The 60,948-nt window shown below is 39.2% G+C and overlaps 2 protein-coding genes across 2 annotated transcripts; one reads left to right on the top strand and one right to left on the bottom strand.

Annotated features, from left to right (window-relative positions):
• The first annotated feature begins 24,506 nt into the window (after nt 1–24,506).
• Nucleotides 24,507–31,324, top strand: LOC114298234 (uncharacterized). Its single transcript, XM_028242769.2, has 5 exons — nt 24,507–24,597; nt 29,784–30,054; nt 30,775–30,856; nt 30,937–30,993; nt 31,144–31,324. Exons 1-5 carry the CDS (start codon nt 24,507–24,509, stop codon nt 31,156–31,158), a joined length of 516 nt encoding a protein of 171 aa, XP_028098570.2. The 3' UTR covers nt 31,159–31,324.
• A 5,343-nt stretch (nt 31,325–36,667) lies between these two features.
• Nucleotides 36,668–43,828, bottom strand: LOC145796151 (uncharacterized). The gene is made up of 3 exons (XM_082881177.1): nt 43,681–43,828; nt 37,109–37,359; nt 36,668–37,032 (listed from the first exon to the last, which is right to left on the bottom strand). The coding sequence occupies exons 1-3, from the start codon at nt 43,826–43,828 to the stop codon at nt 36,733–36,735; spliced, it is 699 nt and encodes a 232-aa protein (XP_082737303.1). The 3' UTR covers nt 36,668–36,732.
• Between the last annotated feature and the right edge of the window lie 17,120 nt (nt 43,829–60,948).

Raw genomic sequence — 60,948 nt, 5'->3', positions numbered from 1 at the left:
TGGTGAATGTATTGAGAGAAGATGTGGAGTGAGAGGTTTTGGTGTTTGGAAATAAAATTATCTTAAAAAAATGGAGAGGGGATAACTTTTCTATCTCTGCTCTGATTATGTTAAATAAATAACTTTTATAATTATATATTCATATATAATTTAAATTACATTAATTTGGACAATTTAGTGTATTTTTATAGTAAGATTTTCAAAAAAAACCCTACATTTAAACCATACGCAACAATAAAAATGTGGAACGTTTGTCAAGAATAAAGCTATACATCTCAATTTTCTATTTTCACCGCTTTTATAGAGAATTGGAGTTGGATTTGAACCTCTTTGATATCCGAAGAGATGAGGTGTGATGAGATCACATGGGGAGAATCTGCTTTTTTCACATGGGTTGGTCACGTTTTTTATTTGTGTTTTGAGATAAATTTTTTATAAAAAATTTAGAGAGAGAGTTTAGAAATTTTTTAATTTGTTTAGTTGTATATTTTGAAAAATATTTTGAAGTTTGAGAGTTTGCGATGATTTGATATTTTGTTGTAATTGAGTAGATGTGTGTGAGAGAAAAAGTAATTGAGAATGAGAGAAGAGAGAGAAAAAGTGATTGATTGATGTGTAATAGAGAGAGTAATAATTTTGAAATTGTTTTGAGAAAATTTATAATCAAACATGTTTTTATAAATTTTCTTCCAAAAATATGTTTCAAAACACAAACGGGCATTGTAAGTTTTACTTTTTGCAGGCTTGTCAAGGATAAATTAATAGAGATCCCATGTGGAGGGGAAATTATTCAATGTTTTCAAAGTAGCACGTTTTTGTACTTATTAATCAATTATCATTAAATATACCTTAATATGTTCTCCAATCACCCAACATAACACTTGCCTACCTATCTTCTTCACCAATCACAATACTACTACGTGTTTGTACTCCAAGATTATTGAATAATTATCCTGTGTGAAAAATAATAAAGTTCCTATAAATTTTGGTAGTCAAATTTTCCAGTCTCTGCTCCGATTTTATTAAATAAGTAATTTTTATAATTATATATAATTTAAATTACATTGATTTGGACAATTTGGTATATTTTTATATAGACTTTTTTTTAATAAAAAAACCCCTAAATCTAAACCATTTGCAACAATAAAAACGTGGGGATATTAAAAGTTATTCCTTTTTGCATCGTTGGAAGTGAAATGGATACAGATTGTGGAATGGGTAATAATATATGTATTGTTTTGTTTATATATATATATTTGGTACAAGTTGAATAGAATACATACAGGTTGTGGACAAATTAATTAAGGACAAATTAATTAAAAAAAAACATAAAACGATGTTTTTGGCAACTAAACAATTGGCAAACAAAAATGGAGTAAATATTTTTAGCAACTAAATAGTTAATAGCTAAAAAAAATGAAAATAGATCTTTTGGCGGCTAAATATTTAGTAGCCATAAAAAATAAAATTTTAGGTGAGTAATTATTTAGTAGCTAAAAAAAAAATAGTATGAAAAAAAGTTTTCGCGACTAAAATTTTAGTAGCCAAACAAAAAATTAAAAAGAGAATAACACTTTTGGCGATTAAATATTTAGTAGCCAAAAAAAAAAAAAAAAACTTAAGTGACTAAAATTTTAGTTGCTAAGCAAAAATTAGACTTTAAGCGACTAAAACATTTAGTAGCTAAAAAAAATAACATAAACAAAACAAAAAAAAAAATTTAGCAACTGAAAGTTTAGTCGTCCTAAATAATTTAAGTTTTTGGCGACAAAAAGTGTTAGTTGCTGAAAATGTGATATTAAATTTATTTGATAGCTTTTAGCGACTAAAATATTAGTCACCAATTGTAGACTTTCGGCAACTACATATTTTTAAGTTGCCAATTACCTTTATCGACAATTATTCAACGACTAAGCTGCCAACCAAAAATTGTAGTTGGCAAAAGATTTGGGCGACTAAAATGTGACTTTTGGCGATTAAAAATTTAATTATCAAAAGTGTCATTTGTTGTAGTGTAGTTTCAAAACTCATAACCAAATAAATTTTAAATTATTTTCAAAAATTTATTTTCCAAAATGAATTTTAAAACTAAACCAAACAAGCCATTGAACTGCTGTTTGGCCCTTGACACATGGTAATGGGACCATGGAGAATAACGAACAAAGTCGAGGTCCAAGCATTTGAAAAGAAATGCAAAGAACTAGAGAACTTCCTAATACAACAGCCAATGATGTCCACTTCCCCCAAATGTGTCTATGTAAAGCTTGCCTGCAAAACCATAGGCAAATACTAACCAGAGAATGAAGGAAATCGGCATTATCTGTGTTGAAATTGTAGAATGCCGAGGAAGTAAATATGTGATTGCCGAGATCATTAACATGCCAAATAGCATACGGATACGCTAAGGCAGCCCTTGTGACAAGTTAGCGTCTGTAGGCACGCCCTTGGGCTTCATGCTATAGTTCAGACTCAAATGTCACGGTTCTTAATCTGATCTCACAATGTGCGATGTGAGATTGATAAATCACCAAAGAGTCCAAATCCGGCAAATCGTTTTGGAAAACTAATTTTTGTAAAGAAGTGCCAAACATGGACTGCTTTGCCAGATACAGAGTCGCCACCTAAATATTTTATTTTGGAGGAATTTAGGAAACTCTAACACGTGCCTAAGGCCACGTGTCCGTCATCACCAAAGTTGGCTCGGGAACTTGGGTACGATTGGCGAAGGTCATTTAATGAGCACCCTTGCTCACCTGATCAAAGATCGGCCTGTACTAAGCATGATATCTTGTTTTTGAAAACACATGTGCTCTTATTCCGGTTAATTAGCTAGAATTACTATGCGATGCGCACAGCAAAACAAGTATAGACTAGATCGCCTAATTTAGAACCAAGCATCGCATATCTGTTTGTTTGAAAAATGGTTTGAAGTTTGCTACTCGTAAGTAGGCTAAAATGCGGATTTCAATGAATTGTCCCAATTCAAGTAATCCAACCTTCACCCACAGGCATTCAGGCAGTTAATCACGTAAGCAGTTAGCCTCATGGCAAGCATGCTAACATGGCAACATTAACACACATGCTGTATGCTAAAGCATAAACACTCACAGTGTACTCCGAGCCAAAAGAAAGAACTAGTTAGAAATCAATGCATGATCCTAGTTCATGTCAAAATGGCTAATGCAACACATTGCGAAAATGCAACTAAAATAGGCTCGACTATCCTAAGAATGTCATGTGAGATGCAACTTGGTACATGTATTCAAATTGGAATTGAAATACAATGCAGTTAGTATGATGCGCCGAGCCTGGTGCATGCAATTCAGATGAATGAATGCAAACATGTAAGCATAAGGTATGCTAAATGAAATATGCCCTAAAACTAACCATCGTAAGCGGTTAAGTAAAAGGAAGAAATAAATGGAAGTTGGAAGACATGCATCGCACACACGTACGCTTATTACAATAATGCGCCCTCTTGAAGGAGGGACCGAATAAGAAGCTAACTACCTAATCTAAGCTAATTAAACTAATTATTACACAACAAATTAATTTACTAATCCTAATTAACTAATTATTACAAAATGAATTGAATAGCTAACGCATTAACTAATAAAGTACAAACCAAAGCGTAAACTAGCTATCTAAGCATGGCAGCTAAGGAAAGCAATAAAAGCAAGAGGTTCTTAGAGGGAGAAGATTGGATGCATGCTCGGTCGCCTCGTTCGGAAATCCAATGCGATGCCCCGATTTGTCTATATTTTCATTTGTTCTCAAAAATTTTCACCAAGCTCCAGAAAGATGAAAATCCACCTTGGGAATCCAGTGGGAGGGTGGCCAACCACTTTTGGTCTCTAGAAACACCTGCCGACCACTTTTTGTTGTTGAAAACCAAGAAAAGTGGTTGGCCAGCTACTTTTTCTGGCTGGCCGACTAGTTGTTGCTGCTGAACTACAATTTGCTGCAACAGAGAGCAAGAAAGGACATGGCAATGTATTTGCAAGATATGTGTGCACAACCACCCTCCCTATCATGTGATGAACTCAAGGGGGTGTGGTTCTCGACCCTCGGGCCACCAATCGTGCATTTTCATGCATGATGGCCGAGAGGCGAATTTTCAAAATTCAATATGAAAATGAATGCACAAGTAGACACCTAAAGCCTAAAACTCTATCATATATGATCAAGTGTGTCGGCGACCGGGAATTAAGGCACGTTTCATCACTTTAAGTATGAAACGTCCCTCGTTTCCCGTGTTTGGACTAACACCTATTCCAAACACAATGCAAGCAAGCATGACATACACAATGCGAATAAACTACATGGCATACTTAATGCAATGTGACATGATTAACTTAACAAAGCTAATGGCATGCAAACAATGCTAATGCATGCATGCACAATGCAATGCTACAAGGGCAACTTAGCAATGTTAGGGACATGCATACACAATGCAAATATCAATTAGCATGCACAATGCAATGATGTGAACTAAGCATGCACAATGCAAGGTACAAGGCATACATAATGCGATGAACAATGTGGTATACTCAATGCAATATACATGGCATGTTTAATGGACTTAAACTGAAAGGGGTAGACCTTGGTCACGCCCAAATCAATGGCCATTGGTGATGAAATGAAGGCACATAAAGTAAGGCATGCATGTACAATGCATTGGCCATCAAAGAGGCCAAAGAGCACAACTCTCAGGAGTGCTCGATGAGTGATAAAAGTGGAAGTGTAACAAAATTAACTGCACTGAAATGAAGCAAGAAATGATGCCAAATCATTCAAACAACATAAGTAAAGCATGCTAGGGTCCTAAGGCATGAAAGCTAGCAAAGAGCAACACATTGCACAAATGCATGAACTAAGCATGGACAGGGCTCAAGTAGGTCAAAACAAGGACCTAAACATGCTGAGACGAGGGCTCGAAGGCCTAGGCATACAAGCATGCAAGCTAAGGCCATAACAAGGCCATAATGCATAGCATTTAAAGACATTCAAAACATGAATGAAGTGGGAACAAAAGCATGCTATAAGCTCTGAAATGTCATGTTAGATGATGCCAAATCACGTACACAACACAAATGAAGCATGCAATGGTGCTCAAAGTTCGGAGCAAGCGAGGGCACTTGTACTACAAGTATACAAAACATGAAGCATGTGATCAAGGAAACCCAAAACAGTCCTAGTACATGTTAGAATGAGTCTAAAACATGCAAGGAAGTAGGCCAAGATATGCTAGCATGAAGGGCATAAGGCATGATTCATACAAGGTAAATAAGGCAGATTACACTACACCTATTAAGACCAAGCATGAAATGACTTAAGGAATAAAAATCAGAGTTATATCATGGCAAAATAACCTCAAATAAACACTGAAATGGTGGCTCACAAGCAAAGGCATGAAGGCATACGCAATGGTTCATTTTAAGACATAAGGGGGGAAACCCTCTAACGCATTGAATGAGTGATAAATGCAAGTGCATGGCCATGAAACATGGACTAAAATCATATAATAAGTGATGCCAAATCATTCAAATAAGCCAAGTAAAGCATGCTAGTGGACTTGGTGTACAAAGCTAACAAGCTAGATTGAACTATAGCTATACAAAGCAAGTCATGCATGGCCAAAACAACCAAAATCAGAGCTAAAGTGTGTTAAAACATGGGCAAAAGCTTCATGAAGTTAAGCCAAAAGCATGCTAGAATGACATGTCACAACATGATGCATGTTAGGCTATTTCATAGAACTACACTACAAGTGCAAGGAGCATGCAAAGGCTAACCAAACCAAACCAAACCAAACCAAACAGAGGTATGACATGGAAAAACAAGCCTAAGAACATGCTGAAATGGACACAACATGGGCTAGAAATACATGCTACTTCATGAAGCATACAAAGCTAGTGTGTGTGATTTACACTACAAGTGTATTAACCATGCATGGAGTGACCAAGACAAGTAAAAACAGTGGTATGCCTCAGCAAAATAACCATAAATACATGCTAAGAACAAGCTAACACAAGCTTAGTAAAGGTGCTCAAACATGAGGCATATTAAGGCATGTATTGAAGATGCAAGGAGAGGGGATGACCCTCTCCTTCTTAGGACCTTAAAACACCATCCCCACCACTGAAATCGAAGGCCAATACAAGGTGGTCCCGAAGCTCACAAAAAAGGCTCAAAAACAAGGCCAAACAAGGCCTGAGAGGGGGTAAACAATCCCAAATACAAAAGTGATCTTAAACAAACTTTTTAAGCATGCAAAAATAGAACTTTTATCAGTTATGAGCTAAGCTTAAAATAGCATTCAAGATAGGCTAAAAGCTTAAGCAAGAAAGGGGGATTTAAAGGTCAAAAGCTCACCCTTGAAGACCCTCTTTATAACTGCAACTCCAGTAGGTTTTTCAAGCTCAAGGCAACCCAAGAACACTAAAAACAACCCCTTGGCACCTCAGTAGCAAAAGGATGGTGTTTGAGTGTGTGTTTGTGTGTTAAAGTAAGACAAATCTACACTTTTGAAGCACAAAAATAAAGAACCAAGCAAGATAGATACAAAACTATATGTAACTCTCTAAGGGCAATTTTCTGAACCCGGAGGAGGGAGGAGGAGCCTCCCTTTTATAGAAGAGGAAAGCCAAAGCTTCTTGGAGAAGCTAAGCTTGAATGCCATCCCTCCATACACGTGTATAGAGGATGGCTCAAGTGCTCTCTAGCTGTGCCAGCTGTCCTAAAATATCTCCAAAAAGGTGCTAAAAAGCAACCGACCACTTGAAGTGGTCGGCCTGCTAGTAAAAGTGGTCGGCCGACCATTTTAGGTGGTCAACCGGAGCAAAACCTGGTTGGCCATAGGTGGGAGAGGTCAACACACTAAATGCAAGGTGGTGGTGTGGTGGTCGACCAAAAAAGATGGTCCAAAGACCAAGAAAGCCAGTTATCTGACAAGAAAACTAGCTGGAAAAAGAAAAGTGGTCGGCCAGGAGAAATACTGGTCTCCCACCCTTGTACCACCTTCCAAACAAGGAAAGCAAGGTTTGTACCAAAAACAAACCAAAGCGGATGCAAGACAAAAAAATCGGGAGGCAAAGCACGCGATCGAAAGCCCCGAAAACTAGTTGACGAGCATCAAAAGTGGTATGCAACCACAAAAGTGGTCTCCCGGACCACAGTGTTCCTCTAGGCAGAGGCAACAAGGTGTGGTTCAAAATCCACGCCAAACGAAGAATGTTAAGCGGTCCCGAGACAAGGCGCGCGACCGAAGGCTCCAAAAATCAAAAACTAGTCTCCAAATGGGAAAAGTGGCCTACGACCACGAAAAGTAGTCTACGACCATAGAGAGATGGTCTACAAGACCACTCCCTCCCTCCGGGAAGGGAAAACAAGACTTGGTCCGCAAACCGAGCCAAAGCACAAAGAGTTCAGAGACCCGGAGGCAAGGCTCTCAGCCAAAACTTCGAAACCTCTAAACGAGCACAACATGCACCATCACTGAGCGTTCAATCGATGATATCTGAGTCTTAAGGTCGGTCAAAAATGGGGTGTCTACAAGCGTGTAATTGCATTTTAGAGTATAGTGAAGAAAGTGTTGTGTCAGTGGACCCTAATAAGTACTATTCACTCAACCTTACTGTTCACCCAAACACTAGGTCCTGTGGGGGGGTTGAGGAGGCCTCCTCCTAAGGAAGAAGGGGGTCCAAGAGGAGTTTATCCCCTCCCACCGGGGCTGAAATCTTTTGGATACTTTTGTAATTCTCATGTTGCTTCTGTGTAATCTTAATTCTATACTTATAAATAAATGAGGAGGCGCCTCTTTTAGGTTAATAGAGAATTGTATTTTTCTGATCATAGTGAAAATTGCAGCAACCGTGGACGTAGCCCTATTTTGGAGTGAACCACGTAAATCTTTGTATTCGTGTGTGTGTGATTTGTTTGATTCATTTTTTCTTTTTTTCTTGTTTGTTATTTTGTGTCTCACCGATCTTGGTTAGGAATGATCAATTCCTAACAATTGGTATCAGAGCATTGGTTCGAGTGGGAGCGATGGTTATAGACGAAAAGGTTAGAATCGATAAATTCAACGACACAAATTTTGGATTTTGGAAGATGCAGATTGAAGACTATTTGTATAAGAAAAAATTGTATGAGCTCATTTTAGGGACGAAACTAGAAAAGATGAAGGATGATGAGTGGACTCTTCTTGATCGCCAAGCACTAAGTATAATTCTCATAACATTGCGTTTAACATAGCGAAGGAGAAGACTGCAACGGGTCTCATGGAGGCACTCTCAAACATGTACAAAAAAACCCTCTGCCTCAAATAAAGTTTATTTGATGTGTAGATTGTTTAATCTGAGGATGACAGAAGGTGCCTCGGTGGCTGAACGAATTCAATATTGTGGTAACACAATTGAGTTATGTATTTATCGAATTTGATGATGAGGTTAGGGCTTTGGTTCTTCTATCTAGTTTGCTAGAAAGTTGGAATAGTATTATAATGGCAGTGAGTAATTCTTCGGAAAAAGAAAAGTTGAATCACTATGATATTCAAGATTTAATTCTGAGTGAAGAAATTCGCAAGAGGGACTTAGAGGAAACATCAGGTTAATACAGAAGCCAGAGGAAGATCAGGAGAAAGAAACCCAAACAGCAACAAATCAAAATCTAAACACAGAAGCAAGTCAAGAACTGGAGAGGGACGAAGTTGCTGGAACTGCGGAAAGAATGGACATCTAAAAGGAGATTGCTCGACATTAAATAAGAACAAAGGTGATCAAAATTAGAAGTCTGCTAATGTTGCAATGGAGGAGATTTATGATGCTTTGATCTTGAGTATTGACAGCCCTCTTAAATCTTGGATTTTAGATTTTGGGGCATCATTCCGTTCTACTTCACAAAGGAAATCATAGACAATTACAGTGGTGGTGATTTCAGGAAGGTTTATCTGGCTGATGATGAACCTTTGAATATTGTGGATAAAGGGAATGTAACAATCAAGTTGCCAAACAGATCTGTTTAGAAGATACAGAATGTCAGACATGTGCTTGCTTTGAAAAGAAACTTGATTTCTGTTGGACAACTTAATAATGAAGGTCATGTTGTAACCTTCATGGGTGGTTTGTAGTAAATCACTAAAGGAGCCATGATTGTTGTTCGTGGTCAAAAAGAAGGCACCATTTACATGACTACGAACAATAGAGATGCAGTAGCAATTGTTTTTGAGGAGGAAGTCTCAAATCTGTGGCACCATAGACTTGGGCATATGAGTTAAAAAAGCATGAAGATACTTGCGTCTAAGGAGAAATTGTCAGATTTGAAATCGATGGACATTGAGTTTTGTGAGGATAACATCTTCAGCAAACAAAAGAGGGTCAGTTTTTAAAGGATGATAGGAAACCGAAGTCAGAAAGGTTGGAGTTGGTTCATACAGATGTGTGGAGACCTGCACCAGTTTCATCTCTTAGAGGATCATCATACTATGGTACTTTTATCAACGACTCAACGAGAAAAGTATGGGTTTATTTTTTGAAACATAAATCTGAAGTTTATACTACTTTTAAGAAGTGGAAAGTCTTGGTGAAGACTGAAACAAATCTGAAAATTAAGTGTTTGAGATCAGATAATGAAGGAGAATATGAAAACAATGAGTTTAAGAAATATTGTGCAGAAAGTGGAATTAGAATGGAGAAGACTATTTGAAAGACACCTCAACAGAATGACGTTGCAGAACGCATGAATAGAACTCTGAATGAATGTGCTAGAAGTATGAGGATACATGCTGGATTACCAAAGATGTTTTAGGCAAATGTAGTTAAAACTGCAGCATATCTGATTAACCGTGGTCCATCTGTTCATTGAATGAAGAGTTACCAGAAGAAGCTTGGAGTGGAGGTAGATATTTCTTTTTTGAAGATATTTGGCTGTGTTTCATATGTGCATATAGATTCTGTTGATAGAAGTAAACTTGATCCAAAATTTGTTAAATGTACTTTTATTGGGTATGACATTGATCAATTTGGTTATCGATTGATAAAAATCAAAAAATAATTAGAAGTAGAGATGCCATGTTTAATGAGAAAGTAATGTATAAAGATAGGGAAAAGTTTGCATCTGAATCTGAATATGTTACTTGTCATGAGCATGTTGAGTTAGAGGAGATTAGTGAGAGTGATTTGAATAGTTGGATTCAGAATAATCTTGAAAATATTATTCCACAAACTGAGCCTCATACTTCTACTCCTAAGTTGAGACGGTCAGAAAGAGAGTCTAAACCTACACAGTGTTGGTCTTCATCTTTACATTATTTGTTGATGTCTGATGGGGGTGAACCCGAAAGTTATGATGAGGCTTTGCAAGTGGATGATTCAATTAAGTGGGAGTCAGCTACGAAGGATGAAATGGATTTACTCATGGAAAACCAAACATGGGAGTTGACTGAATTACCAATGGGTAAGAAAGCTTTGCACAACAAGTGGGTTTACAGGGTCAAACAGGAACATGATGGGAGTACACGCTACAAGGCCAAATTGGTGCAAAGGGATTTCAGCAAAAGGAAGAGGTTGACTACACTGAAATTTTCTCTCCAGTTGTGAAGTTGACCACTATCAGATTGGTGTTGGGAATTGTGTCTATTGAAGATTTGCATCTTGAGCAGATAGATGTGAAGATGGCTTTTCTCCATGGTGATTTGGAGGAGGAAATTTACATGAAGCAACCACAAGGTTTCTTGGCAAGTGGCAAAGAAAAGTTTGTATGCAAACTTTGAAAAAGCTTGTATGGTTTGAAACAAGCCCCAAGATAGTGGTACAAGAAGTTTGATGGGTTTATGTGTAGAAGCAGTTTTACAAGATATCAAGCAGATCATTGCTGCTATTTCAAGAGGTTTGACAAAAGTTATATTATTTTGCTCTTATATGTTGATGATGTGCTTATTGTAGGATCTAGCATTGAAGAGATAAAAAGATTGAAGAAACTTTTGTCCAACCAATTTGAGATGAAGGATCTTGGAGTTGCAAACAAAATCCTTGGTATGAGGATTCACAGGGACAAGGCAAATGGTACTTTGAAGCTGTCGCATGCTGAGTATGTCAAGAAAGTTCTCAAGAGGTTTATCATGGATGGTGCAAAACTAGTGAACACTCCATTGGCTAACCACTTCAGACTTATCAAAGAGTAGTCTCCAAAGATCAAAGAAGAGCAGGCTTGGAATGTGTTCCATATGCTTCAGCTATTGGTAGCATAATGTATGCTATGGTTTGTACTAGACTAGACATTGCACATGCAGTGAGAGTAGTTAGTAGGTACATGAGTAATCCAGGCAAGCAACATTAGGAGGCAGTGAAGTGGATCCTTAGATACTTGAGTGGTACTACAGACATGACACTTTGTTTTAGATGAACCGTCATTCGGTTACATGGTTATGTTGACGCAGACTTGGCTAGTGATATGGATAACAGAAAGAGTACTACTGGTTATGTTTACACATTGGGTGGTACAGCAGTGAGTTGGATTTCATAGTTACAGAAGATTGTGGCCCTTTCTACAACAAAGGCTGAGTATGTTGCTATTACTGAAGCTAGGAAAGAGATGACTTGGTTACAGAATTTCCTAGCAGAGTTGGGTAAGACACAGGAGATGAGTATTTTGCATAGTGATAGTCAAAGTGCTATTCATCTTGCAAAGAATTCAGCTTTTCATTCTAAGACGAAACACATTCAGCTGCGATACTATTTCATTTGTTCACTTGTAGATGATGGAATCTTGTCTCTTGAGAAGATCCAATGCAGTAAGAATCCATCAGATATGTCGACCAAGACAGTCACTATTGACAAATTGAAGTTGTGTGTAACTTCAGTTGGCCTTCAAGATTGATGAAAGCAGATCAAGTTGTTACGGCGTCTCTCTGTGTGATAAACATAATGAAGAGCGTGTGTTATCAAGTTCCAAGTGGGAGATTGTTGGTTCGGTGGACCTTGATAAATACGGTTCACTCAACCTTATTGTTCACTCAAACACTGGATCCAATGGGGGGTTTAGGAGGGCCTCCCCCAAGGGGGAGGAGGTCCAGGGGGGATTAACCCCCGTCTCCCTCCCGTTGAAATTTTTTGAGTACTTTTGTAATTACCATGTTACTTTCGTGTAACCTTAATTCTATACTTATAAATAGATGAGGGGACACCTCTTTTAGGTTCAGAGAGAGTTGTATTTTTCTAATCATAGTGAAAACCGTAGCAACTGTGGATGTAGCCTTATTCTGCAGTGAACCACGTAAATTCTTGTGTTCTTGTGTGTGTGATTTGTTTGATTCGTTTTTTTTTCTTTCTTGTTTGTTATTTCGTATTTCACTGATCTTGGTTAGGAATGATCAATTCCTAACAGAAAGGTCATGGGTTTAAGTTAATGGACCAACGGCGACCTTTTAAATGGTACACTAACTTTACTAATAAATTAACAAATCCAACGATCTAAAATGTTGACAAAAAAAGGAAAAAAAAAAATAGCATACGGCTGACAACTTGAACCACCCTTTTAAGTGATACACTGACTTTACTAATAAATTAACAAATCTAACAGCCTAAAATGTTGACAAAAAAAGATAAAAAAAATAGCATATGGTTGACAACTTGAACCAACCTTTTAAGTGATACACTAACTTTACTAATAAATAAACAAATCTAATGGCCTAAAATGTTGACAAAAAAGACAACTTGAAATAGACTCCACAGGATCAGCAGTCCTGAAATGAGAGATGCCAAGACTGGGGACCAAAAAAAAAAAAAAAAAAATACAGTTTATATTAATTATCAAATAATCTTTTATGTTTTTATTTTTTTAGTACTTTAGATAAACAATTTTGATATTATAAAAAGTTGGTAATCAGCTTCTTTCTTTCTTTTTTTTTTTTTTTTTTTTTTTTTTTTTTTTTTTTGTGTGTGTGTGTGGAGAAATTCAAAAAGTAAATTTAAAGCGGAACTAATTTCTCTATATTTATTTTCATTTCCTCTATTTCTCTCTTCTGTAATAATCCAATGAGGTGACCAGGAATAAGACAAAGATTTATTATTATTATTATTATTTTGCATCTCCCTCCAAATCTATCAATCCAAACAACCTATTAGTACTCCTGTAGCATAATTTTCGCAATTTTTTGACTACCATAACTAGATCAACATCGCTGATCACCGTTAACTTCTTCTCCCTCATGTCGACAGCAATTGATTCAACTCCTAAAAAGATAAAAAATAAAAAATAAAAAATGGAGAACCAAAAGGGAAGTTAACAGTTGCAAAACACATTCAGAGTATTTTCAATAACAAATGCTATAAAATTAGGTTAAGAATCTCAAATAATTTATTATACTTCTCACTAAACGTCTCACGTGAGTGCGAGACCTACTCATATGTGAATTTGTGTGGGTCCCATATGGGATTTATAACATTTTTCAATGCTATAATAGCATTGCTATTGCTATAAGAAAAATGATTTAGACCTCCACAGGAGGGCACCCCCACGACCCCTCTGGCTGTGATTGGCCAGTTTTTTTATTTTTTTTATTTTTTTTATTTTCCTTCTCCTCTAATCACCAGCCCCACAAGTGTGTGGGGGTAGTGGGAGTGGTGATTGGAGGGGGTCTCAATCACTTCTGATTGTTATAATTTGGCAATGAATAGTAGAAAATGGTAAAATTATAGTAATGGTACTCTAATAGTTAAACGTCATTTTGACAGAACCAAATACAGAAACACATCAGTTTATGTGTTTGGTTCTACCAAAATGGCGGGCGGGAGGAAGGGAGGTTTTTCCTGATGAGTTAACAGTTATAACAGTTGCCAAAGCTTTGCTAAATTTGACAGCTGCCATTAACACAAGTTTTGACATTTGCTAAATTTGATAACTGTCATAACCAACCATTAGAGCACACTACAACAAAAACATACTTTAGTGGCACTACACTAGTGGCATATTTTTAGAAAATGTCACAAAAAATGATTATATATGTTGCATATATAATCATGTGGTGGTATAGAGGTGTAGTGGGAAGAGTGTGGTGTATAAGGTTTATGGTGCGGAAGGTTGGCGGTTCGAGTCTCCACAAGATCGGATCAAATTGTTCTACAACGAATTATCGTCATGAATGGCACTTGATAGCGTCACGAATAGTGCCTACCATGACATTAAAGTGTCACTGAAAGGTTTTAGTCTTGATGGTGTAATGACACTTACAAGTGTCACTAACTCTTTTTTTAATGGTGCTTGATAGTGCCACAAATAATATCTACAATGACATTAAAATGTCATTGAAAGTTTTCAGCCATGATGGTGCAGTGGCACTTGCAAGTATCTACCGTGACACTCGTATCTACCGCGGCACCGATAGAAGTGGCACTTGTTCAAAATGCCACAAGACTAAAAAATGTTATTAGAAGAATAATTTTGTGACACTTTCAAATGTCACTAAACTAAGAAAATGTTGTAGTGAATAGTTCTAATAATAAATCATTAAAGATGCTGACACTACTGTTAATAACATTTTTGGCGATCACTTTATGCAAATAGCTGATATTTTTGTTGCTGAAAATCTTCCCTCCTTTTTTTTTTTTTGGCAAAAAAATTTATATCAATAAAATTATCCTCACTGGTGGCTAGGGGTGAGTATGGTACAAATTGGACTGGATTGGGATAAAATCAAGACCAATCCGTTATCTACGGTTCTTAAAAAATCGGAACCAATCAAATCCGTTTATATCTTGGAACCAATCCGAGCCAATCCATTTAAACACGGATTGGATCGGTTTAGGACAACGGATTCACATAATTAAATAACAAATATATATATATATATATATATAACACTTTAATTTTATAAAATTATAAACATAGCGCTATATTAGTTCTACAATAGTAATATGTTTTTCTATAATAGCGACATAATGTTCTAGAATTTAAACAATCATAAAAAAAACTAGTTTCACTATAAGTATTTAGACCATTACAAATTAAAACTAAAACTAACAAACAAAAGTAATAAAAGAAGATATTATACGGGATTTAGGTTTGAATTTAAATTTTATATAGAATAAGAGAAGATACTATGGGAGATGATGTATAATAAAAATATAGACTATTTATATACGGTCCGGATCGGTTTCAATCTGGAACTGTCGAGTTCAATCCAGAACCAATCCGTGGACTACGGATTTTTAATTCTTCAATCTGGAACTAAATTACGGATTCAAAAAACTAATCCAAACCTATCGAATTGAACTGGATTGAATTGAATTACGAATTTTACGAATTTCTTGCTCAGCCCTGATGGCCAAAAATTTTATCGCCAAAATGCCTCTTCTGCGTAGTAATTGTAGTGGAATTGTAGAAAGAAGAATACCAGCAAATTTTTTTTTCTCGTTACATCAGAAAGGAAATACCAGCAAGTTTGGAAACTAGTTCTATAACCTTTTTCTTGGGTTTGTCATCATTTATATCTAATTTCAATACTGCTTTCTGCAACACGGAAGCCAATAGTGAGTACAAAAAAAACCAAAAAAAAAGAAAGATGCCTTTTCTCCACCCACCATGTCTACATAAGAACACCATAAAAAAAATATTTCAAATTTTTCTGGAAAAATTATACAAGAAAAGCAAATCTCTAGAATTTGATCTTTATAATAAAATAAATTATAAATTATAAATTTTTTAATTTTTTGATTTAGTTTCAATCTAAATTATTAGTCTATTTTTATGAAGTAAATTGACAAAAAACTAATATTTTAATCATTAAACTTAATGTAAGTGTACATAAAATGTCTAAAATGTTATTGAGTTTAACGATTAAAATGTTATTTTTCCATCAATTTTATATAACAAAAATAGATAAATAATTTAAATTGAAAATAAATAAAAAATTGAAGATTTAAATTAAAAAAAATTAAAAACTTGATTTATTTTGTTAGAAGGGTCAAATTTTTTTTTTTTAATTTTGTTGTTGTTGTCGTTGTAATTTCTCATTTTTTGTTTCCTAAAAAAGTTTCAACTATTTTTAGTTGTAACTAAAAATGGCTCTAGACCTTAGTATTAGCATTAAAAACACCGAACCATAACCTCAATGATCATCGTGAGAAATCCCAAACTGGCTCTTTCCATAATCACTACTACTGTCGTTGCTATTACCATACCTCTCTGCCACCAAAGTTTCTTTGAGATTAATATTAATGTGGCATGAACCTATATATACAAGTGGTAGATGATCACCGTACGGATTTGATTACCTGTAGACAGTAATTGAGTTAAGGGGATGGGGATTAGGATTGATAATATGTAAACTGGGAGGATGGATGGGCCAGATTGATCCACACTTCAAATAAGTCTGTTGGGCTTATAGTTCGTAGAATACACCTGCAAAAACAGTCCAATGAGGGGAAGTCCCCTGGCTGACGCTTCGACGATCAAGTTAGTTCAAGGCAAGGAGGTTTTTCTAGAGAGATAATGTATGAAAAGTGTGTGAGAAAATTTAACCTATGTTGTTCTTTTGAAGCGTTTTATCTTTTTTATTCATCATTTCCTTGTTCCTTCCCAACTGTCTCGTCGGCCGTAAGTCTAAGGTTTAGCTGACCTCGTTCACGGTAAGCCTGTTTTCTTCAACGTGAAGGGGCTGCCGTATTTAATGCTACCAGGGTCTCATTAATGGCTGATGTATGGGTGAAATAACTTTGTAGATCTTTGTCTGCTTACGTGGCTGGTTCCCTACTTGACAAGTGTTTAGATGCCATTGGTCCCTGGTTCAACATTGGGTTCTCAAGGATGTTGGGCTTTAGTACTTGGACCGTGAATTGGGCTCTAAGTCGTGGGCCAAAACCTTTTGTGGGCCCACCGATGTCAGTAGTCCCTCATTCCCAAGTACAGCTTTAGTCCAACGAAGGAAATAAGAAGTAAAATGGGAAGGGTCCTCCCAAGCCAAGAGGATGACCGACTGTGGAGGTGGCCGAGCTGGAGGATCGACCGAGAGGAGGGCCGATGTGAAGGGGACCGAGCGAGAGGACCGACTGTGAGGAGGACTGACTGCAAAGGGGGCCGAACGAGAGGACCGACCGTAAGGAAGACCGACTGCGAAGGAGGGGTCGAGCGAGAGGATCAGAGTTTCGACCGTAAAGAGAGCCGACCATGAGGAGGGCTAAAGAGGTAGTGACGGGGCACGAGACTCAAGGAGCGATGAGGCACGTGATGATGTGAAGTGGAATAGATGGGGGAGAAGAAGAGGGTGATGAATCGTGGCTGTACATGTGGGGTGATCTAAACTAGTGGTGAGGTAGGAAGCGAAAGGTTAGGGTTAGGATAAGATGTGGAAAAGGTTGGGGGTTGTAATTTTTGAAATTTTCAGACTAGCGAGTTTTAACCTTGATCCTTGGAAAATAGGTAAACCGTGGGTATTTGGAGTTATCCGTTTTATATATCTCATTATGAGAAACCAATACATCCCATACCTGACCTCGTTCGTTTCGTGTGATGCTCCCCTTCAACAGATTGCGAACTTTCTCGCGCCTGCGTCTGAAGCAATATACAGAAGCGTAAAAGAGATGGCTTGAGAGGAAACGTCGGCCATGGGGTTAGAGGTGCTAGGTGAGGATGATGCGGTGGAGTTAGCGGAACAATATAGGATGGAGATGTAGAAAGAAAGAGGGGCGGAGCAAGTGGCGTGACCCCGTTTGTCCACTATGATCGTGGCGGTGTGGTCGATTAGCCATGTAGGACCTGATCATTGGCACACCAAGGCTGACAAATCGACGTTTACGGTAGAGGAGTTGGAGGAGGTGCATAAGTAATACTAGATTCCAGCGGAGGTAGAGTTGAAGCTTCCGACGGCAAAGGAGAGGGCGTCGGATGCACGTCCGATGGAGTTTACACTATATAAGGAGGCGTTGCGGGGGGGTCTGAGGTTGCCACTCCCACAAATAGTGGTAGACGTATTGAACCGGTTGGAGGTGGTGCCATGTAAACTTATGCCTAATGCATGGAAAATATTATTGGCCTGCTCGATCGCATGGCTACAGGCGACCGGGGGAGTAGCGATGATTGTGGATGAGTTCTTTTCCTGTTATAAGGCCTCAGGTCAACAAGAAACATGGGTGACCCTGCAGGCGGTGACAGGTAAAGGATTAGTGGCGGGTTTGCCATTGTCGGTAAAGGGGTGGAGACCAAGGTGGTTTTATGTATCGACGAATGGCGGAAGAGGGGTGCGTACAATGTGGAAAATTCCCATTAAGTCGGTGGAGCCAAGGCTGGAGGCAAAGGCAGAGAAGAGGGTTAAACCAGTGAAGGAATGGAGGGAGAATGAGGGTTTAAAGTGGGATGACCTTATCCATCTTTCAACCTTATTTGCTTGAATCTGGGGCCATAGCCGATCGAGGAGAGCCCTGCATCAGAAGAGTTAGAGGCGAGGAGGAAGATGTAAGAGACAGAGGACAAAAAGACATTCGCTAAGGCAGATAAGTATAAAGAATCGACGTTAGGCCGTGTGCCTAAGGTGGTCATGAAGGAACCAGTCTGACCACGCCCCAAGCCTCTGGGAGACAAGGACTTGATTGATTTTGTGCCGCTGCTACCGCCAGTGGATCCGCTGAGGGAGAGGAGTAAAAAGGAGGTGGATGCGGTGTTGAAGAAAAAGAAGAAAATGAGAGCGGCTGCGGAAGGGAGTGAGGGAGGGCTAGTGTTGAAGAAGATGAAGGAGCGGATGGCGGAGGTATCCTTAGAAGTGGAGGTGGGGGAGACCAGGATTGGGGTGGAAGAGCCCAAGTGGCCAAGTGGTGAGTGGAACAGCTGAGCAAGGACAGTTGGTAGGAGGCGAACGGTTGGAAAACCAATCGTCCAAAGATGTGCCTGTACAAGAAGTGTCCCCAAGTCTGGGGGTAGGAAAGGGGCGAGCGAGCAGAGCGGAGACGAGCGTCGCGTTGGAGACTGCCACGTATCATGTTCGTGTGGTCACCGGTTATTCGGCGGGAGAAGGGGGCGAAGCCAGGGTCGTCGCAGATTGTCTCTTGGGGATTGTGGAGGATGCAACCGTGCAGAGGATGGCACAATTTATAAAGGTCGACCTCCTGAGAGGGTTCTGTTTAGCGCAGATGGAAGCAATGACCATAGCAGCAGCTCTACTGAATAAAACAGCACAGACAAATGTGGATGGAGAGCCGCTGAAGGCCTAGCTGGAAGGGGTGAAGGCATAATTGCAAAACTTAAGGGTGGAGACGACGTGCTGGAGAAAAGCAGCGCGGAGTGCTTGTGCAAAGGGCCTGGACTATGCGTAAAGGGCGAAAAACATGGAAGTATTGGCAGTAGTGCAAAGTTACTTGGCAGAACGCGCCAGAGTAGGTCAGACTGAGGTCACCGCGGAGCTGTCGGTCACCAAGTTAGCACTTGAGGTGGTACGCCATAAGGTGGTATCACTAGAGTGTGAGTTGACGAGTGCACAGAAGAAGTTGGGAGAGGTCCAAGAAGCCTGTGACACTGCGAGAGATTGGAAGAGGCCCTGTCAAATAATGAAGATCTACGCGATCAGGCCTTGAAAGACAAAGAGAAGGCAGATGCGCGTGTGGTTGGGCTGGAGAGGGCCCTGGCAGAAAAGAGGGTCAGGATTGAGGAGTTAACCAGGAAGATGGCGTCTGAGAAGGCAGCCTATCCAGACCGGTGTATGGCAGCAATGGAGCAGTTTAAGGCGTCTCCTAAGTTCCAGATGGCCATTGATGCGGCAGTGGCGAGAGGCCTGGCTAAAGAGGGAGAAGGTGGTGCTAGCCCATCAGGAGCAGCTGCTGCTGGGAGAACTGAAGAAGAAGTGATCCAGAGTTTTCAACAATCAGACTTCTATAAGCATGAGATGAGCCAGTACTGGGATAGTGGCTGGATGAGCTTCAAATATAAGGTGCATGAGCTGTTCCCAGATGTGGACTTCAGTCAGGTGAAAGTAGGGGAGGATGATATCGCCCAGACTCCCCTGGATGAGGGGGTGGAAGAGAAAGACCTGGCATCCAGCGATGGAGAGTGAGGGCTGGGTGTTTTTCCTTTGTTTGTGTTGTTATTGTTTTCATTTGTTTTTTATTTTTGTTTTTGCTTTTGTTTTTGTTTTTGTTTTTGTTTTTTTTGGTGTGTAGAGATATAATTTGTGTACAGTTCTGCAAGGTGTTAATGAAATAAAAACTGGGTTAGCTCTTTTTATGTTTGTATTGTGTGAGGATGATTGACACATCAAACCATTGAAAAGTAAGGAGATTGAAATTGCCTTGGGCAAAAATGGGCTGAAATTTAACTTGGGTAAATAATAATTGCGTTGAACAAAAATGTTAATGATAATTGTGTTGAACAAAAATGGATGTAGAGATAATCAAGTATTGGAAATTTAATTTGGGTAGAAATGACCTAGGAAAAAGGTTTAATTCAACCTGGTTGAGACTTTGAGGGTTCAGTCTGGTTGAAATTACGTTTAACTTATTCTGGTTGGGCTCTTCGTGTTTAGTTTGCTGAGGCTTGGAGGGCTCAATCTGGCTGAGACTACGTTTTACTCAGTCTAGCTAAGATTTGGTTTCATTCAGTCTGGCTAAGCTCTTCATGTTCAGTCTGGCTGAGGCTTGGAGGGTTTAGTCCGACTGAGATTACGTTTAACTCAGTCTGGCTAGGATCTTCGTGCTCAGTCTGGCTGAGGCTTAGAGGGCTCAGTCTAGCTGAGACTAAGTTTTACTTAGTTTGGCTAAGCTCTTCATGCTCAGTCTGGCTGAGACTTGGTTTCACTCAGTCTGGCTGAGCTCTTCGTGCTTAGTCTGGCTGAGGCTTGGAGGGCTCAGTCTGGCTGAGACTACGTTTTACTCAGTCTGGCTAAGCTCTTCATGCTTAGTCTGGCTGAGACTTTGAGGGCTCAGTTTAGCTGAGAGTTGCCCAAAACTTGACATTGAAGAATGACACAGATAATGGAGATGTTAAATTGTTGTCATTAAGGCACAGTCTGCTGATCAAAAATTTACACCATGTATGGAAAGGGCAAAAATGAACAAGTGTTTAGATCAACAAAACAAAACATACAACAATTGAATGGTACAAAAGCGGGAGACGCCATTTTACTGGAAATAGTGTTTCAAGTGCTCAGCATTCCATGGATGGAGGAGGTCTCGGCCTTCCATATCTTGGAGACGGTAAGTACCAGGGCAGGGTCTGGCCTTGACAACGTAAGGTCCTTTCCATTTGGCTGTTAGCTTGCCCTCGGTTGGATTTTTGGTGGCAAGGGTTGCTTCGCGCAAGACTAGGTCTCCCACTGTGAACTCCCGAGGTCGGACTCTGCGGTTATAATGTGTTCTCATTCTCTTCTAATATGATGCCTGCCTGACAGTAGTTGCCTTTCGGAGCTCTTTAACTAGGTCCAGATCAGCCCGATAGAACTTTTCGTTTAGTTCTGGATTTGGATGTAGAACCTGGGGGGTCAGCAGACTGATTTTCACTGGGATGACCGCCTCAGCGCCATATGTTAGGCAAAAAGGAGTCTCCCTAGTGGGGGTTCGAGCTGTCGTCCAATAAGCCCAGAGTACGTTTGGTAATTCTTAAGCCCAGAGTCCTTTGGCAGCTTCCAACTTAGTCTTGATGATTTTCAGAAGGAAGCGATTGGTGACTTCGACTTGCCCATTAGTTTGGGGTGGCCCGGGGAAGAGAAGCACGGTCTAATGTTGAGCTCTTCACAGAATTTCCTGAACTTGGCATTGTCGAATTATTTTCCGTTATCCCAGACAATGGCTTGGGGGATTCCAAATTGGCACTCGATTGACTGCCAGATAAACCTCGTGGTGTTTCGCTCAGTAATTGTAGCAAGGGGTTCTGCTTCCACCCATTTGGTGAAGTAGTCAATGGCAACCACAGCGAACTTGGTTTGCCCCATACCAATGGGTAAAGGACTGACTAAGTCGATGCCCCACTTAGTGAAGGGGTAGAGACTGCTAAGTGTAATCAGTTGTGTTGGTGGAGCATGGAGGATGCTAGCAAAGTGCAGGCATTTATCACACTTAAGCACAAATTCGCTGGCATCTTGATTGAGCGTAGGCCATAAGTAACCTGTACGGAGAATCTTATGGGCCAGGGATCTGCCACCTAAATGGTCATCACAAACGCCCTCATGTATTTCTCTCATCGCATAGGTCGCTTGAGCAGGAATGAGACACTTGAGGTATGGGTGTGAGAATCCCCGTTTGTATAGTAGACCACCAATGATGACAAATTAGACGACTGGGCTCTGACTTTAGCGGCCTGCTGCTTATCGTCTGGTAACTTCCCGCGCTCCAAGAATGGAATGATGTCTTGGGCCCATGAAATAGGCTTGTTTTGGAGGAAGTAGATCTCTTGTGGGTTTGGCGAAGTCGCTGGATGGGTCAGGTAGTCAATGTGGATGCCGTGATTGAAGTCTAACCAGTCAACCGAGGCTAATTGAGCCATTTCATTTTCTTGAGAGTTTTCTGACCTAGGGATGTGCTTGATGTGGAAAGTACTGAAAAGGCGGACGAGGGGAAGAGCGATGTCCCTGTATGCTCGCATTGTCTCAGCCTTTGCGTTGAACTCCTCAGTAATCTGTCCAACAACCAATTGGGAATCATTGAACACTTGGATATGGTCTACACTAATGTCTCCGGCCAGCCGAAGACCTGCTACCAAGGCCTCATATTCGGCTTCATTATTGCTTACGTCGAACAGCAAACGGAGGGCACACTTGAAGTACTCACCCTCTGGGGTGGTGAGGATTAGGCCAACTCCACTACCCTTTTTGCGGGATGAACCGTCAACACAGAGGGTCCAGGAGTGGGGGTCTTCTGCATCAGTGGGGACGTATGCTAGTGAAGGAGGTACATTCGGAGTAAGATTGGTGAACTCCAAGAAAAAATCGGTGACAGCCTGGCCTTTGATCATTGTTCGGGGTTGGTAAGAGATTTCAAATTGACTTAGCTCAATGGATCATTGCATAAGTCTTCCTGACGATTCTGGTTGTTGCATGACCTTTTTTAGAGGCTGGTCAGTGAGAACCACTATGAAGTGAGCTTGGAAATAGGGTCGGAGTCATCTGGAGGCTATGACCAAGGCGAGGGCCATTTTTTCTAATAGGGGGTAGTTCTGTTTGGCCCTCCCTGAGAGCACGACTAATGTAATAAACTGGACATTATACTGAGCCGTCTTCCCTGATGAGGGCAGCATTGATCGCAGTGTTTGACACAACTAAGTAGAGGAAGAGGGTTTCGCGTGGCAGTGCTTGAGAGAGGAGGGGAGGATTGGCCATGCACTGCTGCAGTTGTTGGAAGGCCTTCTCGGATTTGGTGTTCCATTCGAACGGCTGTCGGAGGACTTTGAAGAATGGAAGACACTTGTTGGTTGCTCGGGAAAATAAAGCGGTTAAGGGCTGCAACTTTACCTATGAGCCGTTGAACCTCCTTGATCGTTCTGGGAGACCGCATTTCTATCAGGGTCTTGATCTTTTCAGGGTTAACCTTAATGCCTCGTTGGCTAACCATGAATCCCAAGAACTTTCTAGACCCCATGCCGAAGGCACACTTCTTCAGATTCAGCTTCATCTAATATTTGCGTAAGGTTTAGAAGGTCTCTCGCAGGTCTGCCAAGTGATTGGAGGAGAGCTTACTCTTGACTAGCATGTCATCGACGTAGACTTCTATGTTCCGACCTATCTGGTGTTGGAAGACGGCATTAACCAGGCATTGGTAGGTTGCTCCAGCATTTTTCAAACCGAATGGCATGACACGATAGTGATAAGTCCCTCTGTCGGTGATGAAAGAGGTATGCTCCTGGTTGGCTGGGTGCATTCGAATCTGATTATAGCCAGAGAAGGCATCCATGAAGCCAAGCATCTGATGTCCTGCAGTTGCGTCGACCAATAAATCTATCTAGGGAAGGGGGTAGCTATCTTTGGGGCAAGCCCGATTAAGGTCGAAATAATCGACGTAGAGTCTCCATTTGTCATTATTTTTGCGGACCAAGACTATGTTGGATAACCATCTGGGATAGTCTACGTTTTTTATGAACTGTGCCTTCAGTAGTTTGTCGACCTCAGTGGCGATGAGGGTATTGCGTTATGGATGGAAAATACGTTGTCTCTGGCGGAAAGGTCGGAAGTGGGGCTCAATACTGAGACGATGAGTAATAAAAAAAGGATCGATACTTGGCATACCTGAGTGGGTCCAAGTGAAGACATCGTTGTGCTCGGCCAAGAGAGTTGTGAGGTCAGCCTTTGCCTGAGAGAACAGCTGACTGCCAATCTTAGTTGTTTTGGCTGAATCGGTAAGATTGATAGGCACTTCGACAAGTTCCTCCACTAGTTCTCCCCTGACTAACTTTTTCTCGTCTTTGACATTAAGGCCTTCGATGATCATAGCCTCCCTCATTTTGACCTCCTTTAGCGAGGCAATGTAGCACTCTCTGGCCATCGTCTGCTCGCCCCTCATTGTGCCAACCCTAAGGTCAGTCGGGAATTTTATGGCTAAATGGTAGGTGGAGGTGATAGCTTGGAAGGCGTTGAGAGCCGTACAACCGAGGATGATGTTATAAGCAGAAGGGCAGTCGACGACGAGGAAAGTGAGTAGTTTGGAGATCTACCATGGATATTCTCCAATGGTGATGGGGAGATCGATGAAGCCTATAGAGGTCACCCAATCCCTGGTGAAGCCGACCAGTGGGGTTTGGAGAGGGGACAACTTTTCTTTTCCTACCTTGAGTTGGCGATAAGTGTTCAGGAAGATGATGTCTGAAGAACTGCCGTTGTCGACAAGGACCTATCTGACTTTGTAGTTTGATAGGAGAGCGGAGATGACAAGGGGTCGTTGTGGGGGTAACGAATACCTACACAGTCTGTCTCCGTAAAGATAATGGGTTTAGGCCATTGCTTGGGCTATTTGTAGGGGCGGTCCAATGTTGTTACTTCCTTGTCGAAGCCTTGTCTGATTTTTCTGAGCTTGGCCCACTATGCCGATCGAGATGGTTCACCGCATGCAAGCCCGCCGGCGATGACTCTGATCTCGCTGATCGGAGGGGCAGGATTGCCTTGCACTTGGGGTTATCTTGGGGTCTGGTCATTGTCTCGCTTAGGTTGTGCAGGTTGTCGGGGGAGAGTATGTCGATGGTGGTCCCCTGGCGGGTCGATCCTTGGCCTTTGTGGGGGACGGGTTACCATGAATCGACTGAGACGCCCTTGGCATATCAGATTCTCCGCTTGGTCTTTAAGGTTGACACATTCCTCAATGTTGTGGCCGTAGTCTTGATGGGACCGTCAGTACTTGGATTGATCTCGCCAATTGGAGGGAGATCGTGATGGTAGAGGCCATTTCAGGTTGTAGTCTCGTCAGATTTGGTTCAAGACGTGTTCCATGGGTGAATTGAGAGGGGTGTATCGTTCAAACCGACCGGGTGGTCAGGTAGGTGCCGGTCGGTCTGTACAGGCAAGTCAGTCAGTATACTGAGAGGGTTGATGTGGATATCGAGAGGATCTGGGTTCAAGTTCTTTTATTTTGTCCTTGGGGGGTGGGTTTCTGGATGTGGAGTCTTGGCGGGTTGCCAAAGAGTCTTCAGCATTCATATATTTTTGGTTTTGGAAATGAGGGTGGCCATAGTGGTCGAGGGGTTTTTGGAAAGAGAGAAAAGAAAATCTGATGGCCGTAAACCGGCCATGAAGGCTGTGAGGATGACCTTATCGTCATTTTCCTCCACCCGTAGGGCTTCAGTATTGAAACGGGTGACAAAGCTGCACAGCGACTCTCCTTCCATCTGCCGGATATTGAGCAGTTGAGTCACTGGACGTTTCTGGCACTGAGCACCGATGAAGTGACTTAGGAATGAGTCACTTAGCTGTTAGAAAGTAATGACAGAGTCTGCCGATAGCTGACTGAACCATAGTCGTGCCGATCCCTTAAGCGTCACGGGAAAGGCTTGTCACTTGATTTTGTCCGGGAAAGTATGAATGATCACGAGGGTCCTGTAGGCCTCCAAATGGTCGACAGGGTCGGTTGTGCCGTCGAAGGTGTCAATCGATGGCATCTTGAACTTGGAGGGTAGGGGTTTGTCTTTGATAGAGGCAACAAATGGGGAGTTGGCTATCGTAGAAAGTTTACTCTGTATGTTTTGAAGTTGGAGTTTCATGGCTCGTAGTTCCGCATCCCAAATAGGAACATTGTCCCCCTCCGGAGTGTATTGAGGGCTGAACATTACTGGCCTTTTCTTCAGGGACAGGTACATGATTTGGTAGATGCAATGGTGGGTATAGGTCTTGAGGTGGAGCTAGTAAACCTTCTAGGTTAGAAAGGTGGGCTTGCTGGAAAGGGTGGCTTGCGGTCTGTTCATAATTGGGAGAGATGTCTTGTGGCGGTGGAGAAGGGATAGGGAGATTTCACTGGAGTAAAGCGTTGATCAAGGCCTAGTTTTGCTCGGTCAAGCGGTTGATGATGTTGGCGAGCTTCGTGAAGTACTAAGGTGGGTTGTTTGGATTAAAAGGCTCTGGTTGGGGGTCGAAGACATTGTGTGGAGAAGCCATGGATCTCGTTGTATCCATCCACCTCGACGGGAGGGAAGAAGAAGTAGCTGGGAATGGGTCTCTGGCAACAACGAGCACAGCTGTCAACCGGAGTTGTGGTTCCCACAGACGGCGCCAACTGATAATACTGTAAACTGGAAGGATGGATGGGCCAGATTGATCCATACTTCAGATAGGTCTGTTGGGCTTATAGTTCGCAGAATACACCTGCAAAAACGGTCCAATGAGGGGAAGTCCCTTGACGAACACTCTGACGATCAAGTTAGTTTAAGGCAATGAGGTTTTTCTAGAGAGATAATGTATGAAATGTGTGAGAGAAAACTTAACCTATGTCGTTCTTTTGAAGCCTTTTATCTTTTTCATTCATCATTTCCTTGCCTCTTTCCAGATATATCGTCAGCCATAAGTCTAAGGTTTAGCTGACCTCATTCACGGTGAGCCTATTTTCTTCGACGTGAAGGGGATGCCGCATTTAATGCTACTAGGGTCTCATTAATGGCTGATGTATGGGTGTAATAACTTTGTAGATCTTTGTCTACTTACGTGGCTGGTTCCCTACTTGACAAGTGTTTAGATGCCATTGGTCCCTGGTTCAACATTGGGTTCTCAAGGATGCTGGGCTTTAGTACTTGGACCGTGAATTGGGCTCTAAGTCATGGGCCAAAACCTTTTGTGGGCCCACCAATGTCAGGGATTGTGTCCGTAACTGTGATTGGGCCTAGTGGCGAAGTAAGGAGATGGAAAGGGAAGCACATAGTTGTGATCAGGATTATGCAAAATATCGTTAAAATCGCATTGTTTCGTATTAATCCGTACCATTCTATCTACTAACTACAGATTAAATTTTAAGATTTATAATCCGCCTTTTAAACCGTTCTGCTCTACTATAGTTAATATATATATATATTTTTTAATTTCTAATAAAATATCAAAGTGAAAATGAGTGTGAAAGAGATTTAAGATGTAAAATTTGTTATAAATTAATAGTTATATATATATATATAATATTTTATGTAAAATTATTTTGTGTTATATATATATATAAATATTATGCAAATTAGTATTATATATTATACAAATATTTAAAAATTGGTTAAAATATTTTACAATCCGCCAATCTTTCCAAAATCGCCTAAATCACAATTTATCAATCCTCTAATCTGTCATTTAATTTATGATTTTACTCTCAAATTATCTGAACAATACTGCGCACACCCTTAATTGTGATAGTGGCGCAGAAAGGTGCATGGATGGCACAAATTCATGAGAGAGAGAGAGAGAGAGAGAGAGAGAGAGAGAGAGAGAGAGAGAGAGAGGGGGGGAGAGATGGTTATGGAGGGAATGGAATGAGAGGGTTTGTTTCCTCTTAAATAAACTCTTTTCTTCTTTCATTGACAAGAAGAAAATTATAGGGAAATTTCATGAGAAATAGGTTAGGAAATACCTGGGTGTAAACAAAATAAATCACTTATCCTCAAGTCTTCTTATAATAATGAAAAATATTACATAATTTCTTTGAATTTTTTTTTTATCATTAACAATGTATTTTTTTTTTCAATTTTCTTTTTATTTTTTTCATGAAAAAAAAAGTTGTTTTTGAGGAAGTGGATATGAAATACTCCTTCAATCTAAACAAGCCCTTCCAGGATCTTCCTAGCTGTCACTTGAAATAGAAATAAAACTCTGGACGGTAGTGTCAGAATTAGTACTCTGATGGACAAGTTAGTCTTTGTAGAAATGTTGGTGTTTTATAATTTCTTGAGGTTCAAGGTTCTTAGCACATACCTCTTTTTCCAGTCTTTTTTCTCCTTTTGTAGAGTCCCTTTCCTCAATCCTTACGCCATGCAGCCTAGCCTTCCATTATCATCCTGTTAGGGTCCATTTCCCTACTATATTTCCTTGAAAGGTACACTCTGGTCCCATCTAATGGACCCATGCCGAATCTCCCGACACATTCGGTTTTGCTATTTGGCACATGTATTCATAATTCGGCGCTCCCCGATATTTTCATACTTATTTGGACATCTATTTGGCAATGGCGTACGTAGTCTGGTGGGTTTTGGCCTTATTCGGTCCATTTTAAACAAGCTTGGATGCTTTGTTGGCCGTTTTCAAGTATATCCTCTTTTCGGCTCCCATATTATTAAATCATTGATATACAAGCAAATTTTTTGTGGTTGAAATAACCAAAAAAGTGAGTATATTGCCAAACAAGGTCTTGCTAATGTAGGTCTCACTATTTTCATTTAGTGATACAAATATTTAATGAATTTTTTTGGGTATAAATTATTTTTTAAAATTATTGAGGTTATGTGATCATGTACTCAAAATAAGAAACACAATACCTGAAAAATAAAAATAAAATTATCATATTTTCTAGTCACCAAATATAAATGTAATACCTGATCAAAAAAAGAAGAAGATATAAATGTAATAAGTTTCATACATGTTAATTAATGTTTTTTTCAATACATTTATGACTAATAATGAGAAAATTGAACAAAAAATTTATTTTCTCACTTTTCATTTGTTCTACATTTTCTTTTATGCACATGCAGAGTAAGGATATGTATTACGAAAAAAAAAAAAAAATTATGAATACATCAATCATTTAAATAAATAAAAAAGTAGCTATTTTTGTCAACTGCACTTTATTTTTGTCTTATTCTCCATTTACCACTGCAAGAAATTAACATTTTAAAGACAAATTTTTAGGAATAAAAATAATTTATTTATAAAAATTATATTTTTAAGGATAAAATGAAACAATTATTTAAAAAATATATTTAATTATGTTATTACATTTTCTAAACAAATTTATTTAATTATAAAAGGATCAATCACTTTTCCCTACAATTTTAATTGGTCCCTAATAAACCTAAATCATATCTCTACAATTTTAATTGGTCCCTAATAAACATAAATCATATATTATTATACAACAATGATTCATCCTCATTTTCCCCCCGGAAAATGCTAAAGGTCCCAAATTTTTTACCAAATAAATGATCAAATGTCTCACATGGGTGTGGGGTCCACAAAATTGCGGACCCCACACCCATGTGAGACATTTGGTCATTTGTTTGGTAGAAAATTTGGTGTCCCTAGCATTACCCTTTCCCCCCACCCCCTTTGACCCCTCCTCTCTCTCTCATTGGTTACATTTTCTTTTTCTTCCTGCTCCTCCAATCACCACCCGCCACGTGACAAAGGGGATGAGGGGGTGACCCCTAAAAAGGATCCCAAGCATTATTCATTATCATATTTTATATATTAATTTATGAACTCAATATTCGGGGACTCAAAAACAAAAACAAAAAAAAAAGTTTCATCACTCACTCTCTTCCCCTCTCTCTCTCTCTCTTTCTCTCTCAAAGCCCTAATTTCTCTTCTCTACTGATTCATATATCTCATCTCAACGAGTTCGATGTCTGGATCGATCCGTTGCCGCCTCATCTCTCCTTGATTCTCCGATTTCCCGGCGAATCTCCGGTAGCGTTTCCGATCAGGTACCATATATTATCAACTTATTTGATAATCGACTATCATATTTATGAATTGCCTATATTCAATATGTTTGACGTAGCAGCAGCGTCTTGGATGCTTTAACCATTCTGAGATTTGAGTGGAAAGTATTTTGGGGTTTCTATTTGCAAATTTAGATTCTCTCCGTTACATGGTTTGCTGGAATTGAAGTGAATGGAGATCTCTCTATTTCAATGCATGATATATGTTTTTGTTTTTGTTTTTGTTTTTTGTTTTTCGTTTTTTTTTATTTTATTTTGAGAACTAATGTAGATACGTGTATGGAGCAATCTACATTTGCTACATTTACAGACCATTGAAATTTCTTATTTCATTCATGTAATGATGAGGATCATATCCAATCTAAGCCTCAGTCCATCATAGATCATCCAACCGATGCTCTGTTAATGTGAAGCCATGATGGAGTTCCTTTGTTTTCTATTAGTAGTAATTGGAGGGCTGTGTGCCACATGTATCTTCATTGTTTTTTTTTTTTTTTTTTTTTTTCATTGTTGTCTTTGGAGAATCCGTTATCCTTCTTTTTGCTTTGAGCATTCTATCTGTTTTCATTGTAATTAATATGTCCTTTTTGTTGCTGAATGATAAAAAAAGAAATGTTTATTAATCTGTAGTATGTGTTTTTTCTTGTTCTTGACGTTTTAATAGTTGACTTATCTTTATGTCATGATTAATTAACTGAATAGGTTGGAAGCTGCCGTGCTGGATCTGGTTGCAGATGACAGTGGTGGCATGCAGAAACAAAAATCTAGATTCCACTGGGATAAGGTATATCTTGTGGATGTTTATTTTTTTGTTTTTCTTTCAAACTATCTCCTTTTAAACTGTGTGAATCTGTTTGCTGGCAGAGGAGTAAGAAATACATCAAGTTAAACAATGGGGACCGTGTGACAGCTAGTGGAAAGGTATTTTATCAAAGATCTTTGCAGTTTTACAAATATATAAAGCTTTTTTATGGTATAATTGGCATATAGAAGAAATAGGTGTAGGGGAGATGCTTTGCTTCTTGAAATTAGGTGTAAAGTGGTTTTCTTGTTGAACATATTTATTTGCAGTCTACTGAGTGTTAAAGATGTTCGAATTGTTAAAGATTTGTTGAGTTTGCAGCTTCAAACTTCTTCCTATGACGGGATAATGTGGAGTTTTCTATTGGGGTTCACTATGGGCAGGTTCTATTATTATTATTAAATTATAATAATAATGAGCCTTTCCTTTTGATTGTTAAGTGTTCTCAACTTGAAACGTCATGTAAATGATATAAGCATTATTATCATGTAATTAAAATAAATTAAAAATAAAACAAAATGTAAAATATTAATTTGTATGATTCATTTCATTTTATTGTAATTGAGATACACTGTAACGATAATAAATAAATAAATAATTGACTACTCAAAATAATGATAGTCCACACAAGTTAGCCTCATCTCCTACATCCTCAAGCAAATGAGATAAGGGTGGGGCAATAAATTAAATTTATGGATTACATCAATGATCAACGGTAGCTACTATAAAACGGCCTAAAAAAACTTGTGGTGTCATCATAAAATACTAATCAGATGACTTAAACCTTGATCAAAACTCACACCATTTTCTTAATCTCTCTCTCCCAAATATTGGGGTACGATATCAAATATATTCGGCTCATAATGTTACAGATTAAGAACTCGATCACAAACAAGACATAAAGTCCAGGTGTTAAATTTGGACCACATTTTTTTGGTGTCCAAGTTCTTGGTATATAAGAGCATCTCCAATAGCAAATGCTGTGATGGCAAACCATTGGAGATAATCTAACATTCTTGTTACCTCATTCTAAAATGCAAAAATGGAAACCTTACCTGCTAAAAGCCGTCCCTTCAAGAGATCACCTAACACTATAACAATGATTATCAAGGGAATTGATCACAATAAAACATCAATGAGGTAAATACCAGTAGAATTAAACGGAGCTCCAGGGGAACTAAAGTAACAATGCCATCAAATTCCATAATGGTTATTGAACAACCCTAGTCATCCATTTCACAAGAAGACCAGGTTCGCTCGAATTCTGTACATTGATGAAGACCACACAGCATGCATGGTTTTAAATTCCCTCACTATAAACTTGGTTTGCACCCGGCCAATAAATTTGTAGCACATCGCACCTGCATACGTAACATTGAATAGATAACAAAAGACTCCAATAAAACACACAAGAGGAGCACTAAATAGATGCTATAAAGTTGCAGTACCATATCATCATGCAATGAGGTCAAACATCAAAGATTTTCCCGACCCAACTGCCATGCGAACTGATCAACCACCACCATAACACGAGACGCTGAGCCAATAGAACCATCATATCTACAACAGTTCAATAACAAGTCAGAAAACAAAAAACTTAGCAAATTGAATACGAAGTTCATCAGGTTATAAATGCAAGGCACAATCTAAATTTGTTCTGCTAGCTGAATATCAACTGAGCTTCTAAATGCAGTATTTCCGGCCCAGCAAAAAAAAATGCAATATTTTGCTAGTGACCCTTTTGGGGCTTGGCTTGTCACATGAGTCTGAATTTCATGTTAAAATGAAAACAAAATACTTACAATGCAACCAAGAGAAATGCTGCTGTATGTGTTTCGATAGCACCTTCACCAGCAGGTTTTGAAGTGTTCAAGCACCTTGCAGAAAACCAGTTCTCATGAATTGATGTGATAACATCTGCCACCAAAATTCAGCACAATAAACTTCAGACAAACAGAGTTATCATGGGCATAACTAAATATTTTATGGGACAAGCAAATGCCTGGACAAAAAAATTGATTAATTCACGTAGGCCATTTACCAACAGTGGTTCCTACCCCTTACTATATTTCAAATTACATATTGCACAATTGGACAGATAACCACAACTTAAACCTGGAATAACTACACAAATGGTTAACTTTCAGCAAATGATCAATGGTTTCTGATTGGAAAAAAATTGGTTTTTGGTCAGAATTTCAAGAGGAATGTCTCTATCTGCTTCAATGGTCAACATAAAATAAAATCAATTTCTTACTTTGCAGATTCTACCCAGAACTGGAAAAGCATTTTGATATCTTTGGCCAAAAAGCTGTTTGGGCCATAATTATTGTACTTGGGGCTCAAACCAAATATCTCCTGTAAATGTATAATTAAATTTGACTGTGGGTGAATATATGGTTTAAAAAAATAATGTCCCACAAAAAAAGTGATTGAAATTGATTAGAAGCCGAAATGCAATATTCAGAGTATTAGATCACAATGGTTTCAGCATGACTACAGTAGGGAAATCTAGTTCTGAGAAGCGACATACTACTTGATAAATTCAATGTATAAAGAAAGAAATACAGAGAATAAATTGTATGTATTCAATTGATTGATTGAATGTTATGGGTTAGCTCCTTTATATAGAAGAGTTACAAGCTTACAAGCCAAAAGAGAAAACAGAATTATTAAAGCATACTAATTATTATACTAACCTAATTATTAAAGCAGCACTTTACATATTATCACTACAAAAAAAGGCGTTTTTTGCGACGGTAAAGAGCCGTCGCAAATGCCCCGGAAGCCGTCGCTAATACTTTTTGCGACGGTAATTTGGTTTTTGCGACGGTAAGGGGGGGTCGCGACAAAGGGGGTTGCAAAAGAGCTTTAGCGACGGTAAGTATCGTTGCCATTAGTTTCTGCGACGGTAAGGTGTGTTTTTTGCGACGGCACTTTTCCTGTCGCCAATAATAGAAAAAAAATTAGTTTTCGCGACGGCACGTAATTCCCGTCGCTAAAAGTGAGTTTTTGAGACGGCAACATTACCGTCGCTAAAACTCTGGCATCTTATAAGTATTGGCGACGGCAACAGTTACCGTCGCTAAAGGTGTCTTGTAAATTCCAATTGCACAGCTTTTGCGACTGTGTTGGTGCCGTCGGAAAAGCCTATTATTGTTTTTTGCGACGGGTTCTTCTCCCGTCTCAAAAAAAAAAAAAAAAAAAAAAACTGGCTGAAAAATTATTAAAAAAATTAAAATAACCTGTATTAGATAAAAAATAACTATAAAAAAAAACGAAAAATTACAGAATAATATAAGTACGTACATAAACAAAAATTGACAAATAATGAAAATTAATAATATTGTTCCATTCATAGCAATACATAAATAAAAATTCATAACAATAAAAATTATGCCACTACATAACGTCGCATAATACATACATAATGTTGCTCACAAATTTAAATAACATAAATCAAAATCAAAACCAAAAGTTTTCGTCTTCATTCGTTCGTGGGTTACAAAAACAAAAATTGGTCATAATCTTGATACGCCCGCATTCCAGAAGAAGCCAACTGCTACTCAGGAAATATCTGAAAAAAACAAGATAAAAATAATTAAAAATCATATAATGGTGTTAATATTTTAATTATAGAAAAATATAAAAAAAAATTGACTACTATATAATTAGAAAGATAGTTTAGTAAATAATTTTGACTGGACCGAAATCCGGCTCTAACTCCCAAACCGGGAACCCGATTCGAGCCTCGTCTTCTCCCACAAGTCTCTCGTGCCTAGGCGGTCGTGTGTGCCAAGTTTCGTGCTAAACCGACGCCGTTTGGTGATTTTGGGGCGTTAACGCCTCGAATTAAAGTTTCTTAAAGAAGTAGTTTGCCTAAAGTGAAATCCGACTCTAACTCCCAAACCGGGAACCCGATTCGAGCCCCGTCTTCTCCCACAAGTCTCTCGTGCCTAGGCGGTCGTGTGTGCCAAGTTTCGTGCTAAACCGACGCCGTTTGGTGATTTTGGGGCGTTAACGCCTCGAATTCAAGTTTCTTAAGGAAGTAGTTTGCCTAAAGTGAAATCCGGCTCTAACTCCAAAACCGGGAACCCGATTCGAGCCCCGTCTTCTCCCACAAGTCTCTCGTGCCTAGGCGGTCGTGTGTGCCAAGTTTCGTGCTAAACCGACGCCGTTTGGTGATTTTGGGGCGTTAACGCCTCGAATTAAAGTTTCTTAAAGAAGTAGTTTGCCTAAAGTGAAATCCGACTCTAACTCCCAAACCGGGAACCCAATTCGAGCCCCGTCTTCTCCCACAAGTCTCTCGTGCCTAGGCGGTCGTGTGTGCCAAGTTTCGTGCTAAACCGACGCCGTTTGGTGAATTTGGGGCATCAACTCCTCGAATTCAAGTTTCTTAAGGAAGTAGTTTGCCTAAAGTGAAATCCGGCTCTAACTCCCAAACCGGGAACCCGATTCGAGCCCCGTCTTCTCCCACAAGTCTCTCCTGCCTAGGCGGTCGTGTGTGCCAAGTTTCGTGCTAAACCGACGCCGTTTGGTGATTTTGGGGCTTTAACGCCTCGAATTCAAGTTTCTTAAGGAAGTAGTTTGCCTAAAGTGAAATCCGACTCTAACTCCCAAACCAGGAACCCGATTCGAGCCCCGTCTTCTCCCACAAGTCTCTCGTGCCTAGGCGGTCGTGTGTGCCAAGTTTCGTGCTAAACCGACACGGTTTGGTGATTTTGGGGCATTAACTCTTCGAATTTAAGTTTCTTAAGGAAGTAGTTTGCCTAAAGTGAAATCTGGCTCTAACTTCCAAACCGGGAACCCGATTCGAGCCCTGTTTTCTCCCACAAGTCTCTCGTGCCTAGGAGGTCGTGTGTGCCAAGTTTTGTCCTAAACCGACGCCGTTTGGTGATTTTGGGGCGTTAACGCCTCGAATTCAAGTAAAGAACGCAAAGATGCATTTTAGCTTAGAATGCAAAGATACATTTTATACCTGATCTTCTGGTAGTGGTGTATATGGATTCTCGTCTTCTGCAGATTCCCTAAATGCCCGGTGGCCACTCGATGCATCAGGAACCTATGTTAGTCAGTGCATAATGTGTTAATCATATTCGAATTTCATACATAATCTTGAGTGAAAATTGAACTATCAAACAATTGTGATGTTTATATGGAACCTGTCTGTTGGGATCCACACTCGCCCCCTGTGACACAAGGGCCATCATCTCAGCTCTCATCTGCTGCAAATGTGTAGAGAACTCTGCTCGCAGCTCCTCCCTCAACTCATCCCTTAGCTCAGCACGAACCTGCTGCGTGATCTGATCAATAGTCGATGGCTGGGGTGTTGACTGTGATGGCCTAGCACCATCTTTATACACCACTCTCCGAGGCACGATTCTCCCGTATGTGCGACAATATCCATGTCTGTCATGACCTATCAACTCATGGAAAATGGCATTCCTAGCCTCCAAAGTTCGACCATCCTCAGGTAGCATAGAGAGTTGACGATTAAACTCATCCTGTATTGAATAAGACACACAAGTATACGCCAAATTAAGATGGTTGACACACAAAAAATAAACTTTAAATACAATCAAAGGTGTTTGGAAACTACCAAGGTCTGGATAACCTCTGGGTCATCTACTCTACGTGTCGTAAGCCAAACATTCATCTTATCAGTAGACTCCCCCTTACTGGTCATCTAAATTTTTTTTAGAAATATGAAAATTAGAATCCAAATAATTTGCAAATATACAATGTTTATTTATATACAAAAATAAAACAATAAAATGTAAACCTCATGCCGTATCTGAGAGAAAATAGTACGCCCTGTGGTATGAGCTATGCCGTGAGCTCGCCGATTTTTAGCTTTCCTACTTGCAATTTTCTATAACAAGTTCAACAAATGTAAGTATGTAAATATGATTTGTATGTTTACATATCATAAATATAACGTAATTGTATACCTCAGCATCGGAAGTACGCCAATACTCCACAAGTTGTTCCCACTGGCTTGGCACAACGTTCATAGGAACATCATCCTTCAGATTAGGATCAGAGCTTCTAGGCTTGAAATACTTAGCCTTAAGCTTGTTCTTGTGATCCTTCCATATGCTGTTGCAGTTTTTCATGCAGATTGGCTTGTACTCCTCTGGACATATATTCAAATTGTCCTATAAAACACAAAGTTTAAGGCTAAGTATAACACAAATTTGGAATTCGAATTTGTGGACAAAAATATACTTTTACCTTCACATCCTTCCAGATAGCATCAACAATATCATCAGGCACACTGTTCCAGTCAACAAAAGTAAGAGGAACAATGTTACCATTCCGGACAATAATGCCAAGTTGAGTAGTTAACTTGGCCACGTTATCCCCTATTGGGCAGTAATTTCCATCAAATTGTATGTGCAGCTTTTTACTAGTACCCCACTCTTTAATGCCCTTGGCACATCCTCTACCACGCCTAGTCGAGGTTGATGAAGAACTAACATGACCTGCGATATACAATAATAATAAACAATATGCAATGGTAATAACCAAATGCAAATTTAAATAATGTGAATACAAATCATATCAAATAAACCTGATGTGGGCTGTGAAGAAGTCGAAGGGTCTGCAAAATACAATGAGAATAAATAAGTTATATATAATGAGCATAAATAAATGTATGTGTAAATAATTTTCATGCAAATCAAAGCAAATTTAAATACTTGCGGATGGCTCATAAGCTGATGATGATAGCTGCTGTGGTGCCACTGATGGTGGACGCACCGATGGTAGGCGTGGAGGCTGAGTACATGGTAGCTGCTGTGGTGCCACTGATGGTGGTCGATACGGTGGTAATGGCCCCTCAGATGGTGGTGGCACTAATGGCCCCTCCGATGCTGGCCGATGTGATGCCTCCTCTAATGGTGGTGCTACTGATGTCCTGTTATGTAGCACATCAGACATCATGTGCCGGGGATGATCATGCTTCCTCTTCCTTCCCATAATAATCTGCAAGCAATATAACATTAATTGACATTAGAAACATAGACAATGGTTTGTCATCAACTATAATATGACATGAATTGAACTAATACAATTACAAAGACAAAGTAAATTAAGAAATTGATGATTAACTACAACCTTGGCCTTAATTGAATTACTAATGTTGATTACATATCAGCCTATTTGAACATCAACTGTTTCCCCTTCTACGGCTTCCCTCACCCAACCAACTTCTTCATCACGAAGCATTATATTTTCTTCCAATTGTTGGCTCATGTATGGCTCGATTTGTGGATCAGTTGAACTCATATCAAATAAACCTCTTTGAGACATCTTCACAACGACTTGCCAGTCTGGTTGTAACGGGTCTGTAACATACCAAACTTGCTCTGCTTGGGACGCCAAGATGAAAGGTTCATTGGTAATTCTATCATCTCGGTACAACAAATGATTGAAGTTCACCAACGTGAAATTGAAGACATCTTCTTTCTTTTCGTGAATGTTGTCAATCCAATCACACTTAAACAACACATGTTTCTTCTCATTGGAATATCGAATCTCAACAATATCTGTCAATTGTCCATAATAGTACACAGACCCCAGACGAGGATTCTTGTCTTTTCGACTAGCATAACTTATGGTATCTGCCTTCAAAGCTACACCACAATTTTGTGTGGCTCGACGATCATCCATGGCCTTTACTCGATACCGAAACCCATTCAGTATATACCCGTTGAACCTCCTTGCCAGGTTATGAGGACCATTTGCCAATAGAATAATCTCTTCAGAAAGTATGACATCAATAGTCCTTCGCAAAGTTTGGACCTATTTAACACGAAAATGTAAAATTTAAAATGTAGATCGACTTAAGTAACTAGAATCTATAGAGTTAAATACATACATGTTCCTTGAACCAAATGTGAAAAGTTTCAAAATGTTCACGCCGAAGTTGATGATCGTCGACACGAGGCATTTTGAGCTTAAGTACTTCAAGGTGTTTGCTGTGTAGATTGAAATTTTAGCCATACAAAAATTTTAGTTGAAAATTCAATAAAACATAATAAAATATTGAGTGAGTGACTTAACCTACTTTATGAATGGTTGAACCGCGCTTGTATTGCATAAGATGTACCGATGAGCTTGTACCCAAGAAGTATTATCAAGATAAAAGCTTGTGTTTTCACCAGTAGCATGACCCAAATTATCAGCACCACTATAGTTCCTCACGGGTCGACTAGATTTGGTTTCCACATCACTGAGATATTGTGCACAAAAATTCATGCATTCTTCCATAAGATATCCTTTAGCAATTGATCCTTCAGGACGAGCTCTATTACGCACGTATTGCTTCAAAGTAAGAAGATACCTCTCAATTGGATACATCCATCGAAACTGAATCGCTCCACCCAATAACGCTTCATCAGCTAGATGTATAGGCAAGTGCTCCATTATATCAAAAAAACTCGGAGGAAATATTTTCTCTAGATGACAAAGTGTTATAGCGATACGATCTTTAATATATTGCAAATCCGTCGCACGATTCACTTTCGAACACAATTGTCTAAAGAAATTGCTCAATTCAATCAAGGGTTCAATTACATTCTTCGGTAACGATCTGTGAATAGCCAATGGAATAAGTTGTTGCATCAGAATATGACTATCGTGGCTCTTAAGACCCCCAATGCTTCTATCATGTAAGCGCACACGACGTGATATATTTGATGAATACCCGTCGGGAACTCTTACTTCCTTCAACACTTTCAAGAACAAATCTTTCTCATCCTTGGTCATCGTGAATTGTGCTGGTGGTAAATAGGCTTTATTCGACCCTCTTAACTGCAAATGTAGGGGTTTTCTAATATTCATATCTTGTAAATCATGCCGAGCATTAACACCATCTTTCGATTTTCCTGCAACCCCTAATATTGTCCACAACACATTGTCACAAACATTCTTCTCTATATGCATCACATCGAGGTTGTGTCTTATTAGATTGTGCTCCCAATATGGTAATTCATAAAAGATACTCTTTTTCTTCCAACTATGGGTGCGATGTCCAGCTTTCTCCTTCTCTACCTGTCTCCTATGCCTCTCCTTAAGGTCATCCCTATTGTATTGGGTTAAAATACCCTCAGATTCTAATTGTAGCAACATCTCAGTTCCAGACAACAATTTTGGTTTGAGTCTGACTTCCCGACTACCATCAAATGATACTTTATCCTTCCGGAATTTATGGCCAGTAGGTAAAAATCTGCGATGACCCAAGTATGATTGTTTCCTACTATGCTTCAACCAACACGATATAGTTTCCTTATTGCAACAAGGACATGCATATTCTCCTTTAGTGCTCTATCCTGACAAGTTTGCGTATGCAGGAAAATCACTAATTGTCCACAGTAAAGCTGCATGCATTTGAAACATTTGATTTGTTGATGCATCAAATGTTGACACACCCTCATTCCATAGTTCTTTCAACTCCTCAATCAACGGTTGCACATAAACATCAATCTTGTCACCAGGTCCTTTCAGGCCGTCAATAAGCACGGATAAAATTAGAAATGGTTGCTTCATGCACATCCATGGCGGCAAGTTGTATGGAATGAGCACAACAGGCCAAGTGCTATGAACTATGTTCATCGTCCTGAATGGGTTAAAACCATCAGATGCTAAGCCAAGCCTTACACTTCGGCAATCATTACTAAAGTCAATATTCTGACGGTCAAAATCTTTCCATGCAAGGGAGTCAGCAGGATGCCTGAAGACACCATCATCAGTTCGTTCCTCTGCATGCCATCTCATTAACTTGGCCGTCTTGGATGACATAAACAACCTCTGCAACCTTGACTTTAAAGGAAAATACCTCATCTGTTTTGCAGCTATTTGTTTGCCACCTGTGTGAGGACCATTTGAACCACCATCACCATTTGATTTCCATCTAGAACTGTTGCATATGACACATTTATCAAGATTGGCGTCCTCGTTTCGAAACAACATGCAACTGTTGGGACATGCATCCCACGTCTCATACGTGAAGCCCAAATCTGTTGTGACCTTTTGAGCTTTATAATATGAGACCGGGAGTTTCACACCCAACGGAAACGCCTCATTCAATAACTCAAGCAACATGTCAACAGACTTGTCCGTCCACTGATTAAGCACCTTCAAATGTAGAAGTCAAACAATGAATGACAAAGATGTGAACGTCTGACAACCCGGATACAATTCACTTTGTGCATCTTGAAGAAGTTTGAAATACTTTGCAGTCTCTGCATTTGGACCGAGCTGGGGTTCAGATGCATGGGGATTAGGCCCCTGTGGTTCATCACCCTCAACACTTGTACCGGCATGTGGATTTCCCATAGCCCCTTGTATCATTCCAATCATATCATCTCCAATGTCTAAATTAGCTAATGTTTCATTCTCTCGATTACTATGTAGAGATATGTAAGATTCCCCATGATTAATTCAATGTTTGTATTTTTTAAAAAAACCATTCAAAATCAGATGCTTCCGTACACCATCTCGTACAAAATAGTATCGATTCTCACACTTCCTACACGGACAACTGATCATCGAACCTTCAACCCTATTGGTGTAGGCAAACACAAGGAATTCATCAATCCCATTAATGTATTCACTCGACATCCTATTTGGCAAATCAATCCAACTCTTATCCATCATCTGTACACATCCACAAGAATATCTCACCAAAGTAACTCTAAATATAATACCTACACATAAATATTCACTCGACATCCTATTTGGCAAATTAACGAAATGTCTAAAATTCCTATTTAAGGTTTAAATTAATTAAATTAAAAATTTAAGATTTATTTTATTATAAGGGTTAAAATCCTGTTTTTTTTTTTTGTATTTTTTTTTTATTTTCTCTTAAATATTTTTATGACTTATTTAAACATTTGCAATTTAAATTTGTAATCGAACCATTACATGTGTATGATATCAAAAATAAAAAAAAAGAAATTCTATCATAATAAACAGATTTATTATGGTACTGTATTTTAAGATTATTGTATATATAGACAGGTTTATATAGACATCTCTGAAATCTGTTTATTGTATTTTAAATAAACCAATAAACAGATATATATATAGACATCTCTGAAATCTGATTATTTAAGATTATTTTATATACAATAAACAGATTTATAAACCAATAAAATAGATTTATAAACAGATTTATAAACCATAATAAACAGATATATATAAACCAATAAACCAATAAATAGTTATTTAAGATTATTTTAAATACAATAAACAGATTTATAAAAAAAAATTAAGATTTAAATACAATAAACAGATTTCAGATTAAGATTAACTGATTTATACATATATAGACATATTTATATATATATAGACAGATTTATATATATATAGACAGATTTCAGATAAACAGATTTATATATATATAGATTTATATACATTGCATATATATACAGATTTATATATATAGACATTCATCTATATATAGACATTCATCTATATATATATATACAGAGACCGAGAGAGAGAGAGAGAGAGAGAGAGAGAGAGAGAGAGAGAGAGCATACGCAGAGCGAGAGAGAGTCGTCGCCGGAGCACCACTACTTGTCGCCGTCGCCGCCGCACCACTGCTGGCTTGCTCGCCGCACCACCGCTGTTTTGCTCGTAGCCCGTTTGAGAAATTTGGGGGTGAAGTTAGGGATTTGGGAAGGAAGGATCGAGCGGCAACAGAAAAAAGAAGAGGGGGGATTTTTTTATTTTGACTTTTTGCGGCGGTATGCTGTAGACCGTCGCAAATAGAAGGCAGTAGTTCGTAAAACGGTGCCGTTTGAATTAATACTTTTTTGCGACGGCAAATTTCCGTCGCAAATGAGATATGCCGTCTAAAAAAAAAGGTGTTTTGCGACGGTTTTCTTTACCGTCGCTAATACTTCTGCATTTCCGACCCCTCCGCTTAGTTTCATTACCGACGGGTAAGTGCCGTCGCTAAAGGCTATTATTTGCGACGGGTGACGTTACCGTCGCAAAAACCGTTTTTTACGACCAGGGGCGCGGCGTCGCTAAAAGCTCCGTGCTTTTTGCTATGTTTTCCTGTAGTGTATATTCTAACAGCTCCCCTCAAACTCAAGGAGGATAGGAACCAACCAACTTGAGTTTGGAGAGAATAACAAAACAGAAAAATAAAATAAAATAAAATAGGATAGGAGACATTGTATGGTCGTGTTAGACCGGTGTGGAAGACATTGTATGGTTATAGCAGACCGGTGTAGAAGACACTGCATGGCTCGTGTCAGACTGGTATAGAAAATACACTGTATGATTGTGTATAACAAAACAGAAAAATAAAATAAAATAAAATAGGATAGGAGACACTGTATGGTCGTGTCAGACCGGTGTGGAAGACATTGTATGGTTGTAGCAAATCGGTGTAGAAGACACTGCATGGCTTGTGTCGGACTGGTATAGAAGACACTGTATGGTCGTGTCGAACCGTTGTAGCAGCTAACCGGAATCAATGTCGGGACAGTTTACGAGGTCATGTCGAACTGATGTAGAAGCTAACCAGAATCAATGTCGGGACAGTTTATAGGGTCATGCCGGACCGTTGTAGAAGCTAACCGGAATCAATGTCGGGACATTTTACGGGGTCATGCTGGACCGTTGTAGAAAATACACTGTATGATTGTGTATATAGGCTACCCAAAAGATATACATGTATATATATATATATATCGAGCCCTCAAAAGGCGCGCCCACTTCATCAAAAGTCATGCCCGGCAGATATCGTCGAGCGGGGAGCCATCAAAAGTCGCGTCGGACACCCGGCGATGCACGTGATCGACAGAGCGTTGTGTCGTCCTCTTCGTCATTGTCTATATAAACCGAGGCGGAGGCTGTGCAAACCAAACTAGTCTGAAACCTTTGAACATTTTCATTCTGAAACACTCTGCAACCAACCCTTTCTGACATTACCAGTCTGAAATTGCTGCTTCTCTGAAACACTCAGCAACCCAAAACATGGCCTCTTCTTCCCGTTCAGCAACCCAGAACATGGCCTCTTCTTCCCATGGTCTGCTCACTCTCTTTCCAGACCTCAACGAGTCCACAAGAGAGATAACCGGTGCGGTTGCCCTTGAACCTCAACCAAGCGCCCCTGGGTTTGCTCCGTTGAACTTTCCTATGCGGTTTGTGGAGCAAATAATGGCAGCGCAATCGGATATTGAGGCCAATTAGTATACATTGAAGTCATGTGTAGAGACCATGACTGCGGTCAAAAACTTGTCGCACCGGCTTCAGAGTAGGACAAATGAGGTGCAGCAGTTAAACACCCAACTGGCTCTGCTCCAGCGCATGTATAAGGATGCGCGAGCAGCGATATGTGTGCTAAAGGCGGAAAACAAGGAGTTGAAGCGAAAGGCCACCGTTATGTTCCGATTTGGAGGTCCGCCATATGCTGCGGTGGAGGAGCAGGGGGGAGTGAACGGGCTCGGCGGCGTGGGAAACACAGAGGCAGCACCGTCAAGGGCCGCCTAGGACGGAGGCAAGAAGAAGAGACCGGCGACAGAAGAGTAGAGAAGGGAAAAGAAAAATCCCTCCTGTGTGAGGGAGGTAATTTGTTTGAGTTGGCTTTGTTGTGTTTTGTTTTGAGAACTGTGATCGGGATAGATCCTCGACATGAAGAAATGACAAGTTTGTGGAATGAAAACGAGTTGGTTGTGAATGGATTTTTTTTTTTTTTTTGTATTGGAATAAAAATAAAATAAAATAATAAGAGAATGGAAAAAGGATGATGCTCACCAACTGAGTTGTAGAATAATGAAATATTAATGAAAAAGAAAGATAGAAAAAAATAAAACTAAAATAAAATAAAGGTTTGTGAAAAATCAGTATATATATATTGATGAATCAGTAGATATAGGGTGAGTGGAGGATAATAGTGTGGGTAATATATTATAATAATAAAATATATATATATATATATATGCTTTGTCCCCTGAATCAGTAGATATAGGGTGAGTGGAGGAAGAAGATAATGGAGACAAGGTTGGTGAGATTTATCGGAAAGAAGAATAATTTATTGATGAGCGCACATGCTGCAGAGATGGAGAGCACGTTTATCCAGGCACGTGTATGGGTCAGGGACTGAGTTACAGAGAATCCTATCACAATAGCTTCTTTAGTGCTGTCCAAAATGGAGAGCTCGAGACAGTGGAGACCATCGTTGATGATGAGCCAAGTGTGCTGGAACGAACCACTATTCGTGGGAAGCTCTCTGCACTTGATGATGAGCCAAGAAATGGGTTGATTAATTTATGAGAGACGATGTTGAGGCTGAGTCTAGCTTGTGGTGGTGACTCCATTGATGGTTCAACTAGAATGATCATTTGTGCCAACATGCAGTAACAAAACCAGAGACTTCACGGGGGTGCGAAGGAGGATCTCGCTCAAGGCATCGTCGTTGCCGGCGATTGTGTGGGTTGATGATGGCGGCGACGCCGTAGGGCTGTCGTGTTCCAAAGCCGATGATGCGACAGCTGCGATGGATTCCTATTGCCGGAGTGAGATCGGAGAACTTGGTGACGCCGTGCATGGCGGAGGGATCGAGAAGCTGGTGGGTCTGTGGTGGCGAAAGACGACGGAGGCGGTGGCCATAGCGGCGGCGGTCTCTCCGGCGAGGTCCGACCCGGGGTTGTTCAAGATGGATGATGGTGATGATGCTCTGATCTTGAAAGTGAAGTTCTGCCATGGAATTTGTTAGAAACTACTGTAGCAGCAGCAACAACAAGATCAAGATTAAGAAGAATAATTTGGGGCAGCGGAGTGAAGGTATGGGTAGAGGTTTGGCGGGCGGCCAAGACAAGATTGCCGCCCGCCGGTGAAGCGAAATTATTAGTTTATTAACCTAGCTCTGATACCATGATAAATTCAATGTATAAAGAAAGAAATACAGAGAATAAATTGTATGTATTCAATTGATTGATTGAATGTTATGGGTTAGCTCCTTTATATAGAGGAGTTACAAGCTTACAAGCCAAAAGAGAAAACAGAATTATTAAAGCATACTAATTATTATACTAACCAAATTATTAAAGCAACACTTTACATATTATATTCTAACACTACTTGATAGTCGTTTTCATTGTTTAGCAACATCTCTAGCATTGTACTGCAGCTATAGTATTAACTCACATTGGTTTAGCCCAATGAAGAACCTCTTAGATTGGGGTTTGTTGCGTTTGATGGAATTGACAATGTAATGTTCCGGTTGTAAAACGCGATTTGAAACCCACTTGTACGGATGCCCCGGTACCCTTTTGGGCTTGTGAATGGTTAATGATGTCATTATTAGCTTGTTTATTGTCTTGTTATTTTGTTTAGTTATTGGGATTGCTTTTGGTGCACTTAGAATTGTCCAGGGAATCTGGGTGAACATTTTGTTCTACCTTGGTCACGCCCACAGTCAGGCCACGACCAAAACATGGCTTCAGGTCCTTTGGCTGGAGAAAAGTGCATGGCCCGCCACAGGCCTCGAGGGAAGGCCGCGAACAGCATAACCACGGCCGAGATCTTAGAGTCATGCCTGCGATGGGGGGTTTGCGCCCGCGATCTGTCATCTCTATAAAACATAGCAGAACTCGAAAATATCTATTTGGATCACCTTTTCTGCTCTCTCTCCTCCAGTGGCGATTTATACCTAGGTTTAAGTCCTTCAATCTTTATTTTTGGGTACTTAGGCTTAGTTTTGATCTTTACTTGCTTTTGGGTATTGTGGAACTTGGCGAGAGCTCCCTTCTAATCTCGGCCAAAAGTTGATTTGAGCTTTCGAAGTTAGCTCCTAGCTTTGCCTCTTCTCTACAAAAGGTAGGATTCTTTTCACTAACTTAATATGAGCTACTTGGTGTAGTTGTCACTATAGGAAAATCAAGTTTTAGCGACGTTTTTAAAATGCCGCTAAAAGCCTGAAAGCGCCGCAAAATGTTACAACAATGTTTAAATTTTTCGTCGTTGATTCGGCCGCCGCAATAGCTTTACAACGTTTGAAAACCGTTGCTAAAACTATTTGACAAAAATGTTTTTTGAAACGCCACAAATTCTTTGATGTCTGCTTCTGTTTTCGTCACACACTAACGTGTGACGTCATCATGACATCATTTAGTAGCGTTTTTTTGAAAAACATCACTTTTTTTTTCTAATTTTGAAATAAACTAATGGCATTTGTGGCGTTTTTAGAAAAAATGCCACTTTTTTTTTGTGGGTTTCTCTCTCCTCTCTCTCTTTTGCTTTCCCCTCTCTCTCTCTTCTTGATTCTAAAATAGAACACAAATGGCTCAAATTCACATAGATGATTCTAAAATTGTACGATATAGATAACGCAGCGAATAAAAAGATTCAAACCATACCTTAGATAATAGAATCCGAAACAAAGAACCTTGTGGGTAAATCACGTGCTTCACAAACCACGAACCAAGAACACCTAGCAATGGAGTGATACCACAGTATGAGTATCACCCACACTAGTCACAGTGCAAAGGCTTGATCATTATTCTAATGGGAGAGAGTTAGAGAGAGTATGGGAAAAATGTTATATGTTAAAATCAACATAATGTATCTGATATATAATATATAGATCCGATATATAGCCTCCCATCCCTATCTCCTAATAGGATAGGATAGATTAGATGGAGATAGTGGGTTATCTTAACAGGATAAATAGAAATTCAAATTACATGGGTAATTTGAATGGGCCATGGGTCATGCCATATGGGCGCCTAAATCCGGGTCCAATACCCGGTCCAATTTCCAACATCTTCCACTCGCACATGAGTTGCCATGACATTGCCACATCTCTTTCTCAATCTCCCCAAATATTGAACAATCCCATACTAGCCAATGAACCGTGCGACCGCTAAGAAACAGCTACATGTGGGAGCTCTATAGTAGAACTCAAAATGAGCCAGCATAGAGACATTAACTCGAAAATAAAAATAGTGTCTCATATAATCCAGACCCATCTAATTACACTGGTCCAAAAAACATCTCTAACCCCTTAAAGAGCATGTTTGACCCTCTCAATTTTTGCAATATATTCACACTCAATTTGCCTCTCATACAGAGCGATGTGAGTTGCCGGCAATGAATATACAACAGTGGTGTAATACTAGATGATCTTCCCTTTGCCCTCATGCCATTTAGTTTAGGATTGACCGCTTTTCCAGTGATGTCCCTTAAGACCGAATCATACATGACCACAGATAACATACCAAAGTAGCCAAACATCAACCCCTTACCTTATGACATAGTCAAAGGTCACAAAAGGGTACATAAGTAAGAGTCATATAAATAATGACACGTAAGACTCACACGGTGACGAAACAGGGATCTATTCTCTCACCTCATTACTTGGTCGCCAAGCACATATAGTATGAATACATGCTACGATGGAGTAACTCTTCCAAAAAGTGAAATCATACTCGATACACCGTACAGATCTTAGTCTAGTCGTTTTCTAGCGCCTAACCTGAATTCTCTATTTGCTCTCCTTCCCGGCGCCAAATGAGATCTCGGAGCTTGCTAATCATAATAGGCACAACATGGAAAGTGGGCACTAACATTCATGTTTGGTCTTTAACACGGCCTTGTCTTGGTTGTAACCAAGGCAACATACATAGTGGATAATTTAAGCCTCTCTTAGCTCCAAATAAAAATAAACCACTAGTCTTATCCTTGCTCGCTCCCAATCGCCAATGGTGATTGCTCATATGAGTGAGCTAATCTTGCCTGCTGACATCATCATCTGCGAATCATTATGACACAAACCATAATAGTATCAACATCTCATCATCTCACAACAAATAAGTGATCGATTTTAAAAACATGACCATAGTTTGCGCAATTCTAGATTCCAAGCATAAGCCCTATTAGCACCTCCTGCGATAAGCATATACAACAGAATCCACCATATGCACTCCACATAAAGTGGCTCAAGATCACTACTTCTTGTGCAATTACCTCTCTAAATATATATTGGTGACCAATTTTTTTTCATTCAAGATGCGCCCAACAAGCGCATTGAACCTTATAAAGGGAAAATATATACACTACCAGTAAAGCATCCTATCCACAGTCTAATGAGAAAAGTCAAGGTCTAAATTACTTAGTTGACCATTTACAAAAGATAACACTCATTATGCTGAATACATCTACATAGCGTACTTCGAGCTCCCACAACAAAAGATCAAGGAATATGGGTCGTCTGTTTCTCCCAAAGACAATCCGAGGATTCACTCAATAGCTAAGGCTTTAGTTTTTATCGATAGGTAAGTCAATGGGTTTGCAATTTCGCATCTAGAATCATTCTAGGATATTCCTTATGTAAGTCATCAAAGACAAACCGAGAATACTCCCAAAACAATCTCTAAGGAACGTACATCCGAGCATATAAATTACATCACCCATGTCCATCATGTCTAAAACAGAGGATTGCCAACCCTAGGTGGCGACAACCTTATAAATTCCTAGCTCATAATGACTAAGGAAAAACTTCTTTTGGACCATTGATCATGCCACAGTAGTCTTCATCTATCATCGTTCGCCTATCATGGCTAGACGAAATCTAAGAACCATTATTTGGATAACTGTTTTAGGTCGTAAAAGATTTATTGGATCTAATAATCTTTTTACCATAAAAACAGAAGGTAAATCCCTACGGATCTACTAATCCAATTCTCCAATGAAAGTTGGGTCACAACGTCTACAAATCAAAGTTCCGAACTTATGTCAATCATAGCCTAAGTCGAAGTAACCTCCCTCCCCAGGAGGAAGTCTTCTCATGGTCTACACCTTCCTCAATGGTGTGACTTTTTGGTATTTAGCAAGCCTTATGCCTCAAAAAGAGACTATCCAAATCCAAATCGCGCATAACTTTAGAACAATTTCGCGTCATAATGGAAAGTCAACCAAATCCTAGAAATGGTTAATCCTCAAAGACTTTGTCTTAAACTATGCAACGTTGATCCACTTTTCTAAAAGTAGGGGACTAGAGAGCCATCGGCACTATCCTAGGCTCTTTATCATCTTGCGGAGCAATCATGAACGTTTCCCTCTCAATCACCCAGTGATGACATGGAAAATTTTCACATTCGCTACCACATAACTAAGAATGTAGAGTATTCTTCTCTAATAGAGTAATCCACTAGTAGGGACATCGCTCCCACTATCCCTAGGATATTGAAAATTTCTTTCCATTCTCAACTAGGCTACATAAAGCGCTATACTTAGAATTCTCTATCTTATAGACTCTATTTACGTCACATTTACTAAGAAAATTTTATGTGACTTAGTTACACTCCCACAAAGCTGCTTACCTATAAGCACATGACCCGGAGGGTTTACATGACTGCATACAATAATGCGCCACATGACCCTAAACATTTACAAGACAGCATACAATAATGCGCCATAGAACTCTAGGTCTTAACTTCACAATCTTATGAGAAGTAAAATAAAGAAAAGTTGCTTGATGGTTACAGATCGCCCATAAATGGCTCTTCGCTAACCTATTACTCAAATAGAGTTTAAAACCTGTGATAGAGGGCACTTAGTTAGGGACACAAGCAACAAACTAAAGTGCAATTCCCAATTGGGAAACATATTGCGCCATCATCCACCTAACATAACAATACTTAATTCCTTATCTCTACTACACCATTGTGTTGCTGAGTACTAGGAATAATCAATTTTCTAAACATCCATTTCTCTTCACAGAGCTTTCTAAAATAAATAAAAAAAATAACTCAAATAGATACTCGCCACCCTGGCCAAAACTAAAGCACAAAAGGTCTTATCTAATTGATCTCGACCTCATATGTGCAATGTCAAAAATCATCTCAAAACTTCTGACTTATGGGAGATCAAATAGCTTTGACTAAAATGCGTATCGTAATCTATAAATGTGTCGAGATTGGAGCTAGCTATTATACCCTTACACATATCCAGTCACAAATATCATAGTGGACTAAATGTGCCAATACAGATACCCTTTTGCGGCTTTCCTATTTCCTTATGTGCAACCATTGCAAACAAAATTATGCATTCACATGAGAGCAGGATGTCACAAGCGAGTAGACCTGAGAGGGCCTACTTATACCATCCATGTCATCGTCTCATTAATGTGATTAAGTATAATAAGCCACCCGTTCATGACCAATGTCATAAACTAATTCTAATCATTCTAATGTGTGAGTTCTCAAAGACAAGTGTAAAGGTTTAGGCCTAACTAGGTAATGACTTACGACTAATTCATGTTCACTAGATCATAAAGGATGTCATGGAGATATCAAGTGCGCCTAAGTCACAAATTTAACTAGTAAGTGCTAATCCCCTGCACCTTCAAGTCAATTTTATTCTCCATACACCTTACTGCATCTAGTTGAAAACATGACTATACGCCTCCTGCCATCTCTGTTTCTCGCTTCATAGTTAGTTGCAATTAATTCTACTATCCACAAGAAGGAGAGAATAAGCTATCAATCTATGACAGCTCCTGAAATAACTTAAGTGCAAATTAGGCTAACGAGTCTAATTCAACACAATGCTCTCACGAGCGATATGTCAAATTCTTAAAGTCATAACAACCTTGTTGGCCTTGACCTTTTCATTACTATGCTGCAACTTTTGTGCTTAGAGGTAAACATCATTCAAAAGCATTTAGCCTAGCTAAGGAATCATACAAAGAAGAACCTCCTCATGTCTCACACTCAAGTGTGGAAACAATAAGTGTCCAGACTTAGACAAGTTGGCAATGCTAATAGATTTTGCAGCCACTAGGCGCTAATCTTTTCACTTAGTGTTAATAGATTTTGCAGCTTCTTGTAGACACCCCATTTTTGACCGCTCGTAAGACTTGGGCGCCACTGATTGATCACTCGATGATGAAAGTTATACTGTGCAAATGTTCTATTTCTTCAGTAAGAAGAGCTTCTAAATCCCAACCTTACACCCTATTTTTGACCAAAACTGTTTTTGGCCAAAACAATTTTAGACCTTAAAACCCTCACTTTCAAAATATTTTTCAAAAATTTTCTACGATATTCCGAGGCTCGCATTTCGTTAAAAGTTGCACTTTTCGGTAAACCGAGCAAGGACAAAGTGGAAATAAATGGAAGAGAGGTGAACTCTTTGAAAAATCAATTTAAACATCTTATTTAGAGGTTGGAGTTGAAGAAAATAAGAGTGGAGGGAAGAAAACTAGTTGGGGAAGTGGTTGAGCTTGAAACCGTTAAGGGAAAATCGGGCAGCCTCACTAAATCAAGCCTATCCTTTTGTGCACTTGGAGTTTAGTTGTGAGTCCATCACTATTGGAAAGTGGACTTCCTGGGCTTCATTTTAGACCCAAGAATCTCCTAAAGCTGAGTCCGGATGAAAGAGATGTGGATGTTTGAAATTAGGCATCCATTCGTTTAAGCCAAAACTGAGCAACCTTCACTAAAATAGGAATATCTTTTTGCACACTTAGAATTTAGATGTGATATAGCGACCCCGGTCTTTTTCCATTTGATTGTTGTATCAGGACTTAGGTTCCGTAGATTCTGGCATTGTATAATTGTTGTTGTTGTCCCTTATTTTCTCATTTGGAATTATAGGAGGTGTTGGGCAGGTTTGTTTCAGGTTGGTTGGGTTTAGAAACCTAGTGTTGCTGTCCAGAATTTTGGATCTTCGCTCGAGCGAGGAGTTTGTCGCTCGAGCGAGATGTTGTTTTTGGTTCTTCGCTCGAGCCGGGGTTTGGTAGCTCGAGCGAGAGTTTGCGTCTAGTTTGGACCTGTAGCTTTGCATTCTTGGCTCGAGCGAGCTTTTCTTCGCTCGAGCGAGTTAGTTTGTTCTTCGCTCGAGCGACAGTTCCTTCGCTCGAGCGTGTGTCTGGTTACAGACCTGAGGGTTTGAGTTCTTCGCTCGATCGAGTTTTCTTTCGCTCGAGCGAGCTTTTGGGTTGTTAGCTCGAGCAAGGCTTTCTTGGCTCGAGCGTAGCTCCTCTGTGTCTGGTCGCTCGAGCGACCAAGTCTTCGCTCGAGCGAGCCTGTCAGGTTTAAATAGGCAGCAGCGTGTTTCAGATCTGTTTTTTTTGCACTTTCATATTCCAAAACCCTAGTTACGAGTTTTCTCTCCCTCTACACACCTTCTCTCTTAGGATTGATCTACTTAGAGTAAGTTTCTACCTTGGATCCTTTATTAAAAAGATAGAGTGGGTCGAGGGTTTCCATTTAATCTGAACATTTGGCGATTTGGAGCACATTGGTATTTGGGTACTCATCTCTGTCTTCACCTTTTGGGTTGTTTTCTTCGAGGTAGGGATTTCCTACTCCATTCTATAGGTTTTGTTCTAAGTTTTGGTATTTTGATATGTTGGGGATACTTTGGTAATTTTGGGAAAACCCTAGTTGTATTAATAAATTAATTTGTATAATTAATTCATGGAATTGGGAAAAGATGGTTAAATTCATGGAATTGGGGAATTCATTGATTAAATGGCGTAGTTGGTTAATTTAAATCACTCGTCTATTGAATTGTTGGTATATTTATTTCCAAATCTAGAAATAACTGTTTTGGGCTATCGGTGGAGGATAGCCATGCTTGTTGTAGACACTGCATGTGGATTAGGGATAACTGAAACTAATCATTGATTAAGTCATCAATTTTGACTGCTGAATTAATACAGACATTATGTGTATTGATTGTGTGTTGTATTTGTTATGTGTTTGCATACATTGTTTTGTGTGGGAGGAGATAGGGGATGTACTCCATGGTTTAGGGGAAGATAGGGGATGGACCTCTAAACCGGATTTTGTTTGGGAGGAGATAGGGGATGGACTCCATTAGCATCACTTTTATGTGTGCTTATTTATATTGAAGTGTTTTATTGATACAGCACTAAAATGTGTATCAAACGAGAAGTATGAAGTGTTTTGATTTGAGCTTGAGTCTCATCTGTTTGTTGACACTGGATGAATGTGAATATATTATGCATGGTTCACTGTTGTAAGGTTGGCCAGGTTCTGAGCCATATTGATAATGTTGGAAAGTAAAACATGTCTTAGGCATTAGTGTCATGAAACTGTAAAATGATGTAATTGATTATCTTGGTTAACCATCTGTTGAATGCTATTGCTTTATTCAATGCTTATATTTGGTTTAGTATATTTCTACTGGGCTGTGGCTCACCCTTTATGGGAACATCATTTTCAGGTCCAGGTGATAAGCTACCTCCCAGGATTTAGCTTGGAAGGATTTGGAATTTGAAGACTATCTTTAGTTGTTTGTTTTTATTTGATAAATAATCAAGCCTAGGGCTTTATTTGTATTTGAGTTAGGACTCATACTTTGTATCCAAGTGTTGCCTTGGAAAGATGTAAGCCCTTAGGGCATTTAATTTGACGTTATATGTAATGTTTATATTTAAGTAATACTCTAATGAATGAATTAATAAATTGTTTTCTTTAAGTAATGCATGTTGATGATATACATATAATGGGTTTATTTTGAGGGCGTTACATGTGAGGCTGCCACCATGGAAAATAGACTTTCGGGGCTTCAATTAGACTCAAGAATGACCTGAAACTGAGTCTGAATGAAGGAGATATGCCCATTTGAAGTCAGGCCTGGAGGCATGGCTGGTAGGTGGCCGACAGCCACCATTTGTGGCTGGAAAACCACCATTTTTTGCCTACCGGTCGGCCACCATTGCTAGCTTGTCGGTCATCAATGTAAAAACTAGATATTTTCCTCCAATTGTTTCCACACTGCTCCAATTGTTCTTTTTTTGATATTTTCGACCAAAGCTCATATATTTTTATATATAAAAGACCTTTCTTCTTGCTTTCAAGGTTAGAAAACATTTAGGAGTGAAAATATTTTTGAAAAAATCCTCTCTCTCTACAATTCTCTCTCTCTCTTGCAACTTGCATAGCCTATGCCCAAACACTCTAAACCAAACCTAGAGAACTTCTTGCTGAGATGATTTGAGCTTGAATTTGAGCTCTTGAAGCACTTGAGAGTGTGAAATTAGTGGTATATAACTCAAAGAAGCATTCCTCTTTAAGAGGTATACCTTCCCTTGCTTTTGTACCATCTTTGCACTACTTCTTTTCTATCTTTTCTTATTGATTTTGAAGTGTTTTTTAACTGTTTTTATGGGTTGAAGCTTATGGTTTAAGGCTATTAAAGGTCAAAGGGTTAATCACCCTTCTTTGAACCTTGTTCTCTAAGCCTTTCCACTTGTGTTTCCCATTCTTTCATCAATTTTTTTTGAGCTTTTTACCACTGATTTTTAGAGATTTTCGAAGGCTAAAAAAGTGGTTTTAAAGTCCCCAAAATGGAGGGGTTAGCCACCCCTCCTCTGGCTTATTTACTTGCTTGAATTGCTCCATGTTTTTGTCTTCATTCTAGCACATTTTTGTACTGTTTTTGGGCTGTTTTTAGACTGTAAAAATTTTGCATTTTTGGGTTGAAACTTGGGTTTTAAGGCCATTAAAGGTTGAGGGGTGGTTCACCCTTCTTTGTACCTTGTTTTGGAGGCCTTTACCCTTTTGTTTCCCACCCTTTTACTATCTTTTTTTGGGCCTTTAAACACTAAATTTTAGAGTGTTTTCAGTGGCTAAAAACACTTTTTGAAGTCCAAAATTAGAGGGGTTAGCCTCCCCTCCTTGTATCTTGCTTACTAGCCTAGTTAGTGCTATGTTTTAGCATGCTAGTCTAGCTATTTTTAGCTCAAGTTCAACATGTTTTAGGGCTTATTTTAAATTGTTTTAGCACTGTTTTGGATTGTTGTTTGCATTTGAGCTTTGTTTTGCATGCTTATAGTGTAATAGTCCTCATAAGCTTGATGTTTTAGGTCTTAGACATCACTTATTTGAGTTGATAGTATTTATTTATGATTTTCTCACTTATTTTCGGCACTAATAATCTCTGCAACCTCCCTCATTTCTTGGCTTTTGTTTTGCTTTGAGAGTTGTTTTAAGCCTCTTGTTCGTTTAAGCATGATATTAAGGTTATCATGCTTAATGGTTTAATCCCTTTTAGGGGTGCATTATCAACGGCATGACATCTCTTTCATGTCTTAAGTTGGCTTTTGGTTTGGTACTTCACTCCATTAGAGGACTCAAATTCATTATTGGACATAATGAATTAAAGGATGGTTGATAAACTAAAATGAGTAACTAAAATTGGGACTAAAAATGGTGCAAGATAATAACTTGTTGTGTTCAATTAGACGTTAATTGAACACATGGAAGCTTGAACTATTTCATTCTCATTAGTGATGAAATGATTTAAGGCTCCAAGGTCACCACTTCCCTTGATCATTCATGAAAGGGAGAAGGTTTGTGTCTTGTTTTGCATTTATTGAAATTGCACACTTGGGTTCACAAGCCATCATGCAATGAAATTGTTTGAATTGGTGGTTTGTGGCTTAGGTTCACCACTCCTTAGATTTGTTCATGAAAAGGAGGGGTGAGTTGGGCAGACAACCTTTGAAATACCCTGTATATGCTCTGTTTGTCCTCTGTTGCAGCATGATGAACTTGTGCATCAGTGGTTGGCAGGCCACTTTCCATGGCCAGCAGACCACCATTCATGGCCGGCAACCTCCATCCATGGTTGGCTGGTTATCGGTAACCTTCATCTCTGGCCGGCTGGCCACTAATGCAAATCTCAGCAGAGTGTTGGTAAGGTGGAGCAAAGTTGTTATGGAAGTGTTCAACTATGCAAATAGAGGCATTCATGAGCAAAATGGTGGTCTTTTCGGGTGAAAACCGAGCATGCCTGGGCCTCCCTCGCTTCCCGGGACTAGTTAAATTAACAATTAGTCATTTATCCATGTTGTAATTAATTAGTTGTAGCTAATTAATTTGTTTTTTTTACTGATTTAATTAGTTTAGATTGATTAATTAAATTAGTTTGTGTTGTAAATATTTAATTAGCTTAGCATAATTAATTATTTAATTGTTGTAATATTTTAGTTAGCTAGAATAGTTAATTAATCGATTCAATTGTTGTAATAATTAGTTAATTAGTTTAGTTAGTTATTCGTTTTGTTTTCTAATAATTAGCTTAATTAGATTTAGCTTAATTAGTTAAGTAGTTTAGTTTAGTTAGTTTATTCATTCGGACTCTCCTGCTCGAGGGCATCAAAAATGTAATAATGTGTATGTCTTCCAACCCCACGTATTTCTCCCTTTTATTTAATCATTTATGATGGTTAGATTAGGGACATATTTCAATTAGCATACCTTATGCTTGCATCCATTCATCTTGTATTGCATGCACCGAGACTCGGCGCATCATTCTAACAGCATTGTCATTTCAATTGCTTCGTTGAATACGTGCTTAAACCGTATGTTATCAAATTGCTTCATATGCCATATTAATAGCCGAGCCTATTAATTGCATATTGCATATGTTGCATTAGACATCTTGTATAGTTAGGGATCATGTATATTTTTCTAACTTATATCTTCTTAGCTTCGAGTACGAGGTGAGTTTTAATGCTTTAGCATACTTGCATGAGTGTAAATGATTGCCATGACTAGCATGCTTGCCATAAGTCTAAATGCTTACTTGATAAACTACTTGAATGCCTGTGAATGAAGGCTTGTTGTTTGAATTGGAACAATTCAACGAACGTGCGTTTAAGCCCACTATGTCTAGTGGCAAATTCATAGTTTTAAGCCCACTTTGTTGAGTGGAAAATTCGCAAACTATAAGCCTACTTGAGGTGGCAAATTCAAATCCTTTTTGCAAACAAACATGAAATTGAATTGTTCCAATTCTTGCAATTTTAGTCTATACTTGCTTATGAGCATCACATAGTAATGCTAGCCTGATAAACCGAAACAAGAGCATATATTGTACATAAAAATCATATCATGATTAGTAGAGGCCGATCTTTGATCGGGCGAGCGGGGGTGCTCAATTCATGACCTTCCCCTCTTGTACCTAAGTTCCTGAGCCAAGACAACTTTGGTGATGACGGACACGTAGCCTTTGGCACGAGTCATGGGTTTTCTAAATTTTTCCAAAAATAAAATATTTAGGTGGCGACTCTGTATCTAGCAAAGCAATCCAATTTTGGCATTTTTGATCCAAAAATCAATTTTCCAAACGATTTGTCGGATTTGGACTCTTTGGTGTTTATCAATTTCACATTGTACTTGTGAGATTAGATTCAAAACTGCGGGAGTCCAAACTGTAGGGCTTCTTTCAAGTTTCCGAAAAGGGGGCGCGAAAAAGCCGAGCTACACTTCTAAGCGCTAATCTTTTAACTTCAAGTGATAATTTAACGCACACTATTACAGTGCATGAAATTTTTGCTCTATCTACTCCTATCAGTTGGGTAGAGAGCAAAGCATTGCTTATACTGGCTACTCGTCTTACACTTAATGACTAACTCATTTAAGCTCGCATTTCTTGGATGACGTGACTCTCGAATGTTGCTTCATCCAATGATGCAACATTATTACAAGTCCAATTACTAAAGTCAATTCGCGTAGCTCAATAGTCAAGATCATATTTAGATCTATTGAGGGCTTACTCATTTCACAACTCCAAACTTGTCAATCAAGACTACTTAGCATGCCACTAACCATAGTGCACACATTAGTTTTTATTGCACCAAACAAGGCAACAAAACCATGGCGACTTTGAGTCATGTTTCCTTACTTTAGCTCAATTCAGGTCTGACCTAAAGTCTCTAAGACTTTTTGCTCATCTAATGAATAGGATTACATTTTTCACATTTGAACATCTCTATTAAGTCTAGGTCAACCAAATTAACTCCCATAAGCTAAGTCAATTTATAGGGAGAAAAAAATGCACATTGAGTTAATTTGATTAGCACAATATAATTTTACCGCAAAAATCTAAATTAAATAGTGATAATATTACACAAGTCGCAAGATCGAAAATCTGCTATGCAGATTACACAAGTCGCAAGATCGAAAATCTTTTGCGCCACAAGTGACAATTATTCAAAATTTAACTTAATTCATGCGCAAAACATAGTTTTCGGGAGTAAATCTACAAAGATTTTTCTCAACCGAACAACCTCCCACTAACTATAGCATGTATAAAGCATGATAAAAATATTAATTCCATACAATAGCATCTCAATGTGAATTCACAATCAACTCATGCTATATTTCATTTAATAATGGAATTTAAAAAAAAAACATGCTTTTATAATCACAACATATTCCAAACTCTAGGTAAAAAACAACAATATGCTGTGTTTAATGTTCAGATTATGTCATAACAGAAAGTATCACTTCTAAAATTTGTCTGGAATTTGCTAGTATTTTAAATAATTAATAGACACACATTACATCAGAAATAAATATTCCAAAATCTGGTAAAATGCACCAATCATAACGGTAAATAGTAAACTATTACAATAGTCGACAGGAAAAATTTTAGCCCCAGAAACTTAGTCATGCAACACTAGAAGCATTTTAAAGCAGAAATAATGAATTATTATCTCAGAAAAAATATTTTTTATTTTCATAAAATTTTGAAAATTATATACTAGATAAAAAATTAAATTCTGAGTCTAACAGTACCAATCACGCTTAAAACAAAGTTATAACGAATTACTTATGACCATTTAAAGCAATTTTGGATTTTTAAAACAAACAAATAGAGCCTTAAAAAACCAGCAGCCAAGCTGGCGGGGAAAACGGCGCGGCTTGGATCGGCGCGCAACGCAACGCAACGCATGGCGCATGCGTGACAGAGCGGACGGCGCTCGTGTAGATGACGCGGACAACACCCGCGTGGGCAGCACGTGTGCACTGTTGGGACGCGTGGCAGGCGCATGGCAAGCGCTGGCAACGTCAACTGGCGCATGAGGCACACGCGCCGCCTTCCAAGGTGATTTCTGGTCCAATTTTGGTACTGCCAGACTACATTTTCCAAAATAAAAACAATGGTGGTCTCAAAAATGACATTTAACAAACACAAATAATGGGGTGTATCACATTCACTCTCTAATGAGAGTGGAAGTGCAAAACCTATGCACTTTATCTTCTTCCTTAAGCCACCAAAAAACCAAAACGAACCCAAATTAGGGTTTGATTTTTCTTTTCAACTATAAGTCCAAATCTAACAAATAATATATGGTTTCGAAGGTCTTGAAACAAGGATTCTAAATATGTAAAATTTGTAAATTGAAATGAAAGCATGTAAAACCATCATGCAAACAAAGTTTCGAGAATATAAAATGGGTCTCCATTTTTCTTGCAATATAACCGTTGGATTTTCATGAAACTTGACAAATATATTCTACATGAAATATACTACAACATATTTAAATTTTAGATTGATCAAAGAAAGTTTGAAAAAATATTAATTTTCATGCATATATCATATATATATATATATATATAATTATATTCATATTTTAATGCATAAAAATAATCATGAATATAGCGACCCCGGTCTTTTCCCATTTGATTATTGTATCCGGACTTAGGTTCCGTAGATTCTGTCATTATTTAATTGTTGTTGTTGTCCCTTATTTTTTTTTCTCATTTGGAATTATAGGATGTGTTGGGCAGGTTTGTTTCAGGTTGGTTGGGTTTAGAAACCAAGAGTTGCTGTCCAGGTTTTTGGTTCTTCGCTCGAGCGAGGAGCTGTTCGCTCGAGCGAGAGGTAGTGTTTGATTTGGACCTGTAGCTGTGCATTCTTGGCTCGAGCGAGCTTTTCTTCGCTCGAGCGAGTTAGTTCATCCTTCGCTCGAGCTATAGTTCCTTCGCTCGAGCGTGTGTCTGGGTTCAGACCTGAGGGTTTGAGTTCTTCGCTCGACCGAGCTTTCTTTCGCTCGAGCGAGCATTTGAGTTGTTGGCTCGAGCAAGACTTCCTTGGCTCGAGCGTAGTTTCTCTGTGTCTGGTCGCTCGAGCGACCAAGTCTTCGCTCGAGCGAGCCTGTCCAGTTTATATACACAGCAGCGGGATTTGATCAGTCTTTTTCATTTTCTTTTGATTCCAAACCCTAGGTCCGACTTCTCTCTCTCCCTACTCACCTTCTTTCTTAGATTTGATCCACT

Source organism: Camellia sinensis, chromosome 7 (assembly GCF_055761805.1).
Source record: "Camellia sinensis isolate YWXY chromosome 7, ASM5576180v1, whole genome shotgun sequence".
In the NCBI taxonomy this organism is placed as follows: domain Eukaryota; kingdom Viridiplantae; phylum Streptophyta; class Magnoliopsida; order Ericales; family Theaceae; genus Camellia; species Camellia sinensis.
The sequence above is the reverse complement of the archived record's forward strand: the minus strand, read 5'-3'. Positions and strand labels throughout refer to the sequence as shown.

Excerpts from the sequence above, each read along its gene's own strand:
- LOC114298234 (XM_028242769.2), top strand. The coding sequence starts at position 24,507 with ATGGTAGGTGGAGGTGATAGCTTGGAAGGCGTTGAGAGCCGTACAACC. Across the intron at positions 30,055-30,774 it reads CCGGTAGCGTTTCCGATCAG|GTTGGAAGCTGCCGTGCTGG; the intron begins GTACCATATATT and ends TTAACTGAATAG. Across the intron at positions 30,857-30,936 it reads CTAGATTCCACTGGGATAAG|AGGAGTAAGAAATACATCAA; the intron begins GTATATCTTGTG and ends GTTTGCTGGCAG.
- LOC145796151 (XM_082881177.1), bottom strand. The coding sequence starts at position 43,828 with ATGTCAGAAAGGGTTGGTTGCAGAGTGTTTCAGAATGAAAATGTTCAA. Across the intron at positions 37,360-43,680 it reads TCGATCACGTGCATCGCCGG|GTCATGTTAGTTCTTCATCA; the intron begins GTGTCCGACGCG and ends TGTATATCGCAG. Across the intron at positions 37,033-37,108 it reads CTATCTGGAAGGATGTGAAG|GACAATTTGAATATATGTCC; the intron begins GTAAAAGTATAT and ends TGTGTTTTATAG.